We start from the raw sequence: 72,089 nt of genomic DNA, 5'->3' as shown, positions 1-72,089 counted from the left end.
TCTGGAGGTCTGGGTCAGGGTTTAGAAGTGAATTTATCTAACCCAGAGAGAAAAGGAATCCTTGAGTTAAACACTTCCAGGACATTGTGAATAAATGTTTGCTTAGATCAGGGGCCTTCCTCCCTTCCTCTGCCCACCCACCCCAATCCCTTATTTAACCCTGCCTTGCTATGTTTCTGAAAGAATACATTTCACTTGAAATTCCATTAAATCAGCACTCTGTCATATTTTGAGAGCTCTAAAGATAATAGATCCTTTGCAGATGACAAAAAGCAAGCTGCTTCTGAAAAAGTGCCCTTCCAAGAAGGGAAGGGAGGAGGGAGGAACTTCATTGGATCAAATGAACACTTGATCAACCAGTGAGCATTTATTTAGGGCCCGCCATGTGCCAAGCACTGTGCTAGGCACTAGGGACAAAATATAAAAGTGAGACAGTCCCTGACTTTAAGGAACTCAAATTCTCCTGGAGTGACATTCACAGATAGGTAGTTACAGAATATATACATGTCCGGTGGATGAGAGGCTGTTTTCCTTTAAGGGGAGCATCATTTGTAGCATTGAACTTATGACCCACCAAACCAAGTTCTAAAGACATCACAGCTGTGGTGAATGGTAGGATAGCCTATGCTTGAGTCTCTTATCTTCTACAACACAACCCTGGCTAGAACCTAGTTATAGTGATAAGGGGAGGACTAACAGCAAAGTCAGTGCTTCTTAACCTGGGGGAAAGATTTCAAGAGATACATAAAAAGGCAAAAAAAAAAAACCAAACCCAAACCCAAAACACCCAACTACATTTTTATTTCAATATAATTGGTATCCTTTGTAATCCTATGTGTTTAAAAACCTTATTCTGAGAAGAGTTCCATAGGCTTCACCAGGTTGCCAAAGGAGTCCGTTACACAAAAAAGACTTTGAACCTCTGACGTAGGGGAATAAAGAAAGACTTTTTTGAAGGAAGTGCACTTGAGCTGAGTCTTGAAGGGAGCCAGGGGTTCTAATTGGTGAAGGTGAGGACAGAGTATGTCTCAAGAGTTATGGGGTTGGGAGAAGAAACATTGTGTATTGAAAACAACAAGCAAGACTGAGACTACCTGAGAGATGTATTCCAGGCTTGGGGCCTTTCTATTCTATTCCACTCAACAACTTAATGGGAGCTAAATGCTTCTGGAAATACTTGGAAGTTCAACTGCTATGTTCAGTGAGGAAAAAAACAAAGGATAGTATATAGCAGGCTAGGGGATGAGTGAAAACAGCACTGGATTTGGAAGCAGAGAGCCTGGATTCAAATCCTGACCATTCTACTTAATACCTGTGGGATCTTGGGCAAATCATTCAATTTCTCTGGGACTCAATTTTGACCTCATTAAAATGAAGGAGTTGGTTCTAAGGTTGCTTTTAACACTAAATCCTACCTATAATCCTCCATCACTCAGCTCCATCTAAGTAGTGGGACAGTCACTGGACAGGGAGTCAGAGGACTTGGAATCTTGCCTCTAATTTGTTATGTGATCTTGGAGAAGTCTTTTTGCTTCTGCAAAATAAGGGAGTGGGGCTAGATCATCTCTGAGGTCCCTTCCATAAAGAAAGGCAACTACCTGATTTGAAAGATATTTTCTACCAAGTTGGAGAACAAAGACCTTAATAAGATGTTGCCTGTCCAGGAAACTCTACATCTTTGAAACAGTCTCTGAACCACTATGGTTGAGATCTAAATGGATGCTGATGAGAGCAAAGAATCGCAGAATCTCAGAGTTGGAAGAGACCTTAGAAGCCATCATATCTAATCTATACCTGAACAAGAATCCTTTCAACAAGTGCTCTCAGACAGCCTCCGTATGAAAATCTCCAGCGAGGTGAAATCTTCTGCCCTCTGAGGCAGCTTGTTCCACCCAGGACAGCTGTAATTGTAAGGAAGTTTTTTCTTTGTATTGATACATAAATCTACTTCTGCACTTTCTACATATTGCTTCTTATTTTGCCCTCTGATACGAAGCAGAACAAAGCTACTTGCTTTTTCATGTGACAGTCCTCCAAAAATATGAATTCAGCTCTTATGTCTCCCTTAGTCTTTTCTTCTCCAAGCTAAATGTCCCCACTTACTACAACCAAAACCATATAATATGGTCTCCTGTCCCTTTACCCATCCAAGCCACATTTCTCCAAATGCTCTCAAGCTTGTCAGTGTTCTTCTTAAAAGGTAATGCCCATAACTGAACACAGCGTTTCAGATGTGGAAAGACCAGGGCAGAGGACAGTGGAACTGTGAACTCCCTTATTCTGAACACCGTGCTTTTTTTAATATAGCCTGAGAGGGAGTTCGGTTCTATGACTGCTGGAGTCCACCTTGGACTCATAAAGAATATATATCTACTAAAAGCCCCAGGTCATTTTCCCATAACCTGTTATGCTCTGGGCACTTCCTTTGGCTGTCCCCGTGCCTGGAATGCTCTCCCTCCTTAACTCTGCCTGCTGACTTCTCTAGATTCCTTTAAGTCTCAACTAAAAATTCATCTTTTACAGGAAACCTTTCCCAACCTCTCTTAATTCTAGTGCCTTCCCTCTGCTAATTATTTACTATTTACCCTATATATAGCTTATTTTGTATATATTTGTTTGCATGTTGTCTTGCCTATTATATTGTAAGCTCCTTGAGATCAGGAACTGTCTTTTGCTTCTTTTTATATCCCCAGCACTTTATACAATACCTGGCACGATAGTAAGTGCTTAATAAATATGGATTGATTGATCTAGTTATGTCTTCTAACCTGTACCTATGAAGTAATTTTTTTTTAAAAATTTGAATGTAGGATGTAGGATTTTCCCCAATCAAATTCTATTTTTATTAAATTTAGTCCTCATTCTAAACTTATCTCTGTGGATTCTGTGTCATCACAGCATATTTGCACTATGCTTTTGTGTATTCTGCAAATTTTATAAGTACATCTTCACCTTTAATAATATTAGTAATAAGCTATGTAAATAGCTAGCTATTTATAGGTAGGCACTATACCGGCACTTTATAATTATTACCATTTGATGAGATAATTGATTAAACAGAATATTGAACAGTACATACCCAAGGAGAGATCTTTGAGTTATTCCATTAGTGACTTCCTGCTAATTTGACATAGAACTATAAATAATTACTCTTTTGGATCCAGTCATTCCACTGGTTCAGAATCCACCTAAATTTACAGTCTTCTAGTCCACATCTCTCCACCTTTTCCACAAGAATAATGTGAAATATTATCAAATACTTCACTGAAATTCAGGTACATGCCAAATAATCTACCATTCTAACCTACCATTCTGGTTACTCCATCAGAAATGAAAATAAGGTTAGTCCTGGACTGCCTGTTCTTGAACAAGTCTTGCTGATGTTGCAACTGCTCTCATGTATGTAGCATTTGAACCAAAGCTTCAGGGTCTGCAGAGGTATTCTCAAGTTTCTAAGGGTAATCCTGTATAGCTATACTTCCAACACGATAGTTTCTGAGCTCTACAGTGTGCTTTTTATGAACCATCAGCCAAAAGACTTACTTATTTAACTTTATTAACATGGCATAAGACTAGCTGATACAAAATCTTCCCCCCACCCCATGCCCAAAGCCTGGGGTATAATCTCCCACAAAACACATAAAACCCAAGGGAAGAGTGGGCTCAAACTTAGAGTACAATAGAAGTGGAGTACACACAAAGGGAACACTGTGGCAAAGGATAACTCTCAAGTCCTGGTACTAGAAGTACTTTCTCTCTTCAGAGGGTGTATATAGAGCTAAGCACTATACTCACTGCAGTTCACTATCTATGCAGAATTGTTCACTCAGCCGCTAGTCGAATCTGACAATCAAGTCTGATCTTTTCTTAAGTCCATAGGTAGCACCTCTCTTTGCTATGGTTGTTCACTCTCTTTGAAATTGCTACCTCCTTCAAATGACTGTCTCTCTGCTTCCTTGAACAAATGGTCTTCAACTGGTTTCAAAGCAGATTGTAAATAAAAATTGGAGGACTGGGGGAAGATCCAGAAGGTGCAAGATTTTGAAAAAGGAAATTCCGTATCCAATAATCTTCCTCAAAAGTAGTCAGTATTTGACTAGATTCAGTTTTAAACTTAAATTGTAAAAAAAAATCAAAACATGAATTAATAAAATATTTTAAAAATCAAAATTCAGAAAAACAAAAAATTGTATTAAAAGTATTTTAAATATATGCGACAATAACACAGCAAATTCTTCTATTAAAAAAAAAGCAAAAAGAAAGTATTAAAATGATACCTAAATCTCCAAGGCAGAGGAAAAAATTGTTTTAAATCTCCATGGATACGCTTTCCATTTGCAACCAGCAGGTGGCACTATCTGGCAAGGTTTGGTTAAGAGAAACAAGTCAAAAATATTCTCTCTCTCTCTCTCTCTCTCTCTCTCTCTCTCTCTCTCTCTCTCTCAACTTTGCCTACAACTTTTGGAATTTCAGGCAGCATCAGACTGTGGATACTCATCCCAGATTATGCCTTTTTTTCCTTCCATTGGCTGGCCCAGGAGGTGTGACCTTCCTTTGTTCTATGCTTCTATTCTGCCCCTCACTCCAGAGCATAGAAATCTCATTGAGATACCTGCCACTCTGTGCCACCCATGTTGTGTTTATGATCGACCTCCTAATTTAGGGGGCAAAGGGTCTTGAGTCATGTGGTTTATATATCTCTGATATTTAAGTGCTTATAAGATTAATTAATAAAAACCATAAGATTCTCATTTGGCTCAGACTCCAGTTTATATATATATATATATATATATATATATATATATATATATATATGTACATATATATATATATATGTATATATATATATATATATATATATATATATACACATACATGTTTTTCAAAACTAATATTTAATGAGAGGGATCCATCTTTGTCTTGTTTATCTCTGGGTATGCTGAGCTAGTCACTGGCTTCCTCCACTGAAATCCCACTACGTGCAAATAATTAACAAATGTGAGTCACAGAATATTGATGCCTAGTCATAGTCTATGTGAGACTAAAATCAGGATTTAGATACAGCTTAGAGAAATAGAGGAATCATACAGAAAATGTTTGATAGCTGTGGGCATTGGAGAAGGGGAAAAGAGAATTAAATTTTCACTGTCCTTTTGTTTATCTCAAAGAATAACAATAGGCAGCAGCTTTAGTTCATTCCAATAACGCCCATCAGAGGTTTGTTTTTTTTCCTAATGAATGGAAGTCATGGCAACTGAAGCCTATATATGTATTGATAGATTAACTTGAAGGACTGTCCAATAAACTGCATATTACAGTTTTGTCAATGAACACTTTTCACTTACTTGGCTTTCCCAGTATAGATTCTTAGTCTTAACCCCTCTGAGTGGTTTTGGAATTCATTAAGGAGACTTTGTAGTATTCTGGGATTTGATGTAATGTCATCCACCAGGAGGATCTAGAAGACCTTACTATTTACAGAGAATCCCCCTTCCATTTGAATATCCACTATGACAGTGGTGGACACCTTTACAGACCATACATTTCCCTCCCTATTTTGTATCTCTTTTGATACTGATTATCAGAGGATTGTCTAACAAATATATCTCTGTTGTTCAATCTATAAAGGAATCTTATTGAATCTTAACATTTGGGAGGCACTTTGCTGGAGAACTTTTGAGGAAGTGTTTTGATTTACAAAATCAAATGCTTTTTTATTGATAACAAACAATAAACAGTGGGAACTTGTGTTTTCTATGCCTTTCATTCAGTTGTGTGACTGCAGATGTGGTCCGCTCTGAAAAATAATTTGTAAAAGTCTGCCTGTTCCCTATGAGATAACATAAATACAACAGTTTACAAACCTTTAGGCATTATTTAAATAGTAGTAGTAGTTGTCATTATTCTCAAATTTTTATCAAGAATACTTAGTGTAGATCCTTTCCATAAAGATGTTTTATGGAAGAAAAAATAAGCATATGGATCAGAACTTATTGCTGTCTTCTTGATCCCCATCTTGGATAGTAATACTATCCATTATTTTTCTAATCATTAATGACCTTCACCTGTTTCACTTATCTTCAGACAACATCCCTCAATGTCTTCAAATTTTTTATCACCCCTAGCATGGGTTTGTACTGGGTCTGCTCTAGTTGTCCTTCCTGTGTTTATTTTCACTAAGGCAATTTCTACTTCCATATATCAGTCCATCAGGGTCTGAGATATTAAAGTACAAATGTCCTTGATGTTAGAATTCCACTGTTATCACTGAAGACAATATTCTTGTATCACTCCCTTAACCCAGGGAGTTGGAGTGTAGCCTAAATGGACACCTTCAAGCTGGGACAGAAATTCACAGGGTATTCTGATTCAAGGGTTTGTTACTGTGCCCAAAAGGACAATTTCTCTTGTTTTTTCCTCTCCAAAAGGAGAGTTGATATCTCATGAGAAGTGAGCAAGTAAACTTAGGGGATTACATGAGCTTCTTGGTAGCATAACCTAGAGACTGGAAGATGAGACCAGTCACATTGAGAACGCAGCCTACCACCCCAACCAGGAGCAAGACACCAAGAAAAGACTATAGTTGAGCTATGCAGAAGCCACATGGAACAGATGCAGAACTCTCTAGCTGTTTCTATTGTAAAGAACATAATTTATGTCATTCCTACTTCCCTATCCCTTAAATTGCTTAAGATCTCACACTCTTAGCATCTTCCTAGTCTTCATTGCATTAATAGTTTTTTTTTCCACTTTCCATATCTGCCAAGTGTTTTCAAAAGAAACTAGTTTCTTTAAGATATCTTCATTTGCATATCCTTGGGGGATTAAATGCTGATGAGAGGGAGGCTATAGTTGGCCAGGTATGCAAAGGAAGAGAGAAAAATAGATTCTGTCTAATCCCCTAGAATTGCCAGGTGGGTACTCATGCTGAACAAATGAGATTTTATTGATACATATTATTGTAGCTCCCCAAAAGCAGAGAAGAAAAGTAAATCAGTACTATATTCAACTTAGGATGAACTAGCAGTTTTCTGATAGAAGAAAGTTTGGTAAATAGTGGCCTTAGGCATCTCCCCCTTCTACACTACTAGACTCTTCCACCCAAGGTTTAAGAGAGTCTTAACTTCCTAGAGGGTGAGAGTGAGGGTGGTAACCTAGAGGAACCTGCGGACATGCCCATGCTGTCCATGGCGTTTTTTTGATAAAGATACTAGAGTGATTTGCCATTTCCTTCTTCAGTGGATTAAGGCAAATGGAGGGTAAGTGACCTGCCAAGGGTCACACAACTAGTAAGTGTCGGAGGCCAGACTTGAACTCTGGTCTTCCTGACTCCAGGCCCTACACTCTTATCCCATGAGCCCCTTAGCTGCCTCCCCTTATTATATACTGCCTTTAATTTAATCAATTAATCAATTGGGAAACATTTATTAAGTGTCTCTATGGGACAGGCACTATCTACGTACTGAGGATACAAAGACAAGAGTGGAATAGTGCCTACCCTCAAGGGGATTACATTCTAACTAAGGAGACAACAATATGTTGATATTGACAATATGTCGATACAACATATATAAAATGAACCCAGGGTAGTTTGGGGTTGAGGAGAGTGGCACCAAAAGCTAGGGAATTGTGAAAAGCTTCATGTAGAAAATGGCACTTGAGCTGAGTCTTGAAGGAAGTGGATTGTTCAGAGAGAACCAGTATGAGGCCATGGGGCTGGGAGATGGAGCATCGTGTATATGGAACAGCAATGAACTACCAGAGCATGTAGAGGTGAGTGATCTGTAAGGGCACTGGAAAGGCCAAAAGGGACATAAGCAAAAGATGTTGTAGAGATAAAAACAGCAAGATTTGGCAACTGAGAGGACATGTGAGGGGAGGGAGTGGGAGGAATCAAGCCAGACACAGATACTAAATGACACTTGGGTGAAGGGAAGGATGGTGGTATCCTCAACAGTAAAAAAAAGGAAGAAGGGGGGCAGCTAGGTGGCACCATGGATAAAGTGCCAGGCTTAGAGTCAGGAAGACTCACCTTCCTGAATTCAAATCTGGGCTCAGATGCTTCCTAGCTATGTGATCCTGGGCAAGTCACTTCACACTGTTTTCCTCAGTTTCCTCATCTACAAAATGATCTGTAAAAGGAAATGGCAGACTACTCCAGTATCTTTGCCAAGAAAACCCCAAATAGGGTCACAAAGAGTCAGACATGACTGAAAACAACCAAACCACAGCAACTGTGTGCCAGGCCCTGTGCTAAGTGCTTTCTACAAATGTTATCTTATTTGATTCTTACAACAACCCTGAAAGGTAGGTGCTATTATATTGCCCATTTTACAGGTGAGGGAACCAAAGCGAACTAAGGTTAGGTGACATGCCTAAGGTCACATAGCTAGGGAGCATTTGTGGCCAGATTTGGATTCAAAACTTCCTGATTCCAGTTCTAGCATTCTATCCGCTGTGCTGTACCACCTACCTTGCCTCAGGCAGGAGACAGTTGGAAAAGAACCAGGAGAGATCACTGTCATGAAAACTAAAAGAAGAGAAAGTATTCAAACAGTTATGTGACACAGAGGATAGAGCTGGACCTGGAGTCAGGAATATTTGACTTCACATTCTCCCTCGGTCACTTACTAGGTACGTGGCCTAGAGCTAGTCACGTAATCTTGTTCAGCATCAATTTTATCACCTGCAAAGTGGGGGTAATGATAGCATTTATCTCACTGGATTGTTGTCAGGACCAAATGAAATAACACAAGTGCTTTGTAAATCCTAAAGCGCTATAGAAATGCTAGCTACAATTATTATCTAGGAAGAAAGAGTGGATGACAGTGTCAAAGCCATCAGAGTTATCAAGAAGGAAGAGAACTGAAAAGCGGCCATTAGATTTGCCAATTAAGAGATCATCTGTTACTTTGGAAAAAGCAGAGTGATTATCGCAGTTATTTGTGTATGCATTATCTTTTTACATGACTATATTTTATACTCCTCTGTATCCCCCAAAGTGCCTAGCACGTGGGCAAAGTGTTTAGGACCTTAGGCAAATTAATTTCCCTGGACCTCAGTTCAATCATTTGTAAAATGAGGAAGCTGGGATAGATAGTCTCTAAGGTTCTTTCCAGCTCTAAGTCCTATAACCTGTATTGTAAGGAGCTAAATAAATATTCATTGAATATCTGAATGCATAAATTCATAAATATTTCTATGTCTCTATGTCAGCCTTTCAAGGCAGTAAGGAATTGCGAACAACCTATATAAATAACTTATCAACTTGATCACTCTAAGTCTTTTCTTCTTGTCTAGTATTTTATATGTTACACAGTGAAATGAAACAGGCCATTCTACTCAAGGGCAGTTCCCTCCACCCCTCAACCTCCCCAAAGACAGAACAATCCTATAGTTAATTTCTTTGTTCCAGCCCTGGACTCAATGTCACCTATAACTGAACTTACTCTTTTCATAAGCTATGCTCTCATCTGCTTCACTTTGGATTGGTTTATCATAACTTCTCTCTCATTTTCTCTAAAAGGACAGTTTCTTTTTGTTTCAATATTTTATTGATCACATTGCTGCTATTTCCCAATAAACCCTCTCTTCTCCATTAGCAGAAGAAAGTACCACTTAATAAAAACAAACAAAAGCAATGACCATGCCTGGTAGTAAATGCTTCATCATGTACTCTTAGCACATCATCCATCTAGGATAGAGTGATAGAGAGGAGGAAAGTGTTCCTCTGGAGCCAAATTGGTCATTTAATTGGTTTGAATATTGATTTCTTTTAGTTTTATTTTTTTTACATTATCGTGGGCATGATATATTTTGTTCCCTTATTTCTGCTAACTTTGTCTGTATCACTTCAAATAAGTCTTTCCAGGTTTCTCTGAATTCCTTATATTCACCATTTCTCATGGCACAATATCACGTTACATTCTTATAGTACAATTTTTTCAACCATTCCCCAATCCATGGAAGCTCACTTTATTTCTAGTTTTTGGCTACCACATAAAGTGCTACTAAGAATATTTCATCTCATGTATAGGATCCTTTCTTCTGTCTTTGACCTCTTTGGAGTATATGGCAGATGTGAATGAATGAAAATCATTTTAAAGCATTTATTACGTCTCCATAAAGTGTGCTGGGTGCTGGGGATACAAATACAAAAGTGAGATAATCCCTGACCTCAAGGAGTTTATATTCTAATGAGTGGGGACAAGACTTATAGGGGAGTAGTGGCCAAGGAAGAATATTTAGGTCTGGGAAGTCACAGGCATAGTGAGTGGAGCTGTAGGGGAGTCAATTGACATGTCTTTTCTAGAAGCAATGATTTGATTATGACTCCTTGAGCAAGAGGTAGATGGGGGAGGGGGAGGAGTTCTGTACCCATCCAGAAGCCCGATGGAAGGCAAGATAGACAACTAGATAGAATGTGAATATGTTCTAGGACTGGCTAGATATAATGGGATATGGCAGTTTGAGCTCCTTCACTCAGCGGCAGTTATATCAGTGAATCTAAGAGTATGAATAAGGTCCCTTTGATAGTGTAGTTCTGAATCATTTTCCAGAATTATTGGGCTCATTCATAGTTCATATATTCAACTGTCCGTTTAATACTGAATTTTTTCGTCTTTTGTCATCTTTGCAAATTCACTATGAAATGAAATTTCAGAGCTGTTTTAATCTGAATTTCTCATATGAGTGATAGGGAACATTTTTAATATGGTGGCTGATAGTTTTACTTTCGTCTTTTAAAAACTTTTCATATCCTTTGACTACTTGTCTATAGGGGAATGAATGACTCGGAGCTTTATATATTTGTCTCAATTCACAGTATATCTTGAATAGTGAACCCTTCTCAGATATGTAGGCTGTGAAGATTTTTCTCCCAATTGGTTTCTTTTGTGTTTTCTGTCCATGCAAAGCTTTTTAATTTTTATGCAAACAATCAAAATTGTTTATTTTTCTTCAATACTCAAAAGACTATGACTAGAAATATGAGGGACAGTAGGTAGAATATTCCTCATATCACTATTCAATTCATATATTTCAACCTCTAAGTAATCAAGGCAATAACATAATTGATAAGTCAAGAAACATGATCTTTTGCCTTGGATATTTCCAAAGATCTTTGTCTGTCTTGGTTAAATTAAAAATTCTTGACAATATAGCTAAGCTAGAGTAAATATTAGTGAGTGAATTTTATCCTATATAATCTGGTGAGCCTTGCCTTTTAAAAAATACAGCACTATTAATGTAAGCTTTAAATCAGTTTTCTAATTATTACTATATTCTTGGGTAAAAATACATACATGTTTGGTTGTTTTCACACACATTGTTTTTGCGTTTTTTGCGTTTTAAGAATGGGTTTCCCTTTCTTACCCAGTCTGGAGGTGGTGGTAGTTTCTCACAGGACTGAACCTGCTCTGGTTCCCAACCTGAGCTTGTTTTCCCTTCCTTAGGCAGCCACATGGCTCCCCTGACCTCAGGGACTCACCATGTTGGTGAGCGTCTTAATTTGGACTCCTGATTGACTTTAGCCCAATTACAGCTCAGAACTCCAGAGCTCAAGCAATCAACAGCCTCAGCCTCCCGAGTATTAGGGATTACAGGTATGTAACACCACTGTTCAGTCTTTTCATACACATTTCTACAGAAGCTGATAAGTATTTGCTCTGTTTTTCCTATCAAGGCTGCTTATCTTTCATTTTAAAAATACAACTGAAGAATCTCAATATTCACACTTTTTTTTCTTATCCCATGTACCATTTCTATCTTTAACGGGTCTAAACAACAAAATACATTTTTTTCCCCAGATGCCAGACTTAGCATGGTCAGATGAAAGGAGTGAAACTAAGAGCTCATTCTAGTCAATAAATCATCTTGAACAGGCTTTGCCTCCTAAAGTGATAAGAAGTGAATAGCAAAACATTTACTCCTTCCAAAATTGTCATCAGCTAAAAGTTGCTTACCATTCTCACTGAGTACATAACACATAGAGGCATTTCTAAAGACAGATGCTTTCTATCTCAAACTCATTCACACAAGAAAAACATTTCTTTCCTGAGGCCTGAGGTTTTGAGACTTCCCCTTTACTTTTGTACTCTAGTCTGGTTCCATTTTTAAACTGGCTGGAGAAAATTTCCTTATTCTAGGGTCGCAGCAGCCTGCTTTAATTACCCCCTGAGGGCAGAAAATTGAGCATTAATTTGGGGCTGTAGTCAATTTCTCCCTTTCATTTACCAACTTGTACCTTTTTAGTTCACTTTGTGAGTTTTATGGTTCCTGGCCAAGAATTCAGTTTTACTTTTAGAATCTTCTATATATAGATATGAGGTTTCACTTAAAGGGAGGTAGAGGTCAGTGGAATGGTGAATAGAGCACTGGACTTGGTTTCAGAAAGGTCTGAATTCGAATACTGCTTCAGACACTTGCTAGTTCTGTGACCCTAGGCAAGTCACTTAACCTTGATTTGTCTCAGTTTTCCCATCTGTAAAAAAGGGGTAATGATAACATCCACCTCCTGCGGTTTTTGTGAGATTAAATAAGATAATATTTCCAAAGTACTTTGCCATCCTTAAAGTGATATATAAATGCTAGCTATTATTTTTGAATAGTATTCTGTTTTTTTCCAATTACATGTAAAGATAATTTTCAACATTCATTTTTATAAGATTTTGAGTTCCAAATTTTTCTCCTTTCTTCTCTTCCCTCCCCTTCTCCCCACTCTGCAAGATGGCAAGCAATCTGCAATAGGTTATACATATAATGCTAGCTATCATTAGTATGGAAACTGGAGATCCCAAACTTACTAAAACAGCTTATTTTTTTTTTTTGCCTTTTTAATTCTAAGATTCCTCCAAAGTAGGGTTTCTTGAACTGAGGTCCATAAATTCATTTTCAAAAAATATTTTAATAACTATATTCAACATAATTGGGGTCCTTTGTGATCCAATGCATTTTCTTTTATGCATTTAAAAACATTCTTCTGAGAAAAGTTCCGCCAACTTCAGCAGACTGTCAAAGGGGTCCACGATACAAAAAGGTTATGAACTTTTGCTCTAAAGTGAATGATTTCATCTAGATGAAAAATCCCATAAGAGGACTTAGAATCATCCTAGGCATAAAACTTCATTTGTCTAAGAACTTGAAAGTTTCATATATATGGCAGACTAAGCTAATATGCCCTTAGGATATAGGGATGGCTTTGGATTGCTGCCTGCCATGTTCTTTTATCTGGGCTCTAATTCCAGAGTCCAGTAATTTCCTGGAATCCTCTTGATTCCTAGTTAACACTAATTTTTATATCCAGGCCATCTTATTAGAAATTCCTCAAGTCCTAGAATTAGATCCCATCTGAATCATCGGTACTTCCTCAAGTCCTAAGGAAACACTTCCCTAAGCGTGGAAGTGAATAGCTGCCAAGAGATAAGACATAAGAACTTATCAGAAGATATAAGCTGATCCCGGGCACTATCTCTCCCTCTCTTTTTTCTGCCTGTCTCCGTCCCACATTTTCCCTTTGCATCTGAGACTGGAGTACATCTAAGGTATTTAAGACAACTTGGCTACAGAACAATAATGAACTTAAGTGTTATTCTAGGAGCAATGGCTCTTGATTCCACATGGATCCCTTTCTTTGCTATTTCTCTATTTTAGAGAGTTTTTTTTAAAAAAAAGTCATAACAGCTTGAAACATTTAATCAGAATATGATCAACAGGACAGCACTGAATCTCCTGATCTATTTAAATTCTGTGTATTATGGCTAGCCACTGATATTTCCTCTCCCCTCACACTGTATTTACAATTAAAGACATACACAATTGCGAAGCACTTAAAATCAATCTTATTTTTAAATTTTTGCTTACTATTATTGAAAACAATAAATAAACCCTTTAAAAGAAACAAAGAGCTTAAAATTTAAATATCCATTCTTTCAGAAGAAAAGGGAAGGTGGAAAGAAAAGAACTTCACTGTCTCTTGGATTCTTCAATAAGGGAAAGCTCGCTAGAAATCAAGCATGCTGAACATTCTGACCACTGTTGTTTTGTCTGGCCCCAGTAGATGAAGACTCAGGTTTCCTGGTGGAGCATGGGCTTACTTGTAATCATTCTCCTCTGAACTTGCTGTCAGCCTGTATGTGCATGTAGTCACCTTTTTACTCCTTTCTGTAACAGAACAATTCAAAACCACCCATTCTGTCAAAAAATCCAACTCTTATCCTCATCGCACTATTTTTTCTTATACGTAAGAAATTACACCTGGGGATAACTGTCTTTGATGTATTTTCAATGTGACTTTAGATACCTTGAAAATGTCCAGAGTGTGAACTACGTTGACACGAAGACGTCATTTCTGTCATTAATGGCCTGTGGATAAATAGAAAATAATACTCATCAGGGTGTCGGATCAGTCACCTGAAGACCATTATCAAAAAAATTAAAAGAACCTGTCAGAACAGTTGCTAGATTTATCAGATCAGGAACGTACCTGAACTTTCACAGAAAGATTGACTAGATTCTTTAAATTTTCCTTTAAAAGTTATTAGGTCATTGACAAAAAAGTTAACGAACATGATAAAAGAAGAACAGAAAAAGTGGAAACCACAAGTTCCTGTTATTGACAACTTGTTTTATTTTAAAAAATACAATAAAGTCAATACCATAGTTCCCAAAATGTCCAGCTTGTCTGCATCACTCAACTTTTTTCTGCTATTGTCTATGTATTTTTCAATGTTTCATTGATAGCACCATTATCACAACCTCTCCACTTTCTGCCTCCCTATCCCTAAACCCCATTAACTCTCCATCAACCAAAAATAAATGAAAGCCCTTCTTTGCAAAAAAAAAAGCAGAATCAATAAATGCACGCATGTGTGCACACACAATGACCCCATCTAAAAATATATTCTCTCTTCATTCAGCTTATCTAGACCATCACCTCTCTGATCTAAACAGAGAAGCATGATTCATCTTCTGAGTGGTGGTTTCAGTCATTGAATTAATCAGAATTCTTAATTCTTTCAACGTATTGTCCTCTACAACCCTATAGTCATTGTAGAAATTGTTATCTTGCTTCTACTCACTTTACTCTGAATTAACTCACATTCTGACTTCCTAAGTTTTTTCTGAATTCATCCTTTTCATCACTTCTTATGGCACAATAATAAGCCATTAATATGGCATAATTTGTTCAGCCATTTCCCAATTGATGGATACTCCCTTTGTTTCCATTTCTTAACTACAACAAAAAGTGCTACTATCAATAGTTTTTGCATGTATGGGTGTCCTCCTACCTGTATAATTGCTCCTTCTTAGTCTCCTTTGGTGGCTTATCATCCATATCATGCCTCCTAACTATGAGTGTTCTTCAAGGGTCTGTCCTAGGTTCTTTTCTCTTTTCCTTCTACACATTCCCTCTCTTAGTAACCCCATCAGCTCTCAGGGGTTCACCTAGCATCTCTATGCAGATAATTATTTGCTTTTCATCTTTAGCTCTAATTTCTCTCCTGGCCTCCAGTCCTACATCACCAGATGCCTTTTAGATATTTTGAATTGGTTATTCTGTAAGATCTCAAACTCACAATCCAAAATAGACCTCATCATCTTTCTCCTCCCACCAACCTTTTCTTTTCCTGACTTTCCTATTCTCACTGAGGGCACCACCATAAGCTTGCAAACTCAGTGTTGTCCTTTGGCTTCTCACTCAAAATCATCCCACATATCCGATTTGTTGTCAGATCTTGTTAGTCATTTTTATTTTCATACCATCTCAGGTATACAGCGCCTTCTCTCTATTCACACAGTCATCACCCTTACACAGATAGTCATCACCTGTCACTTGAACTATTGCAATAGCCTTCTGATTAGTTTCCTTGCTTCAAGTCTCTCCCCGCTCAAATCCTTTCTCCAACCAGCTGTCAAAGTAATCTTCCTAAAGTATAGGACAGACCCTCCTATTCAATAAACTCTAATGGCTCCCTATTACTGCCAGGATTGAGTAACTCTAAAATAAATATAAAAACAAAATTATTTGGCCTTTAAAGTCCTTCATAACTTGGTCCCTTCCCACCTTTTCAGTTTTCTTATATTTTTACTACCCTCTACATAGTCTACAATGAATACATCTACCCTGGTCTACTTTCTGTTTCTCACATACAGCACTTAATCTCTGAACTCCATTCCTTTGCCCTGGCTGTCCTGTAGGCTTAGAATGCTCTCCCTCCTCATCTCTGCCTCTTGACTTCCTTGGTTCCTTCAAGACTGAAGGCTTTCCCCACTCCTTTCCCACTGCTAGTCCCTTCCCTCTAAGATTACCTTCCATTTACACTGTGTATGTGTATGTATATGTATGTATGTACATACACATACATACATACCCACACACATATAGTTATTGTATTTTGTCTTCCTTCTCTTTCAGAACGAGGATGTTTTTGCTTTTCTTTGGATCCCCAGTGTTTAGCACAATGCCTGGTACATAATTAGCTCTTAAAAACCTATTTGACTGACTGCCTCTTGTCATCTTTGGGGCCAAGCTGTTTTCCCCCCAAGGCTCTGCTTACACTTGTGGAGTTACTTTTTTCTTTTGGATGTACTTCTTATGCACATATCAAGACTGTAGAATAAGTCTCCCAACCCAAACGTACATTCACAGGTTGGGTCCCCAGAGCTCTCCACCTAAAAGTTCTGGGATCACCCCTGAGGACCCAGAGAGATTCTTCTCCAATGCTATTCGTTCAATCTCCATTCCAGTGTTCTTTCTTCAAGACAAAATCTGCAGTGATTAGCACCTCAATACCATTTAACTAATTGACATTGACTAGCTTTTACAAAGGAATATTTACTAAAAAGAGACAGTAAAAACGGAAGTAAAAACATTTCCTTTCAACACCTCTGGGTAGAGGCTACCCTCTACTACTTTGGTCACTAAGGAGAGTGGGTTCAAACAAATCAATTTCCATAAAATATTTCCTCCACCAAGTTCACTTATGAATTTGGCATAATCAATAAACAAAGTCAGTCCCCTGATTGTAGGGCTTTGCTTCTTGACTGTGGGGGTCAATCTACTGCTAGGTGGGCACCCAAGGCTGTGCTGATGGATCCCAAACTAGTCAGCTTCCAGTTCCCAGACCTCTGGCACCTCAGTCTCCCAACCATTCAGAATTCCCAAGATTGCAGCCTAGTGAGTTCATCTCCAGCACTCCTTCAACTAAGGCAAAAAGAATCAACACAACACAGAAAGAAGCAACAATAGGACGAGGGGCTAACAGAAATCATGGCAATGGGCCTGGGTGGGGTGATGATAAAAGTCCCAAAATTTCTCTTCCCATCTGGAAGGTTGCTTCTCACTTAGGTATAGCCAGTCAGGAAAGAGAAAAGACCTTGGCTAATTAGTATCTTTTGAATGCATTCTTAGTCAGTTGAAAAGCTCTTCCTCCCCACCCCCCCACTCCCCCCCACATAACATGGAGACCAGAAACAGTCAGAATGTTAGCTGCATTCTTTAAATTGGAGAACAAGGCCCATCTACTGTACACAACATTGTGCCTTCTTTTTTGAAAGTAGGCTCCCCAGCCTCTTCCATATACGCTGGCAACAAGTCAGAGTAGGCTGTGCATTTTCTGAGGATGGGACTCCATTGGCCAGAGGAATATTCTTTTATAGTAATCTCCTTTTCCCAAAACTTTTATTCATTTTGTTCAATGTCTTCTTTTGTTTTGCACACCTCCAGTCTCAGTTTTTGGTTTGTGCCTGTGTGCCAGGGCTAGCAGATTCTGCTTCTCCTGAACTCATGGATGGGATTGTTCGGCCCTTTTTGGTCCTGTCTTTGAGTTCTTGGGCTTCTGCCACTGGTTTCCACATCCCTGAGTACATCTTTACACAGAGTGCTGGCAGGCTTCAGCCTTCATTGTCACATCCCCATCAAGTGCTATGGTCTTTAGACCTCTCTGTAGTGTCCCTTCCCAGAGAACTGTAGGCTTCTGCCCCGCACCCCCAACCCCCTTGAGGATCCCAGGTCAGAGTGCTGCCACCTTTAGGTGCCCCTGGAGTGTCTCAGATCAGAATACTGGCAGGTTTCCAGCATGTCTACCTGGGTGCACGCTGTCTTTTCTGTAAAGGCAGTCTCCTAGCTGCCATTCTCAGTAGTCCTGGGCTAGACAGAGGACCTTGCCATTCATATGCTTGGATTTCTTGATCATCATTTGACCTGGTGCCTTTTTTAGATCTTTTCAAGAATATATTCAGGAGACTTCAGCTTGTCAATGACTTTCTACATCACCATCTCTACTGGCATTTCTCAAGATTGATAGACTCTTATTAACCACATAAAAAGACTGCATACAGAAGATACCTAATGGGAATAACTTTTGTCATTGGTGTCATTCGGTGTTTTCTTGGCAGAGATATTGGACTAGTTTGCGGTTTTCTTCTCCAGCTCATTTTACAGATGAGCAACTATGGCAAACAGGGTTAAATGACTTGCAGAGGGTCACACAGCTAATAGATGTCTGAGGCTGGATTTGAACTCATGAAGATGAAGTCTTCCTGATTCCAAACCTGGTGCTCTATCCACTGTGCCACCTAGCTGCCCAATGGAATGACGACAGTTACTTATCTCCCAAAGCAGTTTTACTTGCATTCTAGGTCTCAGCTTACTACAGAGCAAAGATCAATTTTCCCATCTTTTTCACCAGATGGATGGGATATGAAAATACTTCCACTGACAGCAAGCATTACGAAGGGTCAAGTAATTGCCCAGTGCAACAAAGAGGAGCTCACAAAAGCACCCTGACAACTGGCTGCCATAAGTTTGTACCAATGTTATCCCAGGTGGCCAACTTCAATTTAAAACAAACAAACAAAACAGGGATCTTGGGCAAGGTTTGTGTCCTGCAAAATATAGCAAAAGTCAACCTAACTCTGAGAGCTGGGGGTGATTTCTTTAGGGACAATCAAGTGGAAGGCTTACAATATGAAATCTAATCACAGCTGAAGAGTACAATAGAGAAAAGAGGAAATAACTGACTGCTGGTCATTTCTGCACATCGTTCCTCCTCCCTTCTTTTCTTTCATCCCCAAGCCTCCCATATTTTTCTCTGACCCATATGCTGGAACACAGTGAACAGCATAATTGTCATTTTAATCTTTAGAGGCTTGACCTCTGTGTGTTGCTAGGACAAGAGGAAGCTTCTGACTCATCTGCTATCTCATTGGTTTTGTTCCTAATGAGGGAGAAGGCAGAAGCCTATGAACTGGGAAAATAAAGTGAGGACTGAAATAGATAAGTGTCTGGGTGCCTGAGAATACAAGAATCATAGACTCTCAGGGTCCTAGAGTTGGGATGGTCTTCCGAGAACATCTAGTCCAACCCCTTTCCTTTACAATATTCCCCCAAAGTTGTTACTCAACCTCCAATGGAAATGTAGCTAGGATCCTGCATCTTTTATGCTGTCACATAGGGAAAACTCTCCATCTTTCCTTTCTGCAAACTAAAAGCAGATTTAGAACCACATGTAACATTATTCTCAGTGATGTCCCCTCAAGACAGGATCACCGTCTGTTGCAAGAATTATTTAATCATTCTGAAAGATATCATCTAATTACAATAATACCCCCCACGCACAAACAAAATTGCTAAATTTAGTATGAAGCAGCTGCCTTTTTGATAGTTTTATTATATAGTCATGGGCAGTGGGAAAACAGTTCCCAGGGAATACCATAGAAAAACACATTTGCAAAATTGTCAAAAGATCTGTAGAATGTACACTTTGGTTTCACTCAGGGCCAGGCCTGCTACATGTCCCCTTAGGGTTCCAGCTCCCAGACCTCTGGCACTTCAATCTCCCAATCACTCAAAATTCACAAGATCGCAGTCTACTGAGTTCATCTCCAGCACTCCTTCATCTAAGGCAAAAAGAATCAACAGAACAAAGAAAGAAGCAACAATAGAACGAGGGGCTAACAGAACTCATGGCATTGGGCCTGGGTCAGGGATTGGGGTATTTCTCTTCTCTATGGCATCAACTCAAACGTCCACCATCTGTATTCCTCCCATTGCTAGGGGCCTAAGACTGGCACCCCATTTCCATTGAACCTCTTAACAACAATTGACTTTTACCAAGTGATATTTCCTTCAAAGTAACAGCAAGAATAAAGTACAAAACTTCCCCCTAATAACTCAGGGGGCAGAATTTCCCCGATACCTCCACAGTTTCTGGGAAGGGATTAAGCTCATAACTTACCTCAGTTCCTACATGACATTGGCCCTACCAAGTTCTTGTTCCATCATGGCAGCCATGATCAGTGGGTTCTTCCACTATCCTGGGATCCTAAAGTTCACAGCTGAAAATCATTGCTTGCTTCCTCGGGACATTAATTCTATACTGCTCATCCTAAATTCCAATCTACCCCCTTCACTTCGAACATAAGAGAATGAACAAAAAAGCCAAGGACAAGGGACTGTTTCTAAGGGGCCATAAGGAGCGAGTATGCTCTAAGACCCTTTCCCTTATAGCATAGTCTCTCATTGGACTTTGTGAGTGAAGGAGTCACAGATCGAAACTAAGAGGGGCAAAGAATTAACTCAGGCCTTTTTGAAGATGCTATCAGTTCTGGCTATACAGCCAATGAAAAGACTCTTCCCAACCACATGGTTAGCCAACCAGAACCAGCCACAGAATGTGTCTCCAAGACACCTCCCTTACATGTTATAATGATTCTCTTAGGAACAATCTCTTCAGAATCCTTCACATGGAGAGATTACATCAGCTGAGCAAGCTGATATTGTCATGTACCAGACCCCCATGATATATCAGTTATACATTTGGGAGATTTTGACTGTCAGAATACCAGAAGTGGGGGGTGGTACACATTACATTCACACTTTTGCTTTTTACACTTAAAAAAAGGAAATATACCTGTAATGTTTGCTCCCATGGAATTTATTTTTTGTAGTCTCTAAAAATCAGGTACATTAAACATTCATTTATCTAGAATGGTGGAAGGGTAGAGTGTTTGCAGTAGTTAATTTTATACTCTAGGTAATTGAGAGTTTCCATAAGTAGTAAATATCAATTCTATTTTTTATAGAATTAGAATACAATTCTAAAAACTTTTTAAAATAGTAAAACTACATTGAACATCATTTAACCTTTCTTTGGTGATTCAGAAGGCTCTTTCAAATCTACTTTCAAGGTTATCACATTGAATGTTTAATTATAATTTCTCAGTATTGTAGATGCACAAAGAGTAGAAGCTCATGATGACTGTGATGATCCCTTTCCATGCTTGGATAAATCCCTAGCATCAGGTTATGGTGCTTCCTGTCATTGGTAGGAAACAAAGAAAGATGGAAAGTGTATAACATGGAACAGAGAACAGGCATATAAAAGTATCTAAAGTGAGAGACTTGATTCATAGATTTCAATGCTTCTAGTAGATCATGAAGTGAAAATGTTTTAGTCCTTCTTCCTGTAGGCCTCCAGAGCTGAAAGTGGATTCTTTTGGCCTTAACCATATAGTCATTCACATGAAACAAAGGTCATAAGAATTGAGTAACCTAGATACTGGATTGATACCAATGATCAACAAGTATCCATAATAGAGAAGACAATGAAAACATTCATTTGTTGTGCTTTTGTGTGTGATGGCACATTTTCTAGACAAATTATTTATTTGATTAAGGCCTTTTATCGTAATCAACTGTGTTATCAAATGAAACTTCTTAACGGGCCCCAGCTTCCCAGTATGAAATTTGAGACGGTATGAAATGCAAACATACTTGTGAAATGTAAACAGCTTTCGTTTACTTAGGTTCTATAATCAAGGCAGAACCTCTTCATCAAAGTGAAAAAGGGAGGACTTTGAATTCCTTTTGTTTAAAGATAGCAACCCCTAAACATTTGGGGCAACTGAACACAATTTATAGAAAGCTAAGTGAGCTAGGCAACTAATCTACTCATGAGTACACATTTCATTGCATTATGAATAAAAGATATGATATTTTAAGCTACTGGCAATAGCCATGTGTATGATTCATTCAACATGTCCTATAAGCACTGCTGTAAGACAAGAGTCTCCTTCCTTGTCTTTTGATTTTTCTGCTTAAGTTTGCCTTTTAAAACAAACAGAGAAGAGAGCTGGTAACCAGGAAAAGGAGAGCTATTCAAATTCTGGAGAAAGAATGTGCTACATTCAGTGATATAAAAGTCAGGGACTTGGTTCCATTTCTGTTAAAGTTGAACCTAAAATGAAGTATAAGTAGGCTTTGTTTTCTGTTTGTTTTTTTTCATTGTAAAATAAAGAATAATTTATTAGATCATTTGTATCCAGGGTGCAATCAAAAGTAGGAAGCTCAGGTAGTCAGATTAGATATTTAACTCTTAGACTGAATCTGAGACGTGCCTAACCTTGACCAAGCTCCCCATTTTGGTTTATGCTATATGCAGGCTCTGGAGAAAGCCATCACAAAGCTTGGGACCATGCAGACACATATATATTGTACATACTATTGACCACTCACCTCAGGGACTCAATGGACATGCATATACATAACAAAGACAAAGCAGAGAAATCTCAAGATTCCTAAACCACTGCTGGCCTACCGATGTACCCCTCCTGTGAGCCTCATCTGACCTTTTGCTCCTGAACCCTCCCACACACTGCCTTTTGTGTTCCACCAGTGTGGTCAGCTTTAAAGAGACACCAGCCTTGTTTTGGGTACTACCCATGCATTAGCCTGGATGTGGGTGGAAGTCACCAGGGTAAATCTCTGGCACACTTCCCAACACCCTCTCTCTTCTTCCATTCATGTTCCTTTGCCTCCCCACCCATTGCTCTGTGTTAACAATTACTTTATTATCATTTTTAAAATCCCATTGACATAATCAGTCTGACTTTTGTGTGGGAAGATAAGCCAGAACCAGTATGAGAGGATGCGCAGATGTAAAATAATCTTCAAACTCATCGCTGTCCCAGTCTCTTCCATTGCAAATTAAAATCCATCTATGCCTACCCATACTATTCCAGCCTTGTTCATGTACGCCATGTTTACCATATGGAGTCTGCCCAATCTGCCAGAGGCCTTCCTTGATTTCTCCCGACACCATAAGGAAGGGAGCAGACACCTCAGAATGTTCCCCTTTTATATCTTAATCTCATCAGTTGACCAAGCTTTCTTCTCTTTCATTCATTTATTTCTCTGATGCTAGCCTTCACTCGTGTTCATCTTCAAATTTCCTTAACTGCCACATGTTATGCCTTGTTCACGCCAACCACGTGCCTCTCCACCATCCTTTGGGTAATACTCATTTCCATTTTTTCAGAGATTGTTGTGCTCTGTGTCTCAGAGCCATAATGGTACAATATTAATATTCAAATGATGGGCCTTTGTCTCCAGAAGTTTAGTGTTATTAAAAGAGCGTCATACAGTTTCCTTAAGTCAATGTAGCCCATGCTCTATTGACTATTGTCTATTTATACTCTCTCAGGTGTTTAATAATAATAATAAATCAACAATGGCACTTATTGTTTCACCAAGGCAATATTCACGATGGTTACATAAGCATTTATTATGTGCCAGGCACTGCGCTAAAAAGCACTTTGCAATTATCATCTCATTCTATCCTCACAACAAGCCTGGGAGATAAGTCCTAGTATTTATCCCCAATTTACAGAAGAGGAAACTGAGGCAAACAGAGGTTAAGTGACTTGCCCAGGGTCACACAGATAGTTAAGTACATTTGGATTTAAACTCAGGTCTTCCCAACTACAGACCCAGAATTCTATCCATTGTGCCACCTAGCTAGCCCACATATACATATGTGTGTGTGTGTGTATACATATATATATATATATATGTACATATGTTTTTCTATGTTATATGGACACAGATATATATATGTGAGTATATAAAGATATGTGCATGGGTGTGGATATATATTATTTTATCTACGTATATAAATAGATATACATATGTGAATATATAAAGATATGTGCATGGCTATGGATATATATTATTTTATCTATGTACATAAACAGATATACATATGTGAATATGCAAATATATGTGCATGTACATATATTATTTTATAGCTATCATAGTATAAATATATATTATACTACATAAGCTATCAAAGCTTAAAACTGAACTAAGACTTTTGGGGCTCTCTGTATAATACTGGTCAAGCACAATAGGTTGTCTATCCAACTATACATCATGATGTGTGCCATAGATGTTCTTCATCCACTTAGTTTTTCCTAGATGGATGGTTAGACCAAATTCTTTTAAGTGATTATGGATCTCTTATAGGATGCTCTTTGATGAACATATCTCCGTTTTATGCCTCATCTGATCACAAGATTTTCAAAGTTATTTATTTTGTACTTTTCAGAGAATCTTGAATAATTTTTATATATGGATAGATTAATCAATGAATCAATAAACATTTATTAAGCACCTACTATGTGCTAGGCTATACAAGGGACATAAAAAGAGGCAAAAAAATGTCTGCGCTCAAGGAGCTTACATTGTAATAGGGAAGACAACATGGAAACAAATATGTACAAAGCAAGCTATGTAAGGGATAAATAGGAAATAATTAACAGAAGGAAGGCACTTGAATTAAGAGGGGTTGGGAAAGGCTTTTTGTAAAAGATGAAATTTTAGTTGGGACTTAAAGGAAGCCAGTAGGTAGAGAAAAGGAGAGAGAGCATTCCAGACATGGAGAACAGCTGAAAACAAATTCCCAGAGCTTAGAGATGGAATGCCTTGTTCATGGAACAGCCAGGAGGGCAATTTTACTGAATTGAAGAGTACATGTTGGGGAATAGGGTATAAAAGGGGCAGCCATGTGGAGCAATGGATAGAGCACGGGCCCTGGAGTCAGGAAGACTCCTCTTTCTGAGTTCAAATCTGGCCTCAGATACTTACTAGCTGTGTGACCCTGGGCAAGTCACTTAGCCTGTTTGTCTCAATTTCCTTATCTGTAAAATGAGCTAAAGAAGGAAAAGACAAATGACTCCAGCATTTTTTTTCCAAGAAAACTACAAATGTCATGAAGAGTAGAATACTATTGAAAAAAAATGACTGAACAACAAGAACAAGGTGTAATAAGACTGGAAAGGAAGACTGTACAAAGGACAAACAGATCATTTTGTATTTGATAGATATACCTTGTTTTAGAAAATTTGTAAAGGGGACATTTAGCTCTACCAATTCAAGTGCTTTTAAGTAACCAATAACTGTGCTCCACAGAGCATGCACTTAATAAGCATTAATGTTCATCAATATTCTGTGGAGCTTTTTGAGCACAAGGTTGAAAAATCTGCTTTTATTGACTAAGAGCCCTTAATGATGACAGCAATCATCAGCTTAAATGAAAACAGTCAGTTGAAAAATGAAGCATAGACCCACAGAAACAATTTCCTGTTTGTTGATCTATTTTGCCCTTTTCCCTTCAGCTCAGGAAGTTGGTGTTGTAAAGTAAATAAAAATAAAAAGGTCTGGAATAAGTAAAGAGGTTGTCACTAAACATAAATGAGAAGCAACGAAGAAAGAGGACTTCACAAAAAACTGCTGATATGGCTTTTGATTATCACAGCTAGGACAGGAGAAGCAATTCATGGTTCACAAGCTGCAGGTACTTCTTTAGATACATATAGGGAGACAGGAACATTTTGTACTGGCCAGGAAAAGAAAAAAAAGCCAGCATTTTTTGCTACTGGCAGATATACAAGGTGTCCCAAAAGGCCTGGTGCAGTTTTAAGCCATTAAAGCTTAAAACTGCATCAAGCCTCTTAGGACGCTGTAGATAATAAAGGTGAGCATATGGACCAGAAGGATGGAGAGCAATAACTTTGCCTCCATTCCTTAGCTTCAGCTCTTGTTCAGTTTCATTTGCCTGTCAATCCAGGAAGGATCTTAAGAATTAGGTTCCTCAGCCTTCACACAATTCCTGTGTTGTTGTTTGGGGTGGGGGAGGGAAGAAGAAGAAGAGTCTTTGAAATAAATGGGTTTATTTAAGGAGACATGGCACAGGATCCCTATTTTAGTTGAAATAGGACTTACAAGGAATTTTCCAATTTTAAATCAAATGGTTGTTCAGGAAAACAGACTTCAAGTCAGCATCAGACACAGGTAGAATGTACTACATCTTATCCAGAGAAGACTCTGGCTTTTTTTTTGGGGGGGGGGGGGTCTGGTTGTTTATACCTAAGTATGGTGGTTTATAACTCCTGTGACTATGGACTAAAAGAGGAGTTTGGCCTGCCCTTATCAGAAGCAGCTTTCTAGGATCTATACAACTCTCTGAAAAAGACATTTATGATTGGCGTCTCCACCTTTTCTCTCACTCTCTTCCAAATACCTTGCACTCTGGCTTACAGGCTCATGGCTATGCTAATACTGCTCTCTCCAAGCATACCAGTGATCTCATAATTATCACATTTAATGGCCTCTTCTCAGTTATCGTCTTTCTTAACCTCTCTGCAGAATTTAACACTATTCATCACCCTCTCCTCTTGGACACTCTACTGTACTCTCTGAGTTTTCATAATACTACTCTTTCTTGGTTCTCCTCCTACATATATGACCTCTCCTTCTCACCTCTTTTATTTTGTCTCCATTCATGCCATGCCCATTAACTATGGGTATGGCCCAGGATTCCTTCCTGGGCTCTCTTAATACTCTCTCACTTGGCGACCCCATCAGTTTCTATGGGTTTCCCTGTCATCTCTATGCAGATGATTCCTCTATTTATTTATCCAACCTAGATCAGCCTGATCACTGTATCTGTCCCATATTACCAACTACTTAATTGTTTTTTTCCGGCTGAGTACTCCAGAGACATCTAGAACTCAACATATCTACAGAACTCATTATCCTTTCCACAAAACCTACCTCTCTTCCAGACTTCCCTGTTACAGTCAAGAACACCACTGTCATTTCAGTATCATTGACAACCTCGGTATCATCTTCAACTCTTCACTCTTGCTCACCCAATTATCAGTTGCCAAATTTTGTCATTTCTACCCACAATACCTAAAGGCAGGTAGGTAGCACCAGTAGATAGAGCACTGGGTCTGTAGTCCAGAAGACCTGATGTCAAATCTAGTCGCAAACACTTACTGGCTGTATGGCCCTGGGCAAGCCACCTAACCTCTGGATGCCTCAGTTTCTTTAACTGTACAATGCTGTTTAATAAATTCTTTCTTCCCTTTTTTCCTTTTCCCTTTCCTTTCCTTCCCTTTCTTTCTTCTTTACTCCTTTTCCTTCTTTCCTTCCTTCATTTCCTTCCTTCCCTTCTCCTCCTCTCCCCTCCCTTCCCCTACCCTCCTAGTTGAGCACCTCATTAACTCTGGCCTGGACCATTGAAATAATATCCTATTTGTTTCCTTTACCTCAAACTTCTTCCCACTTCAATCCATGTTTCAATATTTATTCTGAACTTAACAAACACTAAACAACACAAGCATTTCCATATACATAGTAGAACAGAAAAAGAGGATTGTATATGAAACTGCAAATCTCTATTATGTACAGCTTTGCTTTTCTTCTTAAAATAGGTAATGAATTCAACATGTAACTTTCAAAGCCGTCTTGATCATATATGATTCCTTCTTTCTTTCCTTCTGTTCCATTTTTAAATGCTTCAATGACCTTATTTTCTTCCTTTCTTTTTGCCTACCCTATCTCTAACCCTTCCCACTGACCTCCAGACTGAAATAAAAAAAAGAAAAAGAAAACCTTTGTAACAAATATACATCATCAAACAAAACAAATTCCCACATGAAAATTGTATGTCTTATTCTGTATCTTTAGTCCATCATCTGCCTGTCAGGAGATGGGTGGCATGCTTCCTCATCAGTCCTCTGGAATTGTGGTTGGTCATTGTATTCTTAAGTCTTTCAAGGTTGTTTTTCTTTATAATGTTGTTGTTACTGAATGAATTGTTCTCCTGGTTCTGCTCACTTTACCCAAAATGAGTTCATATAAATCTTCCCAGTTTGGGGGAATGATTGAACAAGTTGTGGTATGTGGTTATGATGGAATACTGCTGTGCTACAAGAAGTGATAAGATCATGGTCTTAGAAAAACATGGAAAGACTTGCATGAAATGATGAAGAGCAAAATGAGAACCAAGAGAACACTGTATATAGTGACAGCAATATTGTCTTAACAATTTTGAATGAATAAGTTATTTTGAGTATTATAAATACCCAGATTAACTCTAAAGGACATATGAAGACAGATGCTATCTGCATCCAGAGAAAGAACATCAGATAAATAGAAGTGTGTATGGAATAATTTTACATGTATATTCCTTTTTGTGTCTAAAGGTAGCCATCTCTAGGGCAGGGAGAGGGGGTAGGGAAGGAAAAAAATAAATTTACATGATAATTTTGTTGTATATTTGAAAGAAATAGCAAGTTGTGCATAACAGACTTGCAGTTTCATGTGAAGTCATCTTTTTATTATACTACATTGTGGAAATACTTGTTTTATTCCATAAATTAAAAAGAAAATAATTTTTTTTATAAAAAGAACCCCCCCTTTCATTGTTTCTTACAGCATAGTAATATTCTATTGCCAAATAACTACCTTCAGGAAGAAGCCTATCATAGGCAGCACTGGAGGAAGAACTTAATTCAGCTAATAGAATCATAGAAAAGTAAAAACATCAAATGATGTAAAAATCGTCTTTTAAAAAAAGTGCAGCCCATGCACTGGAGGTGATATGAGGGTTGTTCATTAATGGATCTCCTTATGCCAAGCAGAAAATAATGATCAGAATCAGCACAGGGAACATCAGGACTGTAGTACCACTAAGATCACCTCCAACAAAGTCATCAGTCAACATCGCATGTCAGGGTCATCTTTAGATAGGCAGTTAAAAGTCATAATCCTCTTGTATGCAACCTATCCCAGAATCTGAACCGATACCAAGATCAGCCTCACGACTAGTAATAATATTACATAATGCTTCAAGGTTTACAAAGTGCTTTACAAATACTATATCCTCACAACAAACCTTGGAGGTAGCCAGCAGCCAAAACCTCTGCCTTCCTGGGAGTACCATCAGGGAGAGAATACCAAATCTTTGCCCCCTTAGAGTCTTCTGCAAATATATCTCCTTCCTCAGCAGGGGCAGCTCCCCCCACCTTCATCCAGAGACTGAAAATTGTTACCGAATCAGCTAATTGATCCCTTTTCTTCCAAGTGAACATGTATGTACTATGATTATGAAAAACACAATTTCACCTACCCCATGACATTGGAGAGCAAAGCAACTCTCAGACAATCCCCCCATACCCTTTCTAGGAAAGAGATGTCTTAACAATCCCAAGGGAATATAAATTTTCCAATTAAGAGGAACCTGAACCATTTCCCTGGGATGGATAGAACATTCTTTGAAAGCAAAATCTTGGGGCAGCTAGGTGGCACAGAGAGTAGAGCACCGGCCCTGGAGTCAGGAGGACCTGAGTTCAAATCTGGCCTCAGACACTTGACACACTTACTAGTTGTGTGACCTTGGGCAAGTCACTTAACCCCAATTGCCTTGCCCTCCCCCCTCAAAGAAAAAAAAAAGAAAGCAAAATCTTTAAGTCCTGGGCAACTCTATATAGAGGATAGGATAAGGAAAATCTGGAGGGAGTTTAAAAGTAGCCCATCCTTATCTTATAAGTCTTTCTGGGGACCAGATCAAGAAACCACTGGACTTTAGAACCCTACCCCTTCCTAGGGTAACACCAGTTCATTGAAGAAATAGCTTCTGGGAGATGAGATACTCTGATTATTAGGAGTATGATGACCAAGCTGCCATTTTAAAAGTCCATCCAACAAATTCAACAATGCCAGCTGCCTGAGGATGGTATGAGAGGTGGAAAAGCCAGCCAGTAAAATGGCAGAAGGTTCAGTTTTGGATCTGCTCCACAGGAGCCAAAAATTGGTTCCCTAATCAGGGGTGGTCATGAAGGGGGGCCTATGGGGAAGAAGGATATGTTCAGTAAGAGTTTTCATGGCAGCTCCTGCAGTGGTGGACTTAACTGGCACTTCAGTGCCACATCCTGAATAAATATCAACTACAGTGAGGGCAAAGTTCTTGCCCTGAAATGGGGGAAGAGGACCAGTGTAATCAATTTGCCATTTAGAGGAAAGTTGGAGGGTATAATGTGTCATGCCATACTGATTTTTGAAAGGTGGATGCTTCGATTGGCACGAGAAACATTGCTGAACATCATATCAGCTTTATCATTCCCTTAAGGGGATTGTGTGGTCCCACATCCATCATAACATAGCAAGAAAGCCCACATGTCTCTATTGACGTTAGACCTAATTTCTGCTATTCTTGTAAGGGCGTCAAGAATAGCAGAGAGGGTGTGTGATTTCTTTGGTGGTCACTAACATGCTGCTAAAACATCTGTATGTAGTGAGAGGCATTGGCAAATTCCTTCATTGCTCCTGACTCTAGATGGAAAAGCATCTGATTATCTAGACCTATTCTCCAAGCCCGGATCACTTGGCCAATGCCAATGCCCAGGAGTCAGAAAAGATGAAGATCTTAGCTTCCTCATCCCTCAAGGTTCTTTCACATGTGTGGCAGGAGAAAGCTGAAATGGTTAAAGTAAACAAAGGTTCGATCTTCCAAGCATATTGATTTATTAAGCAATGCATGCCAACTGCCTAATAAAGCAGGACTAAACCTCCTCAGCTTAGGCCTGGACCCCCAAAAGAAGGGAGTGATAGACTTTTATAGATTAAAAACAATCAAATAAGACCAATTAATTAAAAGGAAACAATATATTAGGTAATCTGATTTCTAATTAGAGGAAAGATTAGGGACTTTCTAACTCTGGAGGGGGAGACTGAACAGGTGAAATCCCATGAATTCGGATAAAAGAGGCATCCCACCCCCCGAAGTGTCTGTAAAAAAAATCAGTTACACAGAAACAGTAACTGTATCAGTAAGGGGGCAAGTTTTCAGATAAGACTGCTTAAGATGTACAATTGTGAGAAAATTCCTTGCATCAATGTTTAGATCTGAGTTTCTGGTCAGCGTAACCTGGGTCCTTGGTTAAGGGTCTCTAAGCAGCAGGGAGAGGTAATCCAGTTTCCCAGCCAGCAGGGCTAGATTCAAACAATGCATCAAAGTTTCCACTCAATTCCCACAATTGAATAAAGTTTTCTCACAGGATAGACTTTGGACTAGACCCATAATAGAACAGAAAAGGAACTGAGGAATTGAGTCACAAAATGGAGTCAATGTGGTTCACTCAATTCCCACAATTAACCACTCGCTGTCCTAATTCCCTCAATTCCCTCAAATACTAGCCATGTGTTTTGAGATTCAGCCCTCTGAGAGTACTTGCCAGAACCCCTGTCCTTAAGAGTATCTCATTTTGGGATTAATGGCTATGGAGTTCCAGTTGCACACACCTCTCTCGTAGCAGGCAGAATTACCAGCGTACCAGGAAACATGGTATTCCTCAAGAATCAGGTCCTCATAGGTGCAGCACTATGGAGCCAACAGAGGAGGCAAAAGAATGGGGCTGGGGCTGATGGTCTCTGTTTCTGGCAAAGTCACAACCTGCTCATAAGAGCAGTTATATCCAAGGGGCCTGGGGGAATATAATCCTGAATATACCATTTCCATTTGCAAATGGAAGATTCCTGTGCCACATACATCTTGTTATAGAGACCATCTTGGATCGCCCAACGTATAATGGGCAACTCTGGACAAAGGATGGTGGTATAACCTTGCATTATCTGTTCAGTAGCAACTAGAACCCAGTAATAGGCAAGCAATTGATTTTCAAATATGGGGAACCTGCAGCCTCGAGGCCCTCTAGGACCTCAAGTGCAGCCCTTTGACTGAATCCAAACTTCACAAAACAAATCCCCTTAATAAAAAGATTTGTTCTGTAAAACTTGGACTCAGTCAAAAGGCCCCAGCCAAGGACCTAGAAGGCTACATGTGGCCTCGAGGCCACAGGTTCCCCACCTCTGGTCATCCTCCAAGATCTGTGTCAACATTGGTAGGAGTCGAGAAGTACCAATTCAGAGGGGGTTACATTTCATTTTTAATAGTTTCATCTGCCTTTCTACCAAAGATATGGCTTATTTAATGGATAGCCATTTTGACGAGCTTAAGGATCCAGAAAGCTGATGGTCATTTAGACTAGTCATCCCTTGGTCTCTACAAAAGGTTCTATTCAGCCTGGTCCTTAATGGCAGAGATCTCTAAAAATATAGGCTCCCTAGCATCATAAAGATCCAGGGGGAAGGGACTGTTGGTTGGCCCGTTTTAGGGCTTTTGAATCTATAGCCTATTCAAGGCACTGCTTGGAAGTGATGGACCCATAGGCAACTCGGGGGGGACCATCTGAATATCTACATGAGGAATGTGGGTTCTCTGAAACTAGACTTCAATAAGCATCTGAGCCTCCTTTTTAACACTGTGGAAGAACAAATGTCAATAACTTATTCCAGACTATATCTGGAATCATCTAGGCTTTCCCATTTAGTGAATTCCCTAAAACTTTGAGTAGGTTGTACCCTGAAGTTTCTTAGGGTTTATCTTCTGCCCCTTGTCCCTTACATGGAACCACCATAGCCTTGCCTGGCCTAGTGGACATTACATCATTAATACAAGGATGAACATCGATGTCTTAAATAAGTGAAGCCTCTTTCAGATCTTTCCCGACGTGGTAATGTGAAGGAGAATTCAAATAATCCCAAAGATGGACAATGAAAGTATATTGAACTCCTTCCCAGGGGAAAGTAAATTAGTCTCAGCCATGAGAATAGAGAAAAAGGCATTGGCAAGATCAATAACACCACACCCTGTACCCAAGGCCTGAGCTTTGTCCACCATGTTAACAAGGTTAGGAATGGCCACAGATCGGCATAACAGCTTTATTCAGTTGCCTGTAATCCACTATAAGCTGCTGGATACCATTTGCTTTCTTCACCAGCCATACCAAGTTATTAGAAGGGCAGTTTGTATAGTGAAGTACTCCAGCCTCCTTTCTATCACTCAGGAGGAAATAGCCTTCATTCCATTCTCCAGAACCTCATACTGTTTAGTATTAACTACAGGGGACGTTTCAGGCAACTCCAAGGATTTCTATTTGGCCCCATTCATAACAACCAGTAGAGAAATTCCATAAGTACCTCTATAGACCCTGACTCCTAAGAACTCAACATATTCATTCTCACAATACACCCATCCTGATTAGCCACCACAACTGTCACTGAGACAGGGGTCTTCCACCCACCTCTACCTCAACAAAATATCCCTTCTCTTAGTAGTATTCCTCCTCAAATCCTGATTGAATCTGGGATACCTTCATGAACCTATTGAGGGTCCTCTGGTGCAATTGTAACCTGGTGTCCACTATCCCCCTAGACCCTTATATATTTGGCAACCTCCTATTTACAAGCCACCATGATTCAAGCATGTGGCATCTAGTCCCTTCATGGTCTTATGGTTAGAATAACACAAGTCTCTGGAAAACCTTGGCTCTTGATCTAAGGGGACTCATCCTGAAAGTCCATCAAGTCTAGATAAAAAGACCTAGATGATTTAGACAAGGGTGGGGAACCTGCGGCCTCAAGGCCACATGTGGCCCTCTAGGTCCTTAAGTGAAGCCCTTTGACTGAATCCAAACTTCACAGAACAAATTCCCTTAATAAAAGGATTTGTTCTGTAAAATTTAGACTCAGTCAAAAGGCCCCAGCCAAGGATCTAGAAGGCCACATGTGGCCTCGAGGACACAGGTTCCCCACCCCTGGTTTAGAACCAATAAGGGTGGAAGATTTCTGGGGTGACATAAGTTTGGATAGAGCAGAAGAACCCTTGTGATCTCAATCCTATATATCATCACACCATCTTACTGATACCCCTATGTAGCATCCCTATCAATCATTTTCTTTTCAACCCCATGTTTCAAGAACCACACCCACAGTTCTTCATGGGAGAGGATGTGATTACCCTTAACAACAGCAGGTATAGTACCTCTTCCCATAATCCCCAAAGGGACAATCTATGCAGGCAGTTGTATTTGCCCAGAGTTTCCCAATTTCTCACTTAATTTTCACTAATTGATCTGTATGGTAATATGGCGGGAAACCACACAGAGGGAATTCATCTTTATGGGCCAAGTACTGCTCATCTTAGCCAACAAAAAGTGAACTAATGACAAACCTCATTAAGGGTTTCTAAATACTTTAAATGGCTTTGCAAAAGTAAATCTTCTGTGAATTCTCCACACTGCTGGAACTTTACAGCTAGAAGACAGTGACCCTATCACATCACACTCTCAGTAACTATTATTCTAATACCTCCTCAAGTTATTCTTTAAACTTCTACAAGTTCTCCAGGTTCCTTCTCCAGCTCATTTGACAGAGTGAGGAAACTGAGGCAAACAGGGTTAAGTGACTTGCCCAGAGTCACAATGGAGGAAGAAAGTCCTTTCACCTTCTAACCGCATTCTGGAGAAAATCACAGTCTGGGGCCATTGTTATAGGATTTGCTCAAGGATCTCTTCCCAACAATAATGATTCCTCTTCATTTCCACCTCCTGGCTTCCCTAGCTTTCTTCAAGTCCTAGCTAAAATCCCACATTCTATACATGGCCTTTCCCAAATTTTCTTAATGCTAGTGCCTCCCCCTGAGATTGTCTCCATTTGATCCTTTATATACCTTTTTTACATAGTTGTTTTCATGTTGTCTCCCCCATTAGATTGTGAGCTCTTGGGGGTTGAGACTGTCTTGTACCTTACTTTGTATCCCCAAGAACTTAGCACAGTGCCTGGTACGTAGTAGGTGCTTAATAAATGCTTATTGACTGAGTAGTAGTGGCAAACATTTATTGCAATTCAATATCAGTGTTGATTTGAATAACTTCATTTAAATACTTAAAGATATAAATGCCTTATTTCACATTTTGATCATGTTTCAAATACTAATTCTTATAAACTGCAATGTTATCCAGAGGTATTCTTTGTATTTTTTATGTTCTTGTTTAGGTGTTCTCTAAGGTTGCGCTGCCTAATCATTTTTATAAACTGTTAGAATAAATTTAGAATGAAATAAGCTCCTGATAAATGGCTATAGAATTACCACCTTCTCATGTGAGAAAGATCAAACATCAAAGCATATCTTTGGTAGAAAGGCAGATGAAACTATTAAAAATGAAATGCAACCCCTTCTGAATTGTCACTTCTCCACTCCTACCAATGTTGACACGATCTTGGAGGATGACCAGGGGTGGGGAACCTGTGGCTTCGAGGCCACATGTAGCCTTCTAGGTCCTTGGCTGGGGCCTTTTGACTGAGTCCAAGTTTTACAGAACAAATCTTTTTATTAAGGGGATTTGTTTTGTGAAGTTTGGATTCAGTCAAAGGGCTGCATTTGAGGACCTAGAGGGCCTTGAGGCCTCAGGTTCCACACCCCTGACCTAGACTAATGTGGTAAGCAATATGATGTCATAGGAGTACACAAGAACCTCATCCAAAGAAGGCTGCCTCCCAGGGTCCAGTAGGTCTTAGAAGATGGAGTTAATTAACCTCAGAAAGACTTTGCCTCAGCCAGATAGCATAATGCAGGATTCTAATAGTCTCTTTTTGTTCAGTCATTTCAGTCATGTCTGACTCTTCATGACCCCATTTGAAGTTTTCTTGGCAAAGATAGTGGAGTAGTTTGCCATTTCCTTCTCCAGCTCATTTTAGAGATGAAGAAACTGAGGCAAACAGGGCGAAGTGACTTGCCCAGGGTCACACAGCTTGTAAGCGTCTGAGGCCAGATTTGAACTCAGGAAGATGAGTCTTCCTGATTCCAAGCCCAGTACTCTCTCCACTGCACCAGGTAGGGGCCCTCAAATGTCTTCTATTGGACTCCAAATCCAGTTTTCTTTCCACCCTATCCTAGAGAAGCAGTGTAATAACACAAAAAGAGTGTTCTGGTCATAGAGTGAAGAGAGCTGAATTAAAATTAGAGCCTGGGCACTTGCTATGTGTCTCTGGGTGAGTCACTTAATGTGAGCTTCAGTTCCCCAAATTGTAAAAAGGTGATAATGATACATGATGTAGTTAAGAGAACACTGTTTGTGGAGTTGGGATGTGGGTTTGCATCCTTCCTCTGATAGTCACTACATGGCTGACACTGGACAAGTCACAACTTCCCTAAGCCCTGGTGGCCTCATCTGTAGAATGAAGAGGCTGGACTAGACAACTTCTGTGTTCCCTTCCAACTCTCAGCCTGTGATTTCTCATAGAATTGTTATGGGGAGAGAAGGAGTAGGGAGGGAGAGGGAGAGGGAGAGAGGGAGAGAGGGGGAGAGAGAGACAGAGAGATAGAGAGACAGAGACAGAGAGAGAGAGAGAGACAGGGAGGGAGAGAGAAAGAGGGGGAGGGGGGAGAAGGACAGAGAGGGAGAGAGGGAGGGGGAGAAGGAGAGGGAGAGGGAGGGAGGGAGAGAGAGAGAAAGAGAGAGAGAGAGAAAAGGAGAGAGGGGGAGGGGAGAGAGAGAGACAGAGACAGAGAGGGAGAGTAAAAAAGAGGGGGAGAAAGGGAGGAGGAAAAGAGGGAGAGAGAGGGAGAGAGAGAGAGAATGAATTTCATTTGATCTTCACAATAATTGTGAGATCAGAGAGAGAGATTTCTATATCTATATATTGTTGTTCAGTCATGTCCAACTCTTCATCAGCCCATAGACACCAACACTGCCCATGGGGTTTTCTTGGCAAAGACATTGGAGTAGTTTGCCATTTCATTCTCCAATGGATTAAGGCAAACAGGTTGAGTGACTTGCCCAGAGTCACACAAAGTTATTAAATGTCTGAGGCCAAATTTGAACTCTGGTTTTCCTGACTCCAGGCCTAGCACTCTATCACTGAATCACCTAGCTGCCTTCTATATAGCTATATCTGTTTAAATACTATGATTCCCCTAGATACAGGTCATTAGATATACCTATATGACTCTATCTATCTATCTATCTATCTATCTATCTATCTATCTATCTATCTATCCACACTCCCAGGATCAGATTAATGGCAGAATTATAGGGCTATTATATTAATATGTCTTCCTTGACATTGCTGAATAAGCCTCTAAATTGTTGCTATTGTTACAGGATGTGGCTGAATCAGGGCTGCAAGAAATTGTCTGGAGCAGCTAGGTGGCCCAGTGGATAGAGTGTGAAGTCTGGAGTCAGAAAGACTCTTCCTCCTGAGTTCGAGTCTGGCCTCAAACACTTATTAGCTGTGTGACCATGGGCAAATCTCTTAACGTTGTTTGCCTCAGTTTCCTGATCTGTAAAATGAGCTGGAGAAGGAAATGGAGAACCACTCCAGCATCTTTACCAAGAAAATCCCAAATGGGGTCACAAAGAGTCAGACACAACTGAACACCACCAACAACAACATCTGGAGTAAACTGCCCCAAATGTGCCCTCCAGTCATGACCACTGGCTTCCCTGGGCAGAGAGTTCTAAGAAAACATGGAGACCTTTTCTTGCTTAGTGGGTTGGGGAGCAAATGCCAGGGGAGGAAGTGGATCATTTAGTATCTTTCTATTTTAATTAATTCTTGTTAACTAAATGTTATGCTGATTTTGTTGAAGGGTCTTGGAGTTCTTTGCAAGCCCTGTAAATTTAGTACGCTGGAGCAAAGCACCAATCACCCTGTTCCCATTGGGGTTTGAAGCTGGATGCTGCACATTCTTGCTTCTGCCACTGCTTCCAGCAGCATATTGAGCAAAATGTGACCTTTCTTGTGTCCCAAGCAAAGTACAGAAAATGCAAAACTAGCCAATGGATGCTAAGTATATCTGAGAAGAAAAAAGAAGCAGGTAACAGCTAGTCTAAGGGATTAAAAGGACCCTAAACATTCAAGCCTTCAGGAGTTTTGTCTGGATGGTACAATTGAAATAAATGCTGTCGGTCATCTCAGTTGTCGCTGGAGTGCTCTTGTTCAGGGAGAATTAAGTCACTAAAATTCCCAGAAGCCTCAGAGTCTAGTAAGCCCAGGACCTGAAACATCCTGATATTAGGAAACTCTAATTATCAAGGGCCAGTAACAGATAAGCTGCAGGATCAAGTTGGCATAGGGAGCTAGAAGGGAGCAGGGGCTGTCAGTAGGACTAAAGATTAGAGGAGAAAGGTTTTTCGTCAAGGGTCCCTTGTCTGTGGAATAGGGTAGGTTGTTCTCCTGGTGGCCCTGTACTTTGGAGGAACAATTGAATAAGTAGTGACTACCTGTACACAAATTTAGTACTATCTTTTGGTAATTCTCAGGTGCCCTCATAGTAGAGGCACTCCAACTACAGTGTTTCCAAGGCAGAATGGATATCCCTCTGTGAAGTGTTATGTTCTTGGCTGACAACAGGCTTAGAGAATTACAGACCCTCCATCTCCCAATTCTGTGTCTTTGGACTGGCTGTCCATCCCCCCATGCCTGGAATACTTTCCTTCATCACCTCTGCCTCCCTGGCTTTTTTCAAAACTCAACTCAGATCCTCCCTTCTTCTAGAATCCTTTCTCAGTTCCTCTGACTGAATGGGCCTTGCCTCAGACAAACTGAATCTGTGAAAAACCTTAGCTTAAAAAGGCCAGGATCTCCTACTGCATCTAGGGCCATCATCGGTCGTCCTGACCCATGTCCTGCCACGGAACTCCAATGACTCTGGAGGAGAGAGGCTGATGACTGCGCACAGCTCTGCCTCACTCAAATGCAATTCACTTGCAAGTCAAGACATCACCCTCCTGATGTCATTGGTGCTCTTTGAGAATGAAGGACGAACAACAATTATCTCAGTTCCTCCACCCTCCCACTGTCACTGCTGGTACCTTCCTTCTAAGATGGCATTTATACTGTATATATCTTATATGTGTGTATAATTATTTGCATGTTACTATTTTATATTATTATGTTAAGTGTAAATTATGTTATATTTATTATAATTATTTGCATTGTAACATGAGCTCTCAGATCTCAGAGACTGTTTTCACCTTTATTCCTATCCTCAGCACCATGCCTGACATGTAGTGAGCATTTAATAAATACTTGCTGACTAAGGGACTACAGCTACTCAGAGAATGAATAGGACAGACCTGCTAAAAACTGAAAGATAGTGTGGTATAATGGAAGGAACACTGGAATTGGAGTCAGAGAAATTAGGTTTAAATCACAGCTCTACTACTTATGGTCCTAAGCAATAAAGTCACTTCTACTCATTGGGTCTTAGTTTTCTCACCTATATATTGAGTAGGTTTGTATAGGATCATTGATTTAGAGCTGTAAGAGACCTAAGTGGCCATCCAGTCCAAGCCTTCCATTTAACAGATGAGAAAATTGAGGCTCAGCAAAGTGAAGTGACTTTCCCAGGGTCCCACAGGTAAGTGACAGTGGTGTGATTTGAACTCATCTCTTCCTGACTCCAAATCCAGCCCTCCATCACTATACTTGCTACACATACTCTATGACCTCACAATGCCTCTGTGGGATGGACTACACGATTCTTTAATATCCCTTCTAGTCCTAACTAACATGATCCCCTGATGGGTCAAGGAATATTTATTCTAAGCTAAATCTTGGCTCCCAAAGGAACTCTCATAGTTAATGACTGTCCTTTGCCCATGCTTCAGCTGGCAAATCTAGAAACTGTTTCAGTTGACAGAGAGGCATTTAACATTTTTCCCCAAGGTCCTGGAAGAAGAGCTCAGTATTGTTCATTAGAGAGCAGCTCTCTGTGAGGAAAGGGGAGGGCCCAGAAAGTCACTTGTCCCATCAGGCTTGACACTGCAAAAGCCATTGCAGCTTGGACTATGGGGCATTCCCAGGGGTGTAAGTTTATTCTCCACACTCAAATGAATCTGTGATTTCATTAATACAGATATTCCCTCTTAACCCATTTACATTTGCCCATCCTGCACAAATTTTGCTCATGTTTTCCCATAAGTTGGCTGCAGAGGGCCCACCCGATATGGGGGGAAGGGGTTTCCTCAAGTTCTCTTGACATCAGGAGGATACCAGTAGATATTCATCCATTCCGACTCACCCTTGCCATGTGACCAGCCCATCTGTGTTGAGTATACCTTTCTTTGATGAATTATTTACTCTAGTTCTCCTTATTCATTCCTCTTTTGCAGTGTATTGCGTGCAGCCTGCTTACATCTATACAAAGGTTTATTTGCACAAGAAACCCCAAAGAGGCTCTCTGTCTACTCCATGAACCATCTGGTAGGTTCACAGCTGGGGTGCTACTGCCTACAATCTACTTCTGGGTAAATTAATTTGCTTCCTGCAACACCTCCAGAGTCACCAGGTGAGTGGGGAGGTGCTATGTAGTTTGGCTCAGCTGTTACTTCAGGGAAGGATTTTGGCCCAACCCACCCAGGAGCTTCCCCAATTGAGGCCTGCCATTGTCAGGGCTAGCAACCTTCAGCAAATGTGTTTGCTTTTTGTTAGGGAGTGAAACAAAACTCTGTGTATTCACCTTTAAAAGAAGGTAACTTGGAGGGGGTGGCATATGCTAGGGATTAGCAGGTGATTAACAGGTGGGGGAGAGTCAATAAACCTGGGTGTGGTTTGATTATAACACCCCCCACCCTAGTCCAAAGATTACATCCAGCAACCCATTAGGGCCTAGTTTGGCTGCCCGGGGGTCCAAAACAGGGGAGGAAAGGAGGATGGATGCAGCACAGAGGGAGGTCAGGAAAACAACACAGAAGGAGGGGATGGGGGGAGGGGTGGACTAATGATGATTCACTTCATGGGAAAAAAATCTGCCTAAGGCAGTGTTGTAATATGACTGTAACTGTGCTAGCCTAGTCCTACCTCATTCAGATGAAAGGCAAAACAGCTGTGTACCCTGACAAAAGCACTAATTTACTCAATAGCTAGGAAATTTATTGAGTTCACAACATTCAGAATTGGAAGGGACCTTAGACATAATCTGGTCCAACCTCCTCATTTTGCCATGGAGGAAACAAGTCTATGAACAAGCATTTATTTTGTTGTTGTTGAGTCATTTCAGTCATGTCCTGTCCAACTCTTTGTGACCTCATTTGGGGTTTTCTTGGCAAGTATACTATAGTAGTTTGCCATATCCTTCTCCAACTCATTTTACAGGTGAGGAAACTGAGGCAAGCAGGGCGAAGTGACTTGCCCATGGTCACAAAGCTAGTAAGTGTCTGAGGCCAGATTTGAACTCAGGAAGAAGACTCTTCTTAACTCCAGGCCCAACACTCTATCCACTGTGGTGCCTAGCTGCCCAAGCATTTATTTCTATCCAGCATGTGACAGGCACTGGGCTAGATGCTGAGAAGACAAATACCAAACTGAGGGCCAGAGGAGTGGTTTGCCTGAGGTCACACATATCTTAAGTAGCAGTGACTCCAAATCTAGTGATCTTTCCACAAACCATCCTGCCTCCTTACCTTAAAAAGTGGTACAGGGTGAAAATAAAAATGTCAGTTGTTAAGAGACCCCTGTGGCCAAAACAAAGAAGTCAGGCAGGATATAACCACGTTTATCTTCTCTCAGAAAAAAGGCCCACCCCCAATCCAAATCACCAAGGAGAGGAAGAGCTACTATAGTCATGGAGATAGGACAACTAGCATGCAGACATTAGCCCTTTGAACCAGTGTTTTCCTCCTAATCACCAAGGAGAGGAAAAGCTACTTACTATATAGTCATAGAGATAGGACAACAAGCGTGCAGACATTAGCCCTTTGAACCATTGTTCCCTTCCTCTCACAGAAGCAAGTAAAGTCCGATGGGCAGGGGCAGAGACCCTCTCTGGTGCTGCCATTATGATCTGGCCATCTGTCCCAACCTACTAAAGCACAGAGACTTCAGTTGTGATTAAACCTGTAGAATTCTCCACCTGTGGTGTATCAGAATCCTGCTCCTTATTATCCCACTAATGAATTTATATACTTTCTTTTGATCTGTTATAGTCTATGAGAGGGAATTGACCAATGAGAGCCCAGTCCTTATGAACATGAATAGTGTGCTCTACATTGTGAAATTCCCAATGTAGACTTTAGAGCAGGCACACGACTAGGATCTACTGAGTCTGAACTGGGTGTGCATTCAAAGGACATTAACTGATCATGGTACTGTCTTTCCTGATGGTGCCAGAGGCAAGAACTGCTGTTAAGCCTCTAGGTGGGGAGAGAAGTGGCACTGGCACCAGTATACTGTTCTTCCCACCCAGGATCATATATGGCTTTAAATAAATTCATGGCACCTCTATTCTTTGTCTGTTTGCATTTGTAGCACCTATCTCCCAGGGCTGCTGTAAAGATGAAACAAGATAATATTTGTAAAGTACTTTGCAAACCTTAAAAACATGTATAGATGTTAGCTATTATCTTTTTCTGTTCTTTGGAGAAAGTGTTTTGGAGATGGCTATGTCTATCAGAAGAATGCCCTACCCGAAGTCCAAGTAGAAGTCTGAGATAGAGTCCGTATCAGTTTTCTTGCAGCTGTGTTCGGTATGCCAGTTTAGTCCAGAGAAATGACCTGCCTGACTCAACATAACATTGAATCAAACTGGTAACTGAGAGATGTTGTGCCAACAACAACAACAGAGAGATGCTGAGCCTTGTAACAAAGATACAACTTATTCAGCCACTATGTCACATTCTGAAGTGAACTTACCAGTGAAGGTGTGGGGAGGTGGCGGTGGTGAAAGCTCTTTAGTGATCACTTTTAGTTTCAACCCACTTTGCCCAGGGACTAAGGTGGTATAGGGGGAAAGTGTAACCTAATTTTGGTGGGGGGATGTGGTTATACTTATTTTCTTGCTATATCTTCTCAATAAATATGAGATGAGGAAAACTGAGGCAAGCAGCGTCCAGGGTCACACGGCTAATAAGTGTCGGCAGCCAGATTTTAACTCAGAAAGAGGAGTCTTCCTTACTCAAGGCCCTGCACTCTAGCCACCATGCCACCTAGCTTCCCAAGATAAATGATAAAAGGATAAGTGATACCAGGGCACTGATCACCGGGTCAATCAGTGATATAGGGGAGATACTATAAAGAACACTTCTGAATAGGGACTCGAGGTGATAGCATTTACAAAGATCCTACTGTTTCTCAGGGATACCCCTAGAACCCTGAGGGAGAGATGTAGCTACCTAGATTTCTGGAGACCTGATGCCTCATTGAGTCAGAGTAGGAGTTGGGATAGGACCCCCAGAACTTACAGAGCTTCAGGAATGTCCCAGAGAAAGTATGTACTGCTTGTGTTTACTTTGGAGAGTGAAGACCCCTGGGAAAGTGTTCTGCTAAGTCTGTGTTTACCTGTAGGTTGCAGAAAAGAACCAGGAAACTAGCTTGAGTTAGTTAGATTGCTAACTAGCAAGGGGAAGTAACTAGTGACGAAAATTGGCTCTAGACTGAGCTCATGAATCTTGTGTCTGAGAATGTGTTTCTAAGGCTCCCCTTGTTTCTATTCTCAAGAAACAACACCTGGGAAAGAAAGCAGCACCATCCCCAACTGCTTCAAAACCGGTTTAGGCAAATTCATAGGTGATGGAGTCATGACAGGGGATTAAAGGAATCCAGATTGTTTACAGATACACCTCCAACCTCTGAGGCTCACAGCAGAAGGACAATCATACTTACCTTGGTGTGGACAGTGTTATGATCACAAATTCAGCAATAGAATAGAGTAGGAAACTGGGGGGAGAGGGGGTGAATTCTTTCCTCCCAACACATATTTCAATCACCAGTTGTGGAGAATCTTACATATCCTTCTGGAAATTAAATACTTTTACAAACTCTCTCAAGAACTGTCCAGAGGTTTTTGTATTTTTTTTTATATCAACTATACAACAAAGTGGCATGCTGGATAGAGTGCTAGACTCAGATGCAGGAAGAACTGAGTTCAAATCCTCCTTTGGACGCTTACTATGTCACACCGGGCAAATCCTCTTTGAGCCTGTTTGCACATGGTACAATGGGGATCATAAGAGCACCTACTTCATAGGGTTATATGAAAAACATTGTGGAAACCTTAAAGAGCATATAAATACTAGTAATTATCTTCATCATTGTGATTATTCCTTTTGGGGGTACAGCAAGCTCTACCATGACAACGACATTCTATAGCCTGAGGTTCACATGGTCTTCTACAACAAATTAGAAACAAAACAACTAAACCTTCTTAGCCTCCTTACAGACAGGAATTTAAAGAAGGAGGTTTTAAATCTAAATTTAAACAAGAAAGGATGAAAAAAGCAACTACTTATAACCACATATGGAGGACCGATGGATTTCATGGCCTGGCCAGCAGAGGAAAGTGGCCCCAACACCCCCAAGAAATGTAATGTTTTGAATTGGTAGATGGCTTGTATGGCTTAACTACCAGCCACTCTCACTACCTGCCCTCTTTATGACATGAAACCAATCAGAAATCATAGAGAGTACCACAAAGAGGAGCACTGCCCTTTGCCCACCTATCCCATCACACGCTAATTATTTCAACATAAAGAGACAAAGTAGATGGAATGGAAAGCACGATTCTGATGGCAAACATTTCCTTGCTGGCTGCATTTCCTAGCAACCATAGCATAGAAACTGGTTGCTAAGCAACTGGGAAATTGCAGACTCCAGGACTGGCCATGCTGGTTTCGGAAATGAGCCATAAAAGGAATTCCCCAGTGAGATAGGATCCCATTCCGTTGCCTGGTTGCCATAGTCACCATACATAAGTGATGGGTCCTGGGTTAGAGGGCCTATTTAAAAAAGAATATGTTTCTTCTGTTCAGGGCTCTCATGATATGAAAAAGGTACTAGAACTTGATTTCCCCTTGCTCTTCTGGTAAACATCCTCCAGCCTCTTCCATGCATGTCTTCTCCCAAAAAGCGACTGGATCTGAGTTGCAAAGAAATTCCACCCAATTTCAGCCCAGCTTTTATTTAATATGTTCCAGCCTTTGCTAGAGTTGGAAGGGAGTCTGCAATCTGGAAAGCAACATTTTAAGCAAGAAAAGATGCTGCTGGTTGGCAGACAGTCATTCTGTCTGTCAGCCAGGTCCCTTTGGGGGCATTTGCACAGGCTCACAATGCTGGGATCAGTTACAAGGGCAACTTTCTATGTTCACGGGTTCTATTTGAATTTTGCAGAACAAGGAAGAATAGCAAAGAAAATGACAGTATCATCTATGGCTCTAAAATGAAATTGGCACATCAAGCAGAATAAGGCATACAATAAGCAACTGTAATCCTGTCAGAAAATTTGAAACAGGCTGCAGTTAATAGGAGTAAAAATGTAAGGTAAATAGATGAGGAACTTAACAGACAACTGTAGGCAGACTTACTGGAAAAGGGCTCCTTTACTATGCCTCAATATTTGGAATAGATTCATAGGGTCATAGGATTAAGAGCTGTAATCATGATTTTGAAGCATAGCAAACTTCACAAAATACATCTGGGACAAGCAGGAGGAAAGGTGCCCTTGACTCAGATCTTAAAGAAAAATCCATTGGAGTTGGGGGAGAGGCCTCAGCACACTGACCTGTGAGAAGAAAGCAGAAAACCTAGGACATCATCAGGAGATCATTGTTGGGGAGGCTACCATGGAGATTGGGGAGAGTAGTAGGGTATACCAGATGAGAAGTCACCTAGGTCGTGACTGCCAAAGGGAGAAAGTTTCCATCTGATAATTTCCTATTTTAACTAGTTATTTTTACTAACTAAATGAGCTCAATTGTTTATAGTTGTTAAAGTAGAGTAGGTACTGTCAGTGCCTGCTAAATTTTTGTGACACGAAGCAAAACCTTGGTTGCCCACCCTAGTTATTTTTATGTCTGCCTAGAAGGGCCAAGGAAATAATATCACAGAACTCCCTAATTTTATAGATTGAGGTGGTGGTTAACCACACAGTGGTTGACTCACTCAGTGTTACGCAGGTAGCAGAGACCTGATTTTCTGACTTCAAATATAATGTTTTTACCATTGTATCCCATTGCTTATATTCCTGAACAGTTGTTTGTAAAGCAAAATAAAAATTTGTTTCTCTATTGATGCATATTATGTTCAGTAGACATGTGTTCTTACAAGGAAAAAAAAATCAGTCACAGAACAAACTGACTGGATCTCAGGTCAGATTCCTTCCTTCTCTACCTTAACTCCATGCTTGGTTCACCTACTTACTTGCTCTAACACCTGATCTTCTCCCACATAGAATTAATGGATCAGAACCATTGAGCCAAGGATCAAATAGAGATAGACCCTCAGAAAGTATTTGAGCTACACGGTTTCCTCCTTAGCCATAGCCCTTAAAATGCATGAGAAATAGTCCAACTGAGAGACAGACATGCCTTTCCAGGGACCAGAGCCTATTATCTTACCTAGACTTTTCTAAAAACATAGGAAATATACATTTAGGCAGGTTTCTAAGCCCAGAACCATGTGTTCTTTTTGAAAACTCTCAGGTCACGCTGTCAGTCCAGAGCAAAATTTTAGGTAGTGTAGAACAGATGTACTCTCTGCTTTATAAAGTCCACAACATTGAAATTCTAGGCGTTGGGTGATTGTTTAATGAATGACCCATGCAAAGTCTTTGTTCTAAGGAGGGATGCATGCATCCAGAGCAAATCACACTCTTTTTAGCCTTCCCACCTAATATTTACACATATAAAAATCCAGCTAAAGTGAATATCAAGGGCTCCAAAGAAACGAGAGCACAAACACCAGAAATGTTGTGGGGGAAAGTGCGAAGAGTTGAGAAGAAACTGCCAAAGAGGAGGGGTTATCACTAAGGATGGTGTATAGTCTGAGGAAGTTAAAAATGGGGCTGAGAGAGAAGAGAGGAAAGGGAATAGAAGGATCAAAAATGGTGAAGGGGGAAAAAGAAAAGGAAAGTGACCAAGAATGCTAAAGATATATAAGGATCAAGTTGGGAACAATACAAGAGCACTAAGGAAGTTGCAATAGGAATAACAAAGGGAGTAGGGCTGGGGAAAACACTATTAAGAGGTCAGGAGTACCCAGAAGTCAGAGGAACATCATGTTGAAAGTAGAGGTTGAGGAGCAAGGTAGGGTTATTAAGGAGTCAGTCCCTCCCTATAAGAAGGGAGAGAAGAATTCACTTCCCTTATTACTGGGAGTAGGGAAGAGGCCAGGGATATTACAACAAAGACTAGACAAATAGCGAGCTATAGTCCGATGAGGATGGTGGGGGAAGGGGTAGAAAGCAGCATGAAACTCTGGTTCTAGGTGTGTGGAAGTGAGGAAAGGGATGTTTTGTTGCCAAGCATCCAGCCTCAGTCTTGCCTGAGTTGCCATGGTGATGGTGCAAGGAGGAGGGGAGATGGTTTATATGCTGCTGCTAATTGTACATGAATGCAAGATCAGGATCTTAGGTCTTCTTTAGAGCCATTTGCTGGCATTTCCTATTTTCTTCTCCAATTACTGTGACCACTTACTACTGTGTAGCTCTGGCTATACAGTAACTGATCTATGCAGAAGTTCAGGGTTCCCCAGAGAGGGAAGTGTGCGTTTGTCTTGATGTCCCTAAAGATGGCTATAGATATGCTTATTAAACTGACACTTTCACAATCTAAGCCTTCCAAAGGGAGGTGGGGACAGGAAAGTTCTGGGGTAGTAAGGATGATGGTAGAATTGAGGTAGTGGAAGGGAGAAGGGAATAAGCATTTGTATAGTGCCTATTATGTTTCAGGCACTGGTGCTAAGTTCTTTACAAATATTATCTCATCTTTTACAACAACACTGCAAGATAGGGACTGTTACTATCCCCACTTTACAATTGAGGAAACTGAGGCAAACAGCAGTTTTCTTTTTCCCCCAGGGTCACACAGTTAGTAAATGTCTGAGGTCAAATTTGAACTCAGGCCTTTCTGATTCCAGACCTGGAGCTCTATCCACTGCACCACTTAGGTGTCTCAATTACATTACAGTTACTGGGATTATTTACTAAAGTACACTGTCTCTTTAAGGCTCTTTTCCTAAGGACAGATAATTATGAAAAAGGCAGAAAAGGTGTTTTTTTGTAAAGGAATAGATATTGTTGCTGTTGTAGATGAAAATTTTGATACCTAATATGTATAGAAAGAGAAACTTTTTGAAAAATATAAATTACTAAAAATATGCACATAAAGAAACAATTTTTGGATGGGATTTGGGCAGTTTAGAGAGAAAATGATCCATAGTGTAGCACTGAGGACTTGGACCTCTGTCAACAAGGTAGAAGGATACCTCACTTGGAAGGAACAGTGTAATGGGACAGAGAAAAATCTTGTATTTATTTTTTAAAAAAAAACCTAGAGAAATTTGAGTGTTAAGAAGAACCATTTCAAGGGCACCAAAGAGAAGGAGGATTTTTTGGAGACTTCAGAACTAAAACCATGATGGGTGTCTCACTTTATATACATGGTTTATGATGAGAGCGAGTAAAATTTAAAAAATGAAAAATCATATGACCATTTGGAGACTGAGGTATGATATAAAAAGAATTATCAGTTTGAAATGAGAAATTTTGGAGAGTTGTGACTTTTGAAGCGAGAGGTGTGTCTTTGAGAGTCAATAAAGCTATTGAACCTGGCAAGAATGGACAGCATTGGAATCAGCAAGAGAGGAAGAGGGGTTTGAGAGAGAGGAAAAGAGGAGGGGTGGGGTAGGCTACTGGAGAGGAGGCTAGGCTGAAAGTATGCTCATCTTGAGTCATGGTGGTTATAAGCCAGGCTTATAACCTGCAGACCTGAGGATACCTGTGGCCTTCAAGGTTATTGGGTGCGGCCTTTTGACTGAGTCCAAGTTTTACAGAACAAAAGGGGATTTGTTTTGTGAAGATTCAGTCAAAGGGCTACACTTGAGGACCTAGAGGGCCACATGTGGCCTCGAGGCTGCAAGTTCCTCACCCATGTTAAAAGCAGTCAGCTGAGAGAAAGGTTCAGCTGGACGATTTCTGATTGATTGCAGAGAATTAATTGGTGGACCAAGAACTTCTTTGATAGGTATTGTTCTTTGTTCCCACCTAGAGTTGGAGAAAGGGGAAGCTTTTCGTAAAGGATGATTGCTCTCTGCTGCCCTCTCTGGCTTGAGAAGGAAAAACAGAGGGGCTATGCAGCTTTGGTATTTTGGTAAGATGATGGATAGATAGTGTCATAGAAACAACGAATGTGAACTTGGACAGACTTTGAGAGACAGTGGAAGACAGAAGGGCCTGGTGTGCTGTGGTCCATGGGGTCACAAAGAGTCAGATGCAACTGAACAAAAAACAGCACATCAGTGAAGAGAGCTGTGCTGCTCTGGGCTCTGTTCTGATGGTTCAGCTCAGCATCAAAGGCAGTCAATAATTAGCCGGTCTAGTCTATATGGCCCAGAGATAATCAGTTTGATGAGCTCTACAGTTCTCTAGCTTAAAGAAAATGGCTATTCATATTAAGATCTAACTTTATGTTTGAATAGAGAAGAGAAGATTTCCCCAGATGAGGGGTAATTGAGTATCAATAGTCAAGCAATGTTCAGAGAAGTTATTTCATGTATGGCAAATGTTCCTGAATGGGCCGATAACACTGAAGCCTGCCCTCCAAAGCATGTGAGTTTTCTTTCCTCATGGATTTCCCTGTCAGGTTCCTATATTCACTGTGGCTACTGAGTACCTGGGTGGAAGAGTGTGTGATCTGGGTTTATATGTGTGTTGTGATGTATTTTATTATTTATGCATTTCCATTAATATATTAGTATCTATAACATTGTTCTTTCGTTTGCCTTATTGGTAAGTAAATAGTTGTATTTAAGATACAGAAATGTTATTATTGTGAGTGGCTGGTTGTAAAAAATAGCATGCAACTGTATGAATCCATTGCCTTTGAGTGGGTAGTTGTATAGATATCATATATATTGGATGAGGGCTCAAGAGTAGCGAGTTATTTATTTCCTCTCAATAGTACTATCCCTAGGACCCTCACAGAATTAAAAGTACTACTGCGGTGGTGGTCTATCTATGGGAACTTGGACCTGCTAGTGTGAGAGTAGGTCGTGTAATTAAATCAAACTCAGATAAAGAATGGAGGTATCTTATACACCCAATTAAGAGACGTGAGGTACCAGGTTCGACATTGTAGGGTCCTAATTTGTCATTGACATTCCACTCTGCAGGTGCTGCTTGGCCTGGTTTCAACTCCAAAAAAACAGGATTCCTTCCCCCTCCCCAGGATAATCTCATCAGTGCGACATTAACTCAAGCCTAGACTGACCTCTCTTAGCCTCCTCTCCCTTCTGATTGGAGGGCTAGAGGGTGGAGTACCAAATTCCTTCCAATGCCTTTCTTTATAGAGGGCTGGACTTTCTCATCTCACTTCTATTGCTGTGCTGTTCTGCTTGGTTTCAACTCCAAGGAACAAGATGTCCCCAGGGCGAGTACCCTCTGGTTTTTCCCCTATCCTTCCTGCCTCCTTTTGTGTATACAATGCGTGTCCCTCCCCCATTAGATTCCTATATTAGATCCCTAAGTTCCTTGAGGTTGGAGACTTTCTCCTTGTTAATTATATCCTTGGTGCTTAGCACAATGCCTGGTGTGTAGTAGTTGATTAATAAATGTTTATTGGATTGTAGGGGCTATTATAATTGTAAAACCGTTGGATGATGTATTATAACAGGAATAGGGAATATGGGACCAAGAGGATCAGGAAGTTGGATCCACACCTCCTATGTATGCTGCATAAAGAAGTTGGCCAAAAAACTGATTTCTGAAGCCAATTTTGCCAATTGAAGGGGAAGAGGAAAAGGAATAAGTATTTACATAGCACCTACTGTATTCCAGGCACGGTATGAAGGGTGAGGTAGGTACTATTATGATTCCTGTTTCACAGTTGGGGAAACTGAGGCTAAGTGATTTGCCCAGGGTCATGCAGCTAGTAAGTGTCTGAAGCCAGATTTGAACTCTTGACTACAATTCCAATGATCTATCCACTAGCTGCTGGCTTAATAGCTTTACTTTTCATAATACTATAGGTTGTATGTGAAAATCCCTAATCTTTACCTTAGAGTAGGTTGTTATCTACAGAACAATAGATAAGCACTTAAGGTATTAGGACTTAATGAATGTTCTGAATGCCCTATAGATAGCGTAAGGCCACAGAGATACCATTTAATATATGGTGGACATCCTAGGGAACTTTAAAATGGGGCCCTCTCATAATAGCCACAAACAGATGTTGTGTAGCCCCTAATCAGCAATGGGGCTGATGGGAGTAGTTTTTTCCAGATGGTAGGAAAGACTGAAGGATCATGGGAGAAAGAAACCATGCCTACCTAGAAACTTTTGAACCATGGGGGGATGGACACTTGACAGGTGATTATCGATTATCATCGGAGTGTACTGCTCTCCTAAACTGAATGTAATCATAAGAGTAATTGGCTCATCTGGCTTACTATCCAACTTGAAGAGCTAACTGCCTGGAGAAATTTGCTTCCACACTGCGACTTTGTGAATTCATCCCATCTCTATTTCCTCCCCTTTCTCTGCCTTACTGTCATTGCTTTCCATTGGGACTTTCCTACTTTCTTTAAATCTTAATAATTTGCTATCTATATTTTTATAATGGGCTTTATACACAGATAAAGATAAGCTAATTTTACTGCATTCTGACTTGAGTGCTTGCTATAAATGAGTAAACCACTCTATGGTAAAGGACAAAGGGGAACCCATGAACTGATAGCCTTAGGCTTGACCATGAATTTATATTAAAATACTCTCTAGAGACACAAAGACAGACTTCATAGGGATTCCAGGAGAGGCCAATGGGAATCAGGATTCTTGGGTTTAATCTTATGCCTGAAATGATTTTGGCCTAGCAATAGGGAATTAAGAATGTTGGAACCTAACCTTGGCTTTGCATACTGACACTTGGAGAAGTCAAATATCACTGTAGGCCAGGTCTACTATGGCCCATGGAGGACTGCAGAAATGCAGAGCTATTCCCAAGAGTATCTTAACTGTAAGCATACTATTCATAGAGAAATCCTTTGAACTGTTTTAAGAGCAAATGGAAATGTTTACTCCTAGTGTACTCACCCCATTGAAAAGGGATAGGAATGTTTTGGAAATGCTTGGCTTTAAAAAACTGCAACAAAAACAACCCAGAAATGCCTGCTATAGCAATTTGGGTTCATTTTCAAAATGTTTCTAAGTAAAGGCAGCATGTTGAGAGGAAATAATACCCCCAACCTGTCCCTAAGGTCCTAAAAAATGTTTTAGATTTAGAGAAAATATTATATCTGGAAAACTCTAATATAAAGCAAATTGTAGTGACTTAATACATTTGGAATAATATGCCTTTCTCACAGGTGTTCAGAGAAATCAAAAGACAGAGAAAAAGGATCCTTATTTTACAAAAAAATCCAAACAAAAATGGTGGGAGAAGAGGAAGCAATGCATCTGGCTCCCTCCGACAACAACTCCAATGAAGACTGAGGGAGAGAACCAGACTAAAAGCCAAGGAGAAGCCTCAATGAGTCATTTTTCCAACACAGGGAGACAGCCAGAAGCTTGCAGGTAGTGGGAAGAGGGTCCAACCAGGAAGGCCCTACAGAGAGTCTTGTAGCACATAGACCTGGGTAGGTCCTACAGCTCTGTATGGGGACAGAGAGCATGCAACAGGAGTGACCTTCCAACTGTATCACTCTGACCCTAGAGCATAGTATTGAAGGCTTCCAGCTTAGACCAGGGCTAGGGTAAGTGACTTTCTGTTGTCTTGCCTATCCCTTTCTGACCCTCATCAATTTGACCTTTGAGAAGTCTCATGGATTCTATGGCCAGCAACTGAATAATCAGAGCTAAGAGCACAGATCGTAGGTGAACCTGAATTTTTGTCTTTCTCAACCTATAGAACTTTCTACCCAGCTGAAAGAGGGTAGGAAGTGTGGCTAGCAGCTATCTGGTGAAATTCCAAGAGGAATAAGCACAGAGAGACTGAAATAAGGGTCAAGAACCTGATAAGGTCAGATTAGGAGGACAGTGATCAGACCACATCCTAGATTGGTTGCTTTCATTGATCTGCAAGTTTGTAGCATTCTGGATTGAGCTACCCCTGAGAACTTTATTGGATCTTTGCATAGCACTCAATACCCAGATAAAACATCAGAAGAACACCAAAGAATACCTTTACAGAACACCTTTACAAAACATTGGCCATTTTCTGACAAAGCATAAAAACTTCACAAGCAAATGCAGAAAAGCAAAATTACCAAACACATCCCTTGCTGACCACAATGAAATGAAAATTGTCTTCAATTAAGGACAATTGAAGATAAAAATTATTAGGAAACAAAATAACGTAATTCTAAGTAATTGAATGAGCAAAAAATAAATCATAGAAAGGATGCATAATTTCATCAAAAATAATAACAGCAATAAAACCACATACCAGCAATTTGAAGATGCAGCCAATGCAGTCCTTAAAGGGTCAGTTGTTTTTTAAATTAAATATCAAAATAGAAATTCTTAAAATCAAAGAAGAGCTTATTAAAATTAAAATTGTTAAAATTTTTAAAATGAATATATGATGCTATTCTTAAATCAATGATGTAGATAAAACATTAGCTAATTAAATGGGTGCATATTTATGAAAATATAAAATGCCCAGAATAATAGAACAAAAAAGAGAATTTAATTCAATTTCAGAAAAAGAAATTGAACAAGCTATAAATGAACTCCCAAAGAAAAAAGATGTCCAGGACTAGATGGACTTGCAAGCAAATTCTATCAAGTTTTCATAAGCTGTTACAAAGAAGGAAAAGGAGATAGTCTACCAAATTATTTCTATGGAACAAATATGATCCTGATATGTAAACCAGGGAGAGATAAGACCAAGAAAGAAAATTATAGACTAATATTCCTGATGAATATAAATGTAAAATATTTAAATAAAATATTATCAAAGGTGGGGGAAAAGAGAAGGTAATATATATATATATATATATATATATATATATATATATATATATCACAGGAGATAAAATAGACAATTTTTATCACATCAAAATAATAATATATATATAAATATAAATATTTATATAGTGCCACTATATGCCAGGCACTGTGCTAAGTGCTTTTTGCAAGTATTATCTCATTAGATCCTCACAACAACCCAACAAGGTAGGTGCTATTATGTCCCCCATTTTATGTTGAGGAAACTGAGGCAGACAGAGATTGTATGACTTGCCCTGGTTGATATAGCTAGTAAATGTTTGAGAATGGATTTGAACTCAGGTCTTCCGGACTCCAAGCCCACTGTGACACCAGCTGCCAGCAAAGGATCCACAGAGACATATCAACATGATTATATACTATGACCAGATTAGAATCATACCAGGAATTCAGGGCTGGTTCAATATTAGATATGTTATAAAAATAATAGATTACATTAATAAAATATTAATTTGAAAGAACACTAAAATCACAGAGTTATAGCAATAGATGTACAAGAAGCATTTTACAAAATATAACAACCATTTCTATCATATATACTAAAAAGTATGGTACTAAGAGGATATTTTCTTTTTTAAAAAAAATTAATTAATTGGCTTTTTAAGTTTACAACACTCAGTTCCACAAGTTTTTGAGTTCCAAATTTTTTCCCTCTCCCTTTCCTCCCCACTCCCCACCCAAGGTGGCATGTAATCTGATATAGGTTCTACATATACCTTCACATTAAACTTATTTTCCCAATAAACAAGTTGTAAAGAAGAATTACAACCAATGAAATGAACCATGAGAAAGATGAAACAAAACCAAAAATAAAATAAAATGGAGAGTGAATAGTTTGCTTCAATCTGCAGGATCTTTTCTTAATGTGGCAAATACTAGATCACTAGATCTAGAGCCAAGAGCTGACATTATGTGTAATAGGGATAAGCTGGAGGACTGTTCAGTAAGGTCAGAGGTAAGGCAAGGATATTCATTATCAGCAATATTATTTGATATAATGCTAGAAATACTACTCAAAACAATGAGACAAGAAAAAGAAATTGAGGAAATAACCCTAGAGAATCAACTAAAATTAATTAAACGATAACTTCAGTAAAGTTATTTTTGTTGTTGTTTAGTCATTTCAGTCATGTCCAACTCTTTGTGACCCCATTTGGGGTTTTGTTGGCAAAGATATTGGAGTGGTTTACCATTTCAGCTCATTTTACAGATGAGAAACTGAGGCAAATAGGGTTAAGTGACTTGCCTAGGGTCACACAGCTAGTAAGTGACTGAGACCAGATTTGAATTCAGGAAGATCAGTCTTCCTAATTTTAGGTCCGGCACTCTATCTACTGCACCACCTACCTGCCAACAGCAAAGTTATGTTAGAAAATAAATAGACATAAATTATCAATTTCTGTATATTTTGAACAAAACCCAGTAGAAAGGGATAGAAAGAAAAAATGCATTCCAAATAACTATTAAATGAATCAATCAACATTAATTAAGTACCTATTATGTACCAGGTACTGTGCTAGGTGCTGAAGATACAAAAAGAGACAAAAGACACTTCTCACTCTCAAGGAGCTCACAATCTAATGGAGAAGACAACAAACAACCAAATATATGCAAACAAGCTTTATATGGAAAAAGTGGATTATGATCAACGGAGAGAAGACACTAGATTTAAGGAGAGTTAGGAAAGGCTTCCTGTAGCAGGTGGAATTTTAAATGGGACTTAAAGGAAGCCAGGGAGGTCAGTAGTTAGAGTAGAGGGAGGAGACTGTTCTAAGCATGAGGGACAGTCATGATAGAATGCTAGAAGCCTAGAGATGGAGTGTCTTGTTCTTAGAAGATCCGGGAAGCCAACGTCCCTGAGCCAATGAGTACATGTCAGGGAGTATGGTGTAAGAAGACTGGAAAGGTAGGAGGGGACTAAGTTATGAAGGGCTTTGAATGTCAAGTGGAGGATTTTGTATTTGATCTTGGAGGCAACAGGAAGCCACTGGAGCTCACTGAGTATTTGGGAAACTACCTATCAAGACACATGGGAATTATATGCAAACAACAACAAATGCTTTACAGAAATACAACCCTAAAGTACTGGAGACAATTGCTCATGGAAAGACTGAGCCATTATAATAAAACTGACAATATCACCTAAATTAGTGCACTCATTCAGTGCCATACCAGTGCCAAAAGAGTCTTTTATAGAGCTAAACAAATAATAATCAAATTCATCTGGAGGAACAACCTTCCCCCCAAAAAAATCTCAAGGGAAATGATGGGGTGGGGAAGTAGGAAGGAAAAGCGTCTTGTAGTACCAGATCAAAAACTATACAACAAAGCAGTAATCATTAAAACAGTTTCGCACTGGTTTAAAAATAGAGGTTCATCAGTGTCATAAATTAGGTACACAACACCCAGAGGCAAACTTAGTAGCCTAGTGTTTGGTATGCCCAAGGACACCAGTTAATGATATAAGATCTCACACTATTTGACAAAAACTACTGGGAAAACTGGAAGGAAGTCTGGCAAAAATTGTGGATAAATCAACATCTCACATCACATACCAAGATAAACTCCAAACAAATGAATGACAGCTATAAAAGGGCATATCACAAGCAAACTAGAAAAGCAAGGAAGAGAAAACCTTTTAGAACTCTGGATGGGGACAGAGTTCATCACCAAACAAGGGATAGAGAGGATCACAGGAGATAAAATAGACAATTTTTATCACATCAAATTTACAAGCTTTTGCATAAAGAAAACCAATATAGATAAAATTAGAAGAGAAATAACAAACTGGGGGAAAATCTTTGCAGCAAGTTCCTCAGATAAAGGCCTCTTATCCATGATAAATAAGCAATGAATTCAGATTTATAAAAACAAAAGCCATTTGCCAATTGATAATGGTCAAAAGATATGAACAAGGTAATTTTCAAAGGAAGAAATCCAAGCTATTAAAAACATTAAAAATTCTCCAAATTACTAACAGAGAAATATAAATTAAAATAACTCTGAAATTCCATCTCATACCCATCATAAGCTGGCAAAGATGACAAAGAAGGAAAATAACAATTATTGAAGGTACTATAGGAGAGAGGCATACTAATGCATTGTTGATGGAGCTATGATTTGGTCTAGCCATTCTGGAGGTCAATTTGGAAATATACCCCCAAAGCTACTAAACTATGCATACCCTTTGACCCAGCAATACCACTACTAGACCTACACCCCTAAAGAGATCAAAAAAGGAGGGGGAAGAGCCCTATAAACACAAAAATATTTATAGCAGCTCCTTTATTATATTAGAAAAAAATTTTTATCCCCCCTCCACTTCCCATTGTACTCAAGATCTCTCTGCTCCTTCCGCTATGCTCTCTGGAATGCTGCTCCCTAGGTAACAAACTTGCTTTCATATTAAACCTTTTGTTCTTCTTGCTTTCACTGAGATCTGGCTCCTTCCTGAAGGCATGCACTTGTTGAACTTTTTTTTTTTCATGAAGTATGGTTTACTTAGTTCTTTGACTCCTGATTCCAGGGTTTTTTCTTTTAGAATTTTTTAAAAATTTTATTTTAATTAGCCACGATCAACCTTCTCATCCTCCCACCCCAAATCCCTTCCCCTCTCCCTCATTGAGAATACAAGAAAAAGACCATTAAAATCATGTATAGTCAATTTCCACATTGTCAATGTCCAAATAAAATAAAATATTTTTGTCTCGTTCTGTATCCTGAGCTCTTCACCTCTTTATCGGGAGGTGGATAGCATGCTTCATTATTATTCCTCTGGAATCCTGGTTGGTTGTTCTGCTGATAAGAGATTAGTACAATAATATTCTATAACATTTATATACCATGACTTGTTCATCTGTTCTCCAATTTATGGGCTCCCCCTCAGATTCCTATCTCCCACTTCAAAAAGAGCTATAAATATTTTTGTATATCCTTAGAATTTGTTTTGCTTAGAACATATTCTTCCCTTAATCTACCTTCCCTTCTTCCTTTTCCTTCCTATTTCCCTATTGAGTGAAATATATTTCTGTACCCAATACTTTGTGAGTGTGAGTATTCTTCCTTCTTTTGATCAGTTCAGATAAGAGTCAGGTTCAAGTGTCAGCAAATCCCCCACCCCCTCTTCCTTGTTTGTATACACATCTGCTTGGATGCTCTGATTATGTGAGAATTTTTCCTAACCTTTCTTTCCCTTTCCCCTCAGTGTATTCTTTTCCTCTTCTCTTTCCATTCTTTTCTTGTCATCAAGACATAACAGAACCACTCCTAGACCTTGTCTAATTGAACTCCTTCTATGAACTCCAATGATGATAGAGTTCAGAGGGGACACAAATATCATTTCCCCATATTTGAATGTAAGCTATTTATACTTGCTTGGTTTTTTTTAATCATTGTTCATTCATGTTTACTTTTTTTATGTTTCTCTTAACTCCTGTCTTTGAACTTAAAATTTCTATGCAGCTCTGATCTTTTCAACAAAAATAATTAGAAGTCCATTATTTCACTAAAAATCTATTTTTTTTCTCCTATAGTATTATACTCAGTTTTGCTAGGTAAATTATCTTAGCACAAGCCCATATCCTTTGCCTTCTGGAATATTATATTCCAAGTTCTCTTTATAGAAGTGGCTGCTAAATCATGTATGATCCTGACTATGCCTCCTTGTATTGGCAATCAAAATGGATTCTTAGCACTTAATTCAACCAAGTGCCCTTGAAGAGTTTGGCCTTTATTTCCTTGATTAAATTAGGAGTCCTTGACAACCTCCTTGCCTCAAGGGAAAGCCTAGTTTACATGGGTTTGAGTGACATATTTGTGACATCAGAGGCTTTTAGACCACATGGGTTTAAGTCGCATTTTTGTGATGATTTTAGGTCATGTGGGTGATTCGCATGTGTGAATCACCCTTGACCTTGAAAAAAATATAAAACGAGAGTTTAGGTTTCTCTTTTTCAGAGCTCTGACCCACAGCAGGAGTGCAGCATGACTCTGGGCCAGCCCTTGTTATGAGCTCCCTGGCTGAACTCAGATGTTGGTAACTATGAATTGTGTTTGGTCTGTCTGTTAATGTTTGTAATTTGTTTGTATTTGCTCTGAAGTTCAGGGTGCTGGCTTTTCCCCCTGAATTAAGTGAATGATATTTGTATGCTGGATTAAAGTAAACTTGTTAACCCCTTAACGTTGCTTTCCTTAGAGCAGATCAAAAGAACCTGGGTTTGCAACATTCTGTGAGCTGGTTGTTGTTGGTTTTACACCCCCACAGCAGCTGCTAGCCAAATTGTTGCAACACTCCTCAGCACTTGAATTTTTTTTCTGGCTTCTTGGAGTATATTTTCTCTGACCTGTAAACTCTGGATTTTGGCTGTGATGTTCCTGAGAGTTTTCATTTGGGGGTTTCTTTCAGGAGGTGACCACTGTTTTCTTTCTGTTTACACCTTGACCTATTGTATTAAGAGATCTGGGCAGACTTTTTTTAATATATATTTTTAGTTTTAAACGTTTACTTACATAAGATTTTGAGTTCCAAATTTTCTCCCCCTTCTTCCCCTCCCCTACCCCAAGATGGCATGCAATCTGATATAGGCTCTATATATACATTCATATTAAACATATTTTATATTAGTCATGTTGTAAAGAAGAACTAATGGGAGAAACCAAGAGAAAGAAGAAAAAAAAGAGAGAGCAAATAGTATACTTTGTTCTGCATTCAGAGTCCATAGTTCTTTTTCTGGATGTGAATAGCATTTTCCATTATGAATCTTTTGTAGATGTCGTAGATCCTTGCATTGCTAAGAAGATGTATGTCTATCAAAGTCAGTCATTGCACAACGTTGCTGTTAGTATGTACAATGTTCTCCTGGTTCTGCTCACTTCACCAGCATCAGTTCATATAAGTCTTTCCAGGTTTTTCTGAAGTCCACCCATTCATCATTTCTTATAGCACAATTGTCTTCCATTACATTCATATACCACAGTTTGTTCAGCCATTCCCCAATTGATGGGCATCACCTCAATTTCCAATTCTTGGCCACCACTAAAAAGCGATGCTATAGATATTTTTGTACATGTGGGTCCTTTTCCTGTTTTTATGATCTCTTTGGGATACAGACCTAGAAGTGATATTGCTAGGTCAAAGGGTATGCACATTTTTATAGCCTTTTGGGTATAGTTCCAAATTGCTCTCCCGAATGGTTGGATCAGTTCACAACTCTACCAACAGTGCATTAGTGTTCCAATTTTCCCACATCTTCTCCAACATTTATCATTTTCCTGTTTTGGTCAAGTTAGCCAATCTGATAGGTGTGATATGGTACCTCAGAGTTGTTTTGATTTGCATTTCTTTAATCAATAGTGATTTAGAGCATTTTTTTCATATGATTGTAGATGGCTTTAATTTCTTTATCTGAAAACTTCCTGTTCATATCCTTTGATCATTGGGGAATGACTTGTATTCTTATAAGTTTGACTCAGTTCTCTACATATTTTAGAATTAAGGCTTTTTTCAGAGACACTGGTTATAAAAATTGTTTCTCAGCTTTCTACTTCTCTTCTAATTCTGGTTGCATTGGCTTTGTTTGTGTAAAAACTTTTCAATTTAATGTAATTAAAATTATCTGTTTTGCATTTCATAATGTTCTCTATCTCTTGTATGGTCATAAATTCTTCCATTCTCCATAAATCTGACAGGTAAATGATTCCTTGCTCTCCTAGTTTGCTTATACTATCAGCTTTTATATCTAAATTGTGTACCCATTTTGACTTTGTCTTGGTATAGAGTGTAAGATGTTGGCCTATGCCTAGTTTCTGCTATACTATTTTTCCAGTTTTCCCAGCAGTTTTTGTTAAATGGTGAGTTCTTCTCCCAGAAGCTGGGGTCTTTGGGTTTAGCAAACAGTAGATTATGATAGTCATTGACGACTCTGTCTTGTGTACGTAACCTATTCCACCAATCCACCACTCTATTTCTTAGCCAGTACCAAGTAGGTTTCATGATTACTGTTTTATAATATAATTTAAGATCTGGTATAGCTAGGGCACCTTCCCTTGCGTTTCATTTCATTAATTCCCTTGATATTCTGTCGGCAGTTTTCTTTTAAGATCTCATGAAATATGATGTGTGGGCTCTTAGTTCCTTAATTTTTTTTCTTTTCCCTCTGTTTTCCAGGTCACTTTTTTGCTATGAGATAACTTAGTTTTTTGGGGTTTTTTTTTCAATTTTTCACGCTGTTGACTGTTTTAATATTTCTTGATTTGTGAAGTCATTGGCTTCTATTTGTTCCATTATAATTTTCAGAGACTTTGCTACTTGAGCAAGATTTTGAACGTCTTGCACCAAGCTGTTTAATTCCTTTTCCAATTCTTTTTTTCTATAGCTTTCATTTCTTTTCCAATTTTTTCTTCAAGTGCTCTTATTATATTTATTTAAAAAGATTTTTTTTATTCTTTAAAAACTTTTACTTCATTTCTTTCAAGAAATCTAATCAAATTTATGCCCAACCTGTGTTTTTCTCTGAAGTATTGTTTGTAGATATTTTGGACTCATGCACTTCTTCTGTGTTTGTGTCTTGAGCATCCCTGCCGCCATAGCGGCTCATCATTATTCTTTTTTTTGTTTACTCCCTTTTCCAGCCAACTTCCTAACTTTAGACTTAATGTTAGGCCTGGGCTCTTCCGTAGGTAAGATCTGGGCTGTCCTATTGCTGTTTTTTTGGGGGGTATTGATTATTGTGTTTCCAAGATCTCACTGGCAGACAGGGGACTTGCAAGTTTTTAGCGCTCCCAAAGTAGTCTGATCCAGGGCAAGATATGATTGCTAACCCCCTGGTCTGAGCTCTGCAATTTCACAGCCCAGATTTTGGTCTATGCAAGAGTAGACCACTGTTGGGGCAGTGAGCAGAGCACCAGCTCTGGAATCAGGAGGACGTGAGTTCAAATGCGGCCTCAGATACTTGACACACTTACTGGCTGTGTGACCTTGGGCAAGTCACTTAATCCCAATTGCCCTGCCTTCCCCCCATCAAAAAAAAAGAGAGTAGTCTACTGTGAAACTTCATTCCTATCAGCCAGCTGAAAAGCTCTGTTGGTTCAGAGAGGCAGAATGATAGGTCCCCAGTTTGGTCTGAGATGTCTGTCCTGGCTGTTTCTCTGAAAGTGAGACCTTGCTCTGTGTCTGGAGTCTGAATCATAATACTGCTACTGCTACTACTCCTGGCTTCTGAAATTCCTCCTTTCTTGGAATATCACCCAGGGCCTACCTACCTACCTGGGACAGGTCCCCTTCTTAGTCCACTCTGGGTCTGTGACCTGGAACTGGGTAGTAGATCTGGCACCTGTCCTTGTTGCACTGCCTGGTGTAGGTCCAGGGTGCCCCTATGGGGGCCTGGGATCTTCTCTTGCACTGGCGCATTTGCTGTTCCACTCCAGGCCCAACCATTTCCAACATCCACAGATTTCCCTATCTCCTTATTTCAAGCTAGATAAGGCATTTGTTATGACTTTATCTGAATTTCCTCATCGGGATTCAGTCTGGTGCATTTTCCACAACTGTTTGGAGATATTTCTGGAAGAGAGTTCACCGTGTTGTTTCTAACCACTCCTGCCATCTTGATTGTGCCTCAACTCCATTTTTTTTTATAGCAAAGAACTGGAAACAAAGGGGATATACATCCTTTGTGGCATGACTGAAGAAATTGTTGTGTATGAACGTAATGGAATATTACTGCAATGTAATAAAGAAAGACACCTTTTCAGGGAAGAATTGTATGAACTGATCGAAATGAAATAAGCAGAACTATGAGAAAAATTTATACAAAACCAGTAATATTGTAAAGAAAAAAAAAACTTAGAAAGACTTAAAAACTCCAATCAATGAAATGATGATGCAATTCCAGAAGAACTTTGAAGAAGCATCTTACTCACCCATGCCACTGGGAAGTGATGGACTCAGGATGAAAAGAATGAGATGTACATTTTTGGACATGGCCAAGGTGGACATTTGTTTTGCTCGATTATACATATTTGTAACAAGGGTTTACTTTTTCTTTTTCAGTGAGGGAAAGACAGGTAAGAATAGAATTTCTCTTCCCACCAGTGTACGACCTCCTCCCCCCAAAAAAGAGAAAATAGAAGGAAAGTCAGAAGGAATCAGAGACAAATAGGACAGCTTTGAAAGTGCTACATTTAATTTATCATACGCTTGAAGCAAGTGCTTTGTCATGGAGATTTACCATTTCATGTATATTCCTTTGCTTTTCTACAAAGTACATGGAAATGTTCATTTTATTTGGTTTAAGTCCAGAATTAAAAAAAAATAAAGTGAAAAAAAGGATTCCTTTTGTGAAATGAGGTATAATGAAGAGTTTGTTTGATTTTATTGTCCAGGACTTATGATTTCATCAATGTGAGGGAACTTCCAGTGTAGAAGCTTATTTCACTGTATGCGTATTAGCAACTCATAGTTTTAAAGAGTTTAAAGACTGAGAAGTTAGTTTGCCCATGATCTGACTGATAATATGTGTTAAAGACAGAACTTGAACTCAGGTCTGGCTCCCTATACAGTGTGCTATACTATTCCTCAAAAATTCATTTAGATTGTGAGTTTCTTGAAAGCAGGAACTGGTTTTGTTTGTTTGATTGTTTGGTTGATTGGTTGTTGGGTTTGTTTGTTCTTTTGTCTTTCTTTGTGTCCTCCTTGCTTAGAGAGGAGGCCCTTAATAAATGCCAGTTGACTGGTTATAGGTCATTAAATTAAAACTTTACTGAGAAACTAAATAGTAACAGAAAAAGACTTTGAAGCTATTGCCAAATGAAAAACAGCAAAGGAAGGAAGATAAAAGCCTATGCGATCACTACACATATTAAAGTGGAAATTAAGCTAATATATACAAATCTGATTTACCTTCAGCTTTCCATGAAAGCTGGTATTGTGGAATATGGAGGAGACTTGTGGTGATGATGATGATGGTGATGATAACGACTACGACCCTACAATATTACCACACATAATTACTATATGGCCAAAAATGAACTTTTTCTTTTTTGTTGTTTAGTTGCATCTGACCCCATTTCGGGTTTTCTTGGCAAAGATAATAGAGTGGTTTGCCATTTTCTTCTCTGGTGGATCCATTTTGTCAGACAAACAGAGGTTAGGTGACTTGCCCAGGGTCACACAGCTGGGAAGTATCTGAGGTTGGATTTGAACTCAGGTCCTCTTGCCTCCAGGCCCAGCACCCTATCCACTGCCTCTAAACTTTTAATCCTTTCCTAAGCTCTTGCAAATCACTTAAGAATTATTTTTGTATGGTTATGTATTATTACCCCACAGATGCACCTGCTTGAGGATCAGTTCATTTCCAGGAATAGACAGTGGTCTTGTTCAGCAATACTGACGATGGTTTCACTCCCTCTCAAAATAAGTGTCTGGATCTTGAAGCCCTTAACATACAAAGGATGTGTGTAAGCGAATAAGTACATTTGGCTACCATAGCAGACATCACCACTTAAAGGGCACCCAAAGAGGGAACAGCTTGCAGCATGTGGGCTAAGTTTTCCTCAAAAAACTCATAATATAACTGTCGAAAAGGGCACTATGAGCCCAAATTATGAGATAATTATATTCAGTCAGAAATTCAACATAATAAAAAGTATTTGCTCCCAAGCCCTAGCAGCTATATCCAAATGAGAGGAAGGAACGCAAAACAGAATGCAGACTCTCAAAGTAGCAATAAAACCACAACATAAGTATTCTCTTCAAGTCTATTTTGAAAAGTCTTTGATAATACTGGTAATTCCCTGCCACAGATCCACTCTCATTTTGCAGCTCCCTTCTGGAGATGTAAAAAGGTTCTTGTCCTTCAGGGAGATGAGATCAACTTTATTCCTTAAGTTAAAATGTTCACTTTTTAAAAATTTGTAATCACTCACTTCTGGTATAGTCTAATGTAAAAGATAGGGTTAGCCAGAACAAAAATTCCCTTCTGATAGATGAATTTCTAATTCTACATGAATTGTATTTGATAATCTCAAGCAGATAGTTGAACATAGCCCCAAGATCTTGTTTACAGGAAGTATGACTAGAATTTTGGAAAACATTTGGATGTTTCCAAGTGTAAGGAGGTTGAAGGGGGAAGAAAAGAGGAAAAGCAAAAAAGAAATATGTATATGTATATGGAGTATGTGATTGGAGGGGGAGGGGTTTGCTACAGTGGTAGAATGCCACTGATAATTGCCTGAGATGATATTCAGTTTTTCAGTTTGAACCAATTATACTAATGAGAAAAATTATCTACCTTGATGTAGCTCAAACAATTGGATTTTGTACTTTTCATGTGGATTTTTTGGAAGCATTAATATACAGTCTAAGTCACTTCAAGTGGCAATGTAGACCAAAATCTAACAAATTTTCGTTGTGGAGATGTGGAGTGGGCTCAAGGCCTGAAGAATTGCCTATCACCTTTATTGATGAAAGCCCAGGAATATTACATGGGAAAAACAATGACTTTGCCACATGGGTTTAACTTTATTCCTATACTTTTATTCTGTCACTCATTTCCATGGATGAGCAAAAGAGTTTTGGGGGTGAAGAACTGGAAAGTCCTGAACCCCAGAGAGCCATTGGAGGTTTGTGGGAAGGGTAGCCTCTAAACAGATACCAACTTAAAATAGTTTAGCAATTGGAAATTATGCAGGAGAGTTACATGAGCTTTCTGACCCTCAGTCAGAGTGAAGCATCTGACATAGACATGGCCCTGGTGACCAGCTTGCTGATTTCTGAAATATAAAATGCTCATACTGGAAATTTATGACTTCACACAGTATCTGTATATACATGAAATAAAGCCTGAAGATACTAGTTAGCTCTAAAGACTATGGGTATGTGTTTTAAGAGTTTAATGCCTGGCAAGGCAAGGAATTTCCTTCTGGAGATTTCCTTCAGTGAATTTCCTTTATTTAAGTTAAGGTTCAGAAAAACACACAAACTCCTTATGAGAGAAAAGACGAGAAGAGTTGTTTCCCTAGTCTGATGGATGGATGTGTTAGGACTTCTGTCTTTTCTAAAAGAACAGCAGCAGACAGAACTCTGAGATTTTAAAGTATGATGGCAGAGTCCACTAGATTTTGAGTCAGAATACCTAGGTTTAAGTCCTAGCTTTTATACTCATCACCTGTGTGACTTTAGATAAGTCATTTCTCCCCTCTGGGACTCAATTTCTCCATCTAAGATAAATGAGCAGTTTGTACTAAATGGAAGCTCTCTTCCAATTCCAAGTATCTGTTTCTGCTATGAAGAAGATGTAGTATCTCAGTTGAGGACTCCAGCTCAAGCCAGAAGCTGGAAGAAGAGAGACACTCCACAACCTTGGGCTCTTTGAAGCCATACCTGGCAAAGACTGTTACTGCTCATGAGATCAATGAAATACTGCTATCTGCAATAGAAACTATATAGCATGCAAAAGCAGTTACAGACAGGTCTAGCAGGAGCAGGGATGTACCGTGGCCAGTCCATACAGGTTTTTAAGAGCTGGCTGTTAAATTTTTGTTGTGAGCATGTATAGTTTGGAAATCAACAAATTCTACAAATGAAGGCTTGATTTGTCATTTTGTTGATAAAGAAAATCATGAAGAAAATGTTAATGCAGATTAAATTTTATAGTGTGTCATGTGTACTGGGTTTTTTTTGAGATCTTGATGTTAAACTTTTACCAACATACCCCTGAGCAGGACCAGCACAATTATATTACCAAAAGATATCAGCTGTCCTGCAGCATTGGAGACATGCATGAGTTGTGCCTTCATATATATGCTTTGGCCAAGCATGTTTCCTCCCTGACTGCCCTTCCACTAGTGTGCCCTGTATGTGTCCACCATTCTCACTAATAATATGTGTATTTGTGGGAGAATGTACCTCAGGTTTCTGGAAGGAGGAAGGAATGTTTTACTATTACGTTTCTTATGTTTTTCATCAAATGCTTTTGCTTTGAATTAATCATATCCTCTGGCTGGCTAGCAAAAACAAATAGACAAACAGATAAATAGATAAACAAACAAATAGATGGATAGATAGATAGATGAACACCTTAGCAGGAGTTCTGTGAACTACAGTTTTGAGTGGATAGGGAACCCTTGAACCTGGAGTAGACACTGTGTGAGTTGGAGAGTGCCTCCCAGGTGCTACAAAAAGAATCAGAGGAAATCTTCCAGCAAATTGGGTACATCCTCCATGGAAGATTTGCAGATGTGGACAAAAATTGAACAGAATAAGAAGGCGTTGGATGAGCTATTATCTGTTGCCATGGAGGTAAGCATCAGCACTTTACATCCATTATCTCGTCTGATCATCCAACACCCCTAGGAGGTGGGTGCTAATACTCTCCATTCCATTTTTCACATGAAGAAGCTAAGGCCTGAGCAATTAGAAGATTTGTCCAGAGTCAGGCTGCTGATAGGTGTGTGAGGTAGGATTCATATACAAATATTCCTGACTCAAAAGCCCTTGCTCTATTCACCTTGCCAGGCTACTTCACTAATAAGATTACTTTCAGGAACCATGTACAGATTCCTTCTCTTAAACCTATAATGAAGTTATTGAAGTTTAAAGGCCAAAAAGACTTTTTGGCTCTCCATGGTGGCACCACTGCAGCTAGGGAGACAGGTAGGAATATGTGATGCACTCAGGGAGAATCTCCTATAAGGATTTTTAGCAATTAACATTGTTTAACTGTAAATGCTGCTGTTAAAATGATATTTGAAAACAGTTTTTTGGCCTTCACTCCAATTTCTCACATTTTTCTTATTTAATTGCTTGTCAAATTTTTTTTCATGTGCTCTGCAAAAATAAATTTTAGACTGTGAATGATCACAAAGTCCAAGTTGGTGAAGTTGAAATGAAGGAGATTTTTGCTGGAGATGAGACACCTGCACTCTCAAAAAGTGGAAATGAAAAATATCCTCTAGCCATAACTGGGGATACAAGATTGTAAGAATCATTAGCATTTCTCCAACTGTCTCCTTATCTTCTAGACCCTCATCAATTCCTGCCTGGATTATTTCAATAGCTTCTTTGCTGGTCTCCTTGCCCTCCTGTCTATTCCCAACCAGATTTTGCATATTCAGGGACCAGGAGATTCTGGGCCACCTCTATGCCAAGATATGTCAATCTTAGGACACATTTGAAGGCTGTGTCAATACACATGTGTGTTTGTGAACCAATTTTAAGTAAGAAAAAAGAGTAACAGATTCTGGTTTCAACTCTAAAAAAATTGTATGTCAGTTAGAGTCCCTTAGGCATCAAGTTCTTTAGATCAAAGAGCAGAGAGCTCCTATTAAATTAGTTAAGAGTACCTAGTGAACTCTGGCTCAACTGAATCTTTTCCTTCAGACTTAACTTCCTAATCTCTGGGCTTTGGGTGGTCATTGTTAATCACCCCAACCTATGGTAAACCTTCCACATACCTCTTCATTTTCATCTCTGAAGGCTGGACTATGCCTAGTCACTATCCGTGAAAGCTATGAACTCCAAGCCATTTTGCTCTTTTATAAGTTGTAGGGTATGATGAGTTGTATGTAATTACAGGTGGGGGAAAACTACAGAGACAAAAATATGCCACTGGGGTCAAGGTCCATGCCCCTCTCTTACTTACCTGTCCACATTGGCTGAGTGAGGCCTCAACTCACTCCCATCTAAAGAGTTCATTCGTTCTGTATGTTTTCTGAAATATTCTAAACTATATAACTCCAATTTCTGTTTGCTACCTGCTCAGATAAATGAACTTACTTGCTATTCACTATATTTGATGGTCTTTTGTGTAACTTGCATTTGGTGGGCAGTAGTTAAGAGGAAAGGCAACTTTAAGAGGAAAGCAACTTGAACCTAGAAATCATACCCCTGATACAGTTATATTTAGGCGGCAATAGGTATAATTCTAGTTATACACCTCTTTCTCAGAGAAGATCAAAACAGTCAGTTTTATAGCCCCTTCCACTTCCTTCCAAGTAGAAATCACCAAATCTCCCTTGGAAAGGGGTGGGCAAGATCCCAGTTATATCTATTCATGGCTCCCTATGAGCTACATTTAGACAACTCATGTGGCCATACTCCATCTTATAAGGCAGGACAGACCTTTTACATTTAGCTATTCTTTTATTATAAAACGTTAAATGTCTTACATATAAATTTTTTAACAATGCAACTTACTTTAAAAAATCTTCCTAACTATATTTTGTTTTCAAATAAACACAATTTTATATTAAAATAATAAAATTTAACATACTAGTGAAGAAAAGCAGCTGTGTTTTGCTATTTTAAATATGTTGCATTATGTAAGTACTGTGATTTGTGAAGTTGTGTTTGTAAATACTACATTATAAATTATAATGTGATATATATGATTTTGATTTAATTTTCATAGATTCTTAAAATTATTATTTTTATATTTTCTTTAAGAATAAATGTTTTTTTCTATTCTGTATTTTATTTGTATATCATACAGGGTATATTTAGGAATTTTTGGACACCCATACAAATTCTGTATTAAGTTTTTTTTTGGCTAGTCTCCATGCTCATCTCTCTTCTTCCTTCTTCTCCTCTTTTCTTCTTTCCTTCTCTCTAATCTTTCCTTCCATTTTCCTCCTTTCCTCTATTTTTGGCCTTTAAAGATGGGCCTGAATTTTTTTTCTCACTGGAGCCCAAAACCTGCTCTCCTACTCTCTTCCAACAGTTGTTTATGTTTAGGTCTTACTATCTATCTACATAACTCACTGATATGGTTTTATTTACTTATTTTGACTCCCCAAGATTTCAAACCCATCAAGAGAAACAACCATTATGCCAACTTTTATATTCCTCCATTGAATCTAGTTCAATACTCAGGAAGCATTTAAGAAATGCTAGTTGAAATACTAGACAGGTTGCCAATAGGTCAGGACCAAAAAAATATATATATAATGAAATGGTAGGACACATAAACAGAGCGCCAGATTTCCTACCCACCCTTCCCCTGACCTAACAGAGGGAAAACATTTTTTAGAGGGATTTTTTTTTTCAGTTCAAGCAATAACAGAAACAGCTGGAAAAATGGAAAAAGTGAAATTGTATGGGTACATTTCTTAGTTCATTCCTCTCCAGGTCAAGAGGAGCAGGGAGTGGAAAGATGTAGACAGATAAGACTCTTGGGGAAAAAAATTCTTCAGAGCTCTTCTCAGTTATCTTCCTAGAGAAGGTCATCAGCTGTAGTCACTCCATCCTTCAGGCTGCCACTGGAAAGGATGCAGGCTATTTGTTGCCAAGGAGTAATTGACCAATAGGAGAGGAATAGTTAGCAAATGAAAACTCAGAATTAGACAATGTTTGAATGTAATTTTATTACTTTTTAGCATACATTGTAACACAGACTAATGGCTGTCAAAGTTTGCCAAGTAGAAAGTCTTGCCAAATTGTTGGTGTGGGAAGTCTTTGTTTAGGTTCTGTCATTAACTGACTATGTAACCTTGAGCAAGTCATTTCCCAGAGCTTCAATTTTTTTCATCTGCAAAATTAGAAGATTGGATTAGACAATCTCTAAGTTCCCTCCCAGTTTTGACATTATATAAACCGGATGCTGTCAAAGTACTTAAGGAAAGTCTGTTTGCACAAGTAGGTTAAACATGCCCTCTTGCAATCTTATTTACCCTACTAATTGCTTAGCAAAATCCTTTTTCTCAAAGATAACTCAGAAGCAAATCTCATTCCTGTTCATGTCCCAATTAATACAATTCCTGAATTAGTGGGTTCTAAATAAATGAAAATTGACTGCATTTCAGAGGAAAGAGGGAGAGTGCTTTTTAAAGTAGGGAAGTCAGTTTGCTTAGGATTCCAACACTAGTAACTAACACCCTCACAGAAAAGAAAAGGGCACCCTGAAAATTTGGGAATCTGGGTAAGCAGTGAACGAGGAGTGTTATTTTCAAATCTGATTTTTATTCCACATTCAAACACCTCTGTGATCCCTTTGCGGGTTTCTCTGCCTATTCTCCAGCTCCACAAACTGCTATTTTTAAGACTATGTTTTCTTCCCTTAGAGTATGCTGTTCAGAGAAGCAATTTAATTACCATTATGCTTTTGCATAGTCTTCAAGACCTTTTGTTACGGTGAAATGATTTTAGGCAGGCCATGCATAAATCCATCACACATTTTCTTATTTCACTAATGAACTATTGTGGGTGAGAAAATTAATCTAATTCCACCCATGATCATCTTCACGTATCTGTTACATTTTTGTTGGTGAAAAATGTGGATTGCAAATACTTTGCTCTGACTGAAGCAAAAATGAGAGTCTTGCTCTTAAATCTATTGTTTGATTCATGCCACACCCTTTGGAGAAAAATCCAAGAGAACACTTCTCTAGATGAAAATTATTCCAAGATGCCAATCTTACATCTGATCTTGCAGAAGCTTCTATTTTTTTTCTTCTGTACATTAGAAGGACTTTATAATAATATAATGGGTGGTTGGCAATCTTCTGAGTGTATTTGTGTTTGGGGGCTAATATATTGGAGAAGCACCATGGCGTTTCATTTGGAGTCAGAAGACCTGGGTTTTAGTTCTAACACTTGACTACCTGTGAATGACTGTGGGCACTTACTAAGCTTCATTTTCCACACCTTTAAAATTGATCTAATAAGGCTCATACCACTAACTTCACATGGAGAAAAGTACTTTGTAGGGTACTTCATATAGATATGAGCTATTATTTGACATTAACCGATTCATTTAGCATATGATAATAATGAGGTCCAAGTCAAAGACACAATCCCACTGAAGGCCAGATAGTTTTGCACTCTGGGCCTAAACTGTTACTGTAACCTCTGCCAACCACTTCACAAACCCTTTAAGGTTATCTCCTGCCTATACTGTATTTATCTTGAATGTTCTAATGGATGTGTTATCTTCTCCATTAGAACATAAACTCTTTGAAGAAAGGAACCAGCACTTAGTGAATGATGCCTAGCATACAGTAAGTGTTTAATAAATGCTTGTTGATTGATTACAAAATATATGCTATTAATCCCTAAAGGGGCTGGGGCAAGAGAGTGTGGATGGATTAGTGTGGGACCATATCCTCTATGGAAGAAAAACAACTCAGAGT

The sequence above is a fragment of the Trichosurus vulpecula genome, chromosome 4 (assembly GCF_011100635.1).
Source record: "Trichosurus vulpecula isolate mTriVul1 chromosome 4, mTriVul1.pri, whole genome shotgun sequence".
NCBI classification, from domain to species: Eukaryota; Metazoa; Chordata; class Mammalia; order Diprotodontia; family Phalangeridae; genus Trichosurus; species Trichosurus vulpecula.
The sequence above is the reverse complement of the archived record's forward strand: the minus strand, read 5'-3'. Positions refer to the sequence as shown.